General features: G+C 44.3%; 1 protein-coding gene and 1 long non-coding RNA gene across 3 annotated transcripts; one reads left to right on the top strand and one right to left on the bottom strand.

Moving 5' to 3' along the window:
* Nucleotides 1-19873: 19873 nt before the first annotated feature.
* On the bottom strand, nucleotides 19874-42702 carry BMF (Bcl2 modifying factor). 2 transcript variants are annotated; one of them, XM_062619296.1, is made up of 4 exons: nucleotides 41759-42702; nucleotides 40752-40847; nucleotides 39439-39602; nucleotides 19874-26286 (listed from the first exon to the last, which is right to left on the bottom strand). In XM_062619296.1, the coding sequence occupies exons 2-4, from the start codon at nucleotides 40840-40842 to the stop codon at nucleotides 26185-26187; spliced, it is 357 nt and encodes a 118-aa protein (XP_062475280.1). In that variant the 5' UTR covers nucleotides 40843-40847; nucleotides 41759-42702; the 3' UTR covers nucleotides 19874-26184. The 2 variants fall into 2 exon arrangements, with proteins under 2 accessions (XP_062475280.1, XP_062475279.1); XM_062619295.1 differs by having other exon boundaries at nucleotides 40527-40847; nucleotides 41759-42640.
* Nucleotides 42703-46091: 3389 nt separating this feature from the next.
* On the top strand, nucleotides 46092-49200 carry LOC134163972 (uncharacterized). Its single transcript, XR_009964937.1, has 2 exons — nucleotides 46092-46461; nucleotides 48914-49200. It is a non-coding gene; the product is annotated as an uncharacterized LOC134163972 (long non-coding RNA).
* Nucleotides 49201-71915: the final 22715 nt, after the last annotated feature.

The raw sequence follows: 71915 nt of genomic DNA, 5'->3' as shown, positions 1-71915 counted from the left end.
GGCATTTCAGCCTCTGTGGAGCAAGGTGGCTGGAAAGGGCCCCACCATGATCTGGGAAGGGCCATGGCAGCACACTGGCAGAGCCAGGCTCGGACTATGCCTGTGTGACCCCCGTTCTCCCTGTGGAAAAGCAGAAAATGAGATTCCTCTCCTTTGTGAACGGCTTTCAAACCTAATGACAAAAGGCAGTATTCAGAGCTGGAAACTATTATTGCTTTTCTCTGGGGGCATTCAGTCCAGGACAGGTTTGGGATTCAGCAGTAAATGAAGATAAGAAATGCCATTTACTATAGCATATATATGAAAGAAAAGGCTTCACTCCCTTCACTTTGGTAACTTTCCTGATCGCCCTATATTTGGTAAAGTGTGTTTTTGAAGCCATCCGGGTAGTTCCAGTCATGGTAATGGCACTAAGACTGATTTTCTCCCTTTTTTTCATTTCCAGGGTTGCAGTCATTGTGATGTAGAAGACATGGGCCTCAGAGATGTTGCTGCAGCTAGGGCCACCAAAATGGTGCAGGGGCCCTCAGGGGATGGAGTTCAGACCACAGTCTTCTCACCTTTTATGAATGAGAAGAGAGTGGTTTAGCATATGGCCTCCCTTCTACAGCACACTGAAAATGTCTGAGTTTTTCATTCATACTTCTCAAAACACTTTGCAGCAAGAGTAGATATCACTTCCCCCTCCACCTATGCTCCATCACACAAGTGCCAAGCCCACCTGATGTTGCTGACATGTTTATAGCTTATTGTGGGGATGTAAGTCACAAACCCAGGCATGTCTGTGCATGGCAATAAGCAGACCCATGTTAGAGATCCAAGAAGCAGGTCTAAATAAAACAATACAACTCTGGATGAAGAAAGTAGCTCAACTCTTGGAAGAAGGACAGCTGTGTCAGCAGAGAATCTGTGCTGGAGGTAGCCCAGCTGATTAACCTACTACCTGATGTTGCTGCAGCACTCATGCAGTGTGGCTGCTGCGCTTCCAAGCTCTAATATGATGGTTCTTCCGTGGATTGGGAGAGAGCTCAGTGGCTGCTGCACCATAGCCCATGAAAGCAACCCAGACAGTAGGAACTGGGGGAAAACTTTTATGATCTGTCCACACTCCCTTCCTATTTACACCTCCTTTGTTAATACATCTGAGTGACAACTTCTGTCCAGCTCAGGAAGAGGCTGGTTTAGCAGTGGCTCCCCACAGGTGTCAGGCAACACCCAGTGCAAGCCATTAGCAGGGCTCTCCTTCTTCCTGCCTCTGAATTCAACCTCCAGCTCAGGAGACAAACCCAGATAAACCTTTTCTTTACAGAACCAAGTCTTCCTCCCCCACCCAAAGCAGCACTGCCCCACTGCATGCCCTCCTGTCCCCTTTCTTCAATACCACCAAGCCCGGTTTCACCCAAGGACACCAGCGGCTCTGGGTGGTGGAGAGGACAGGGATGGTGCAGGCTCATCCTCTGCAGGTTCACCACACAGGCATTTTGGTCGACTACCTCGGTGGGGGTGGCAGTTTGATGCTGCAGAATAAACCTCTGGGTTTCAAACTGGGGCAGCATGAGTTTCAGAGATAGGCACCCTACGTGAATGTGAGCTGCAAAAACAGAGTCCTGACCCTCTCCTCAGGCAGGGTAACCAACGCCCTGGCAGCTCTGCGAGCGCTCTGACTCTGTTACCTAATCTCCAGCTGTGGGCTCAGCGCTGTGCCAAGTCTCCTTTGGCTCTGTCTAGCAATAATCATTTCTGGAGTCCCGCCAGGGCCTCCTGCCAGTTCCAGTCACACTCTACTAATGCGAGAGGCAGAGTTTATTAATTCATCGCCAAGGCCCATTGTCTGGGACACTGCCTGGCTGTTTATTTACTCCAATATGGTCTGTATTTACTCAGACGGAGCAAGCGAGGGGACTTTGTTTAACTTTGCAAGACCTTCTGCTGGAGGAGACATGTGACCTTATGCAGAACTTCAGATAAATGTTCAGAGCTCAGGAAGGACCTTTACTTTTTTTTCAACTGTGGCCTCAAATAACACCGGTAGCCAGTATTGACAAACTGTAGCAAAGTGTAATAAAGGAAAGGAAAACATAATAGAGTTCTCATTTGAAATACATTTGCGAGTGTTTTGAAGATAAAAGCAGAAAAACAAGCATACCCTAGGACTGAGGCTACGAGATAGGGATTTGCAGCAAAGGGAAAGGGCTTTGCCTAAAGAAAGGGGCAAGTCAAGACATGTTAAGCTGAGGCCACCCTCCCCTTTCCACTGATCTCCAGCAGCATGCAGCTGTGATTGGAGGCGGGAAGAGGCTTCTGCAGGGCACACGCAATGTCACCTGATGGCAGCATGCTGGCTGTGCTGAGAGGGCACACAAGGAGAGCAGTGGTAAAGGCCAGGAAAGCTTTGTCTAGCAAGAGACTAATGTTTCCAGGCAGTGCTGTGGTACTGGAACAACCCTCAGTGTTAATTTCTGTTGGGAGTAAAGGTGTCTTCTGCTAATGCAATTGAAGCTGAAGAATAAATATTATGTTTTCTTCAACAATAAAACCTATTTAAAGAACTCCTGCCTTCTTGGCCTTGCTCTCACCTGTGCACTGCTCTCAGTTGCACCTTTGCTGTGAAATGGTGCTGGAGTCCGAATCTTTGCAAGGATCTCAGTTTAGGAAAGAAGAAAAAACAAACAAACAAACTTTTATCTGATAACATATGATATTTACGGTTTTGGCTAAAACACCTTCATGTACACGTATAGTGAGTAAGGCCAGTCCAGAGAAAGGCTACTGTATTATTTTAATTCTACTGGTTTATTTAATGTGGTGGAAATTGTGCATGTGTGAATATGTGTATACAAACATACACTACATGTGTGTATTTATAGAGAAAATACCCCTGGGAGTGGGGTTAGGGAAAAAATACAGCAATCTGAACAGTGCATGCTCTTGTCTGGCTTGTTTTAAGTCAGATCCTCAATGCTATTGTAACATGGTTTTGTGTTTAATTTCCTGTGTTTGTAACTCAAGCCAACTTCCAGTGTTGCTTGTGTGAGTGTTTGGGTTTCTCTGAGGGCCTTTCTTTTGTTGGAAAGTGTGAGGATTTTAACATAGCTGTTAACACCGCACTAAAAAGCCTGATCTTGTTTTCACTGGGGTAACTGCTAAAACACCCTTCTGTTCACAGTGGGAGTAGCGCTGGTTCCCGTGTTCAGCATCAGCACCTCCACACACCAGCCTCCTCTTTCTGGGGACACCGTGCAGCCAAACCCTGGGGGAGGTTTTGCTCCCACTTTGCATCAGTATGAAAGACCTGTATGTCATCAGGGCAAAAGCAGGCCGTGGCTGTGACTGATAGAGCAGGTGTATTTAGCTCCTGCAGCTCCAGTTCTCTTACACTTCCTGGACATGTCCCCTCCTCTGCAGGAAGGTGAGCAGGGCACACTGCACTGCCCACCCTATGCCACTGCTTCACATGTTCCCGCAAACCAACTACACGTGCCCAGTTGTCAAACCAGTGTGCCAAAGCCCACAGGTGGTACACTTCTCTCTTTGGCCTGGCCAGCAAGGCATCTCCGAGCATGAACAAGGATACCACCTCCACCCCACTGCCTCAAGCCACCCCCAGCCTGTGTGCACACTCTATTCAGGGACAATGGACCTCACAGTGTTGATGGCACCAGCCATGGGACATCGTGGTTGCCAGGGGGTAGTAAGGGTGGTTTCTGTGGCTGCCAGCTGACCACCACAATGGCTTTGCTATGGGGGATGTGCTGGCTTAGTCCCATTGCCTTGCCATACCACAAGTGACCGCCTCTTCAGCCTGCTGCCACACCACGCTCCCTCCTGAGGTCTGCTGCTCCTGCCCATTCCCCCTCCACAAGCCAAAGCTGCCTCTCCAAATATGCACAGTGGCTGATACCACTTGTTAGTTTACTGGAGAAGTTTTGCAATGGAGTGTGAAGAGAGGGATATAGCTGTTAGGGTACCACACATGGGGTAGTGCCAAAACAGCACAGGGGAGGTGATGGATGCATTTGTGTCTCTATGCAGAACTGCACATGCTGCCTCCCACTGGTTTTCCTTTCGAAAGGGAACCAGCAGCCTCTAAGGTGGAAGGGGAAGGTGCAACAGAAGTTTGGGACTCTGCTGTCCTGACCTGTGTTGTGTGGTGTACATTATATTTATTTTTCTTTGAGATGTGTTCTCTCAGAACACTTAGAAGTGAGAGGAGGGAGGTGGGAAGTGGACCCGTGGGCTGTGGTATGACAGCATTTTCTTGCATACCCCATCATTGCCATCGCTCCTCCCAAGGGTTCGTACTAACACCTGCTGGCTCAATCAGAAGAGTGGCCCAGTGCTACCAGTGAAAGGTCCCCATACTTATTTTCTATACCAGTCCATTTCAGTCCAGATTAGTGAATTTTCCATGTTTTCAAGGCCTGGGACTGGTATTCCCCAGTGGTTTATTTGGAGTAGCATGCGAATCCTAGAGGATGTGTAATCTTATGTTGACCATTGGGCCTCGTTTGTGTATTTTATTAGTTAATTTTTAAACACTGACCTAGAGCTCTGGATCCATTTTAAAATAATCCAAATTATAAATAAACAGACTGCCTAGCATGGTCTTGGAACAATAAATCAGGAGAAAAACAATTAAACTCAACAGAAAAAAGTTGGTCTTGAGAGAAAACAGACACTGAAAGAAGGCACACCAACATATATTCTAGAGGGAGAAACAGAAATAGTACAAGACTGAAAGAAAAGAAACTTCACATTTAAAAAAACTTCACTTAAAAAAAAAACTAGAAAAAGGATTGCATTCAGGCAATAAATAACACAGCATTAGCGCGAACATCTCTGTTAGGCTTAATTACAACAGATTCATCTTAATGGAAAATTCAGTCCTCTAAGCAGCTCTTAATATTCACCTTCACTGCTTGTACTTTCTAACTGAGCCCGAGTGTAACAAGAAGAGTCTGTACTCATATCACATTAAAGATTACACGCAGCTGAGCTTAACCCCCTGTGCTGGGGTGGTGGAGACAGCCCTATGGTGGGGCTGAAGGTGGCCTGGGGAGCAAGGGGAGCCATGGAGGAGAGCCAGGGGCCCTGTGTGAGTAGCCCAGGCTGTTTGCTGCAGATATGGGTGGGAAAAAGCAAAGGTGGCTTTTCACTTGGCCACTGATCTTTGTTACCTCTGAGTCTGGGGACACAGGCAACAGTATCTTGTTCTTGCTTGAGGAAACACATTGAGCAGTGCAGTGAGCAATAGCCCTGTATTGCTACTGTGGCCCATTCACTTACAAAAATGGAATATCATACCTACACGCACTCTGTTTATTCTGGTATCATCTCTCTAGCAGCAGCCAACATTTCAGAAGTTTTCCCGAAGATGCAAGAAATCTTCTGCAGTAATCTGTCCTGGGGAAAACTGCTTCTCTGTTGCCAACAGCAAGAGTTTGATTTATGTTCTTCATATCACAGCTCTTCTTTAATTTAATGTTGAGAGGCAATGTTCTTGCACAGAACCATCTAGCCTCATTTACTCACTCTGACGCAGTGACACTGAGTCTCACTGATTAATTACATAGTGCATCTGCAAAATAAAGGCAGTGTTTAGATGGCCCAGCATACCACTGGACCAGCAGCAGAGCAGGAGAAACAGACTCCCACCACAGCACCAAAGGGAGCGAAGTCACCGCCATCCCTCTGGAGACACATACCTCAGATCTGCAGGCATAATGTCAAACTCTAGGCATTTTTCTAGACCTGTTGGGTCAGAAAGCACAGGGCATCCCTCGTGTCCCGACCAGGACTGGCATTTTCACAGCATCCATCAAGCTACTTGTAAAAGAGCACAGAGGACTCGCTTCTTTTCCTCTTGAGCAAGGTGTGCTGGGTGTACACTGCAGCTGCAGTAAGACCAGAAGGGGGCCTGTTGGCTGTATTTGTCCATAATCCACTAAATTTATTAATCCTGTGATTTAAATGGATTACAGCACTGTATCTTCCTTCAGCTTTCCATTTCTTCCCCTCTCACAGGCAGAAAGGTTGACACATCCAGCTGTGCTAAACTCCAAGGAGGAGTCTGACTCTTGAGAGGCCCGTGGCAGCTCCAGCACACCTTGCCCCAAAGTTCCAGGCTTGCATCAGGGAATGGTTTGAATCCTCTGGGTAATACACACTGGCTACAGGACATAACATGGAGACTTTCCTCAGGACCCTAAACCAAGTAATCCTTCCCCTTGGTAGCACAATATGTAGACCTTGGTGAGAGTAGTGAGCGTCACCAGCAGTTTTCCACCTCGGCTCCTCTGCACTGCAGAACAAGCTCTGAGCTGGGCTTAGAAAGGAGGAGGGTCCAGACTCCTTTTCCAGCAGTGCATAGCTTGGCCTATGAATCACAGAGCCTTTCTGTACACTGAACCCACAGCTACTCCTGCTCTGAACCATGTTCCTCTCTTCCCGATTCATTCTCCTAACCTTCGTGTGTGTGGGCTGGTGGGTTTATCTGGCCCAGGCTCATCTCTGTGACTTACACCAGCAGCACCTCTGAGCCTTCCCTCTGCAGTCAGGGATTTTCCCAGCTTCTTGTGAGGGAGCAACTTGCTTCTCCCATCTTTGGTTAGGCAAACCAACATTGTTTCCTGGTGTAACAGGTCATTTCAGGGGAACACACTATATAAACTGACAGGTACACAGAACAGTCAAGGCCAGCAAAGGGAGGAGCTTGCCCATATCCCAGGTACTCATCAGGCAACACTTCCCCCCTCACCCACACTGCTGCAAGCAGGGGAATTCCCAGTGGGACAAAGTCAGGAACGTCCTGGTCCCCAGCCTCTTCACACAGTACAGAGGTGGTATTTTAAGCTGGGGAAGCAGCACCCAAGTAGTAGGCAAGGAATCATTAGGAGCTAGATGACTTGCTCTGTATGATGGGGACTAAACTGATGTGCCAAAGCTTTAATTTAAGTATTCCCGCTGAGCTCCTTAAATTAGATGGGATGACTTGTCACTTGAATACCATTTGGAAAACACTCTGGAATCCCTCCTGCATTTCAGTGATCTGCATGGCATAGCCAGCTTTCCCAAATGGTTAATCAAGAGGACTTGGTTACAAACTTCCAAAGATTGGATGCAGTACTTGGTTTCTTGGATAGGAGCAAACATCCAAGATTTGCTCACCTGATGCCTGCAGTTGTGAGGCTACCAAAGCACTTGGCAGGTTGAAGGGCAAATAAAGGGACAAACTGTGTGTACAGTGCTTTTGTGGTTGCTTCCTTCTGGGAAGCAGTGACCTCGCTGTCCAGCACGGTGCAGCATCTTGGAGCATGATACCCAAAACATGAACAGGGTTTGCTTCAAGGAGTACTCTCCATCATATCCACAGGGAGATATATATCTGACTAAATATCCCTGCACCACCATACATTGCATTTAGCACATTAAGTAATTACAAAGCAAGGCTTGAAGCAAATGTGCTCAGACACCAGAGGTATGCCTACACTGCAACCTAAAGGCATGGCCAAAGACTTTGCAGCTGTGCAAGAGCTGCCTTTAATTACCTAGCTCAGGTACTGATAATGTATCACAGATTAGCTGCTCAAATATTTAGTCTTCTGGGGCCAGTTTTCCATCCTAGGCTGAGTCTCACATCACTACTTGTAGACTACAGAGTTCTGGCAGACCCTGCCTAAACAAGCTGTAGCCCACCATTTTCCTGAAACAGAAAGGCTGCTCAGCCTTTCACTTGTAGATCAGTGATTGAAGCTGGTATACCATGGGAACAAGTACAAAGCGATCCAAAAGTCCCACCATACCACCAAGCTTTTCCCATTATCCCCCCCCTTTTTTTTTCCTCTGAGGATGTTCTGTAAGAATCTTGGGTGAAGTTTTGGGAAAGGAAACCTCAGGCAGGCTACTTTAGCCTTTCATCCTTAGCCTTGTGGGTAATTTCATGTCTCTGCCTACTCCATGGTGCATCTGATGCCTTCCATGGGTGCTACATGTATGGCCACTGTGTTGCTTGCAGAGGTATATGGAGGGTAAGGGGTTGTGGGCCCAGCACCGTCCGGCTGAATGAATTGCTGAAGCAGCTGTTGCTCAAGGACCAGGGTGTTGTGGGTGGCAAAGGCAGAGGGTGGAGCTCTGCAGTGGGACAGTTGGTGAGGAAAGAACTGCTGCTTCAGCATTCACGGAGTAATAAATAACTACTATAAAGGGTTGAACTGGGGACTCCAAGTACCTGAAACATGATAATGTTTGGAAATGAACGGCCTCTTGAAGCACCGAGTAAACAGGTCAGAAGTTTCGGTGACTTCACGTACTGGAGAGACTAAAAATTACACATTACAGAATGAGGAGGAGCCAGATGCCGCTCCTTGCTGATGACCAACCAAAGGCCAACATGGAAGCTCAAGGTTCATGCTAGTAGGGATTTAAGAGCAGGCCTTTCACATCAGCCTCTGAGCACCTGCTATTGCTTTGTTATCTTCTTAGAGGAAAGGATCAGGGCTTATTTTTCTGTATTTCCAGCTACCTTTGCTGAGGATCCAACTGCTTCAGTTTTCTTTCACAGGCAGCGAGAAGCAGTTATTTGCTGGGTCAGCTTTAGATCCCTGGCTTCTCTGTGAATCTCTCACTGGGCTACTTCTATTCTCAAAGAGCCTTCTAAATAACATATACAGTTTCAAGCCAAAAGGGAATTATGCTGTCCAGGCAGCTGTGGTTTATTTGTGTCAAGGTGGGGGCACTAATGTGCATTTGGCCATTCGGAATCACAATTCTTTCAACATTTTCTAAATCTCAGGTTCATCATTCCTACAGAAACAGTGTCTGGTAACTATTCCAACACCTTAACTATTAAATTGCTGGAACTGGTTTCCTTTTTCCCTGCTTTTGTGTATGCAGTTTTTTCTCCCAACAGGTTAAAAGAAAAAAGCACATACATAATATCCTGCCCCATAATCAGTACAACAAAAACTTACCACTTTCATGTACTGAAGAACTTTGATGTTAAAAAGGTTGGGAGCAAAATTATATCTTTGAAAAGTTGATGTTTCTATGCTGCTATCATTTCTCCAACTAATATTTCCTTCTGCTCTCTGAGTTTTCTTTCCTTAAAGCTTTCATTTTGTGGCTCTGCCAAGCTGTCTATATTTTCTTAAATTCTCATTTCCTCTGGCACACATTTCTTGCTTATAGTTACAGTAACTAAAAAAAAAAAAAAGAAAAAAAGATTTTGCACTGAGCCCAATTTCCAGTCTGTAATCTTCTTTTTTAGTATTGCTTTACCACCCTCTTTATTCTCATGCTTCTGCTTGCTGCAAACTTACCTGTTAGGTTTGGAAACTCTTAATTCACTCCATTTTTGGAGCTGTTCAAAAAGAGCTAAAGCAGCAGCATCCTGATCTGATGCCTTTTATAAATTTCTGTTTGCTGTGCAGAGACTTAATTTGGGCTTTGTTCTCGCTGGTTACTCGGGGTGTCACATCTCTCCCCTCTTACGCCTCACTCTGTTTTTCACAGCACCAGCATTTCTGTGTAACTGTTTCATACTTCCTTCTCCCCAGTATAAGTTGGGGTGTAGGTGTGTGTCTCATCAACACTTAATGTTAGATAGAAAAGTCTTTTGTGACTCAAGGTTTTTTTTGGGGGGGCCTACATAAGCACTCCCTGCTCATGCAGGAAGTGGTAGCAAAACAGTATTAGGAAAAAAAGCAATGAAAGTAGCACTCTTTTCTTATGGAACATTAACACCGTGGATGAGATGAATGACCAAAGGTTTCATTTATAGTACTACTAAGAGCAGCAGTTTCCCTCAAAACACTTTCTGAAGTACTCTGAATCTGCACAATACTATGAAGAAATAAGTATTTTTCAGTCATTATTTACAGAGATAAAGTGAGTCATCAAGATATTGCCCAGACTTTCAAAACAGCTAGTTTGCACTTCATGCATTGAGTTCTCCATGTGCTTACCATAATTGCAGACTTAATCACAGTAAGGAGACACACACATGGGAGGCATAGTCAGGGACACTCCCATTTCCCTGAAAATGCTGCACCCACACCAGTGGTGGAGCTGGAAAAACCTTGGCATCCAGGTCCCTTGGGCCTCACAGAAGACCTGTGTTACCTTCAGTAATATAATCTATAGCCAGGACTTGTAGAAGATGACTTTATTTGGTATTGGTGTCTTTCAGTGTGCAGGGAAAAATAGTGGCAATATGATGTTATTTTCCTAGGAAGAGGAGGAACATAACAAAATCAGCTGCACCAAAACAAGATTACCTGTGACAAAGCTGAGAACAGAGAAGGACAGCCTTTGAGGAGAACAGGAAGATGAGCAATGGGAGGGGAAACAGGAGATCATAGTTTCTACACTTCATCTAAAATTGTAATGCTGCCCTTTCTTTAAACATTAAAAAAGACTGGCATCCACCACACACTTCCTTCAGATAAGGCAGCTTTCCCTCCATGATGCTGAAAGAGGAAGTGGCAAGAGACTGCAATGAGACCTTGCTGCCCCAAACCAAAGCGGGTAGGGAACACAGCTTTGCTCTTGCTGTCTTCTAGATGTACATCACAGCTTATTCTAGCAACTGGAACTTCAGAGCTGCTGGCTTTTAGCTGCTGCTTTTTCACTCCTGCTGGAAAGAGTGAGGTTCATAAAGCCTGCTCCGGGCTTGTTTATTTCTGTCAGAAAGAGCTGCTTCTGTTAGGAAAGTCCCTCCCCATCAGCCATCTCAAGTAAGCATTTCTGATCAGGAAATATTAGGAAATAAGTCCAAAAGCCAGAGGTAAGTCGAACTGCTTTACCTAAAAGCAAAGAACATTAATTTTTGTCTTCATTTAAATATCTTTTGCTCTGGTGATGAAGGAGCTGATTCTGTTTCCAATTTTATGTGTACTTATCACCTTGCTGACTTGAGCTGTTGCAGAAAGGAGACGCTAAGCTCCCAGCCAGGAATTACTTAGCAATGGCATCTCCTTTTGGAGACAAAGCAGGAAATCCTCTTAGGGTTGGGTTAGAAAAAGGTGGTAAAGCGTGAAGAGAAGGCAAACATACTCAGCAAAGACCCCCCAAGGTAAGTCCTCCTTGACTACAAGCCTACAAGACAAAGCTGTGCTCTGATGAAAGCTATTACATATTAAGCATGGTATTTTTCAGTGTTTCTGAGTCAACGTTCTTAAGCCATTTTCTTCCAACTTTGTGATTTTTCTCTACATATTCAATGTACTGCAAACAAAGACCAAAATCGCAGCATGGCACTTGTGAGGGCACTTGCAAGTGGACCTCGGGAGACATGACTGGGATATGAGGTGCACTCTTCTGAGCAGAAATGCCTTGGTGGTTCTTGCAGGAAGAGCTAGAGTGACTATGCAGAACTCTTCCTGAGAAGACCAGGTTTCTGGTATATTCAGAGATTTTGATGGGGAGTGAAAGCTTTTGATAACTCTATAGGAACTTGGCGTCAGTGCATTTTTCTCTCTCTCTCTGGATAAAGTCTTGGCAGCTGCTCCCAGTCTATTTTAAACAAAGCCAGTGATTTCTGGAGAGATGGAAAACACATGAAGGGCACAATGAAAAACAAGCAGAAAACCTGACTGCAGGACAGGGGGAAACAAGAGTGATAAAGAACACTGCTTCCTTGGCAGGCAGGCAGGCAGGCAAGTGAAGCCCCCTTCACCACACACCACTGTGCCAGGGCTTCTCACAATGCTGACATTGCAGGTCCTGCTCAAAACTCAAGAGCATTTCTCTGCTGAGCTCCCCTGCTCTTGCTGGTGACCCATGCTGCACGTCCTGAGCACCCAGATGCTGCTGGTGGCAGGAGGTAGCAGTCGTGGAAGAAAAAGGGAGCAGGAGGTGCAAACAGCATTGCAAAGCATTACAAAGGCTCTGGAACCCAAAACAAAAATAAGTTATCTACAAAGAATGTAATTATGGGCAAAGCCATACGTCTGAGCTAGAGCCAAGAAAGAGCTGTTTATAACTGCCAGTATGTAGAGAGATGAACCTGTAATTTATGTATGCTGAAACATAGTAATTTTTGATCCAGAAGCCTCTTTCCTGTTGAAAAACTTGGCCACATAGATCATGTGGGATGGGATATCCATGCATATCCTTTTAGTAAGCTCAGTTTAAACCATTACGTGGTGTATAGTGCAAGCAGTAGGACACATCTTGGCTCACTGACCTGTCCTGGGCTGAGTCCCTCCTAACCCTGACATCAAGTGCTTCCCAGGGCCGTGCACCTGGGAACTCCAACAGTCTAATAACAAAGACCAGCAACTGTAGGTCCTGCCTACACAGTCCATATGATCGATTGCCTTCGCTGCTTCCCATACGCATGGAAGATTGCTGTTAGATGCTGGGTAGTCTCTGTTTGCACTGTAACCTTCCTGGGACAGGGAGGCTATCATTGCTTTGTTTTGGAAGGCACCCAACTTGCTCTCAAGCATTCAACAAGCAGTCAAGAAGTGATTGAGATGGAGAAGCAGAAACATGACTTGCCTGGGCTTGACAGCATTTCTTTATCAGTTCCCCATTCAAATCAAATTAGACTGGCAAAAAAATGAAAGTAGCAACTCTGGGGAGATTTTGGTAGCCCCCAAAACCTGCTGCTCTCTTGTTATTTCAGTGCAAGTCTTTCAAGAGATGTCCACAATTTAAAATAAATAAATAAATAAATCAATCCGATCACATCTGCTACTGGTTGGTATCCTTAGAAGCCATCCCAAAAGACAGATCAAGGACTGAATAAGCACGAAAACTTTAGAGACAGGATTAGATGAAGGATAAGATATATTAGCTTTGGCAACGCTATAACCTACCACAAATTTAAAAATTGTGAGTCATTCAAAAAAACCCCAAACAAAACCTACACAAAAAAAACACAAAAAACAAGACTAGAAAATGCTTTTAAAAATCCTTTTTCTTTTTTGTCCTGCTTTTTCAATTCCAATTCTCCTGCTCACTCCCAGGGTCCCTGTCAGTTTACTAACATTGCCAGCACTCTAAAATGTCTCACAAGTGAGACAGCTTTGTTGAAAATCAAACATCAGAAATCTTCCTGCTATTCTTGGCTCTGGGAGCAGATTGTGGTCTAGTGGTTACAAGCATCATGGCCAGCTGAAACACACCCACGTTTGGGTCATCTGCAAGAGATGAACCATGGATGTCTGGTTGCAAGAGCACGAATTTCCAACCTTAGGGCTAACGAATCAGATGCTAACACAGAAGTAGGAACGAGGTCAAATTGCTTCATGAAGTTCTCTTGCGAGGGTGACAACATGGATTGTAGAAGGTCCTAATTTGGGATTTCCTTTTAAAAGGCTATGTAGCGAGCAGCTGAGATGTAGTTCTGTGAATTAAAGAGCCGGGTCCCCTTCCAAGCTTTGCTCAAAATGTTCTTGAGTCTCCTAGCTTTGAAGTGGATCATTTACCCTCCAAAACCCTAATAGAGGGCTCTGCATGCTGAAAGACGTCTCGGTCAGCCTAGGTACTGCAACTGAAACTATGGCTGACAAGGCTCTGCCTAAGCCTATGTCTTTTAATAATTTTTTTCCCCTTGAACTGTCAGGAGGTAAAAGTTGTATCACAGAAATTCCTATGGCAAGGGACAAACCCACATTCTTCATGATAGCTGACAACACCGGGGTAGCACAAGGAGGTTTGTGCTTGAGCTGTCTGTACTGTGTTTACCTGAAGATAAACAGAAGGCTCTGAACTTCCACTGAGATTCACACTCATCATTAAGTTAAAAAAAAAAATGGTATCAAAAAGGTGGGGCACCTTTCCTTATGTGTTTTAAGGGCACAGATTCTAAAATGAGCGAGTGATGACCCATTTTTAAACCCACTTGGGGCATGCTTTCACTCTATATAAGAGCACACATTCCTATACCTCCTCTGGTAAACACACAGAAGTGTGGAACCTTTCAGTACAGCCAATTAATCACTAGTTGGCAGGATGAAGAAGGGCTTTGGACAAGTACCAACTCAAAAAAAAAAAGAAAAAGAAGAAAGAGACATTAGAAACCGTATCTTATCACAGATAAAGAAGTGCAATGCACAGAAGTAATGTCCCATTATAGAACTGTGTCTATTCTGAGATCAACAAAATGCACTACCCTCTTTTGCATGGTAATAACTAAGTAGAAGCACAAAGACAAAGGAAAGTTAACATCCTGACTTTGAACTCTGTAACACCCAGTTTCAGGTGCCTGGCTGCTCCATTGGCTTCACCACCCTGCACCAGGCACCTGAGCTGCCCCTCAGGCAATGTAAGACGTAGCACCCAGGCTTGGTGCCCTCAGCTGGGAGCCAGCTGGGAGAGCCACTGAGGCACAAAGGAAAGGAGTGTCCAATTAAACACTTCTCTCCAGACTCTCCAGAGTTCCTCACATGTAAGCCTCAATCTGCTTCAAAGACTGAACCCTCACATTCAACTGATTGTAAAAAGGAACAGGAACACAGATTTTGTATGCACACCATGCTTTTGCTAGCCCTAATATGGTTGTATTCACCCTCTATCCCTGAGGTTTTGCCCCAAAAATATCTAAATGTTGTAGCTTCAACAGGAGGAGTTCAGAGCAACCCATCCTGACCAATCAAGTGTAGAGAGCACCAGGTTCAGATCCCATTTGGCATCACACGATAACTAGGTGAGTGCTCAAATGTGTTACTGACAACAGAGAAAGAATCACCCTTCCTTGCATCTTTTGTGATCTTTGCTTTGGTGGCGTGCTCTAAAACATGCTGTCCCAACAGATGACTCAAACGTGAGGGGCAGAAAAGCATCAGCTGAGTAGATCACACAGGACTTTAGCATGAGATTGGTCCTGAGACTTTCTGCACCTCCAGGAGAATTTAGGCATCTGGGGAGCTTGATTATGAAAAGCCCTTCCAGAGTTAAGCAGCAGCTGAACAGACTTCAATACCAAAAGGGACATGTAAGCACCTATGCCCTTTGCTGAATCTAATTTTGCTTGTTATGTTACAAGAGAGTTTAACAACTGCCCATCTTCCTCCTTTTTCTGTCATATTCACTCTGATAAAGTGCCAAATTGGTTGACTGACTCCAAGTACCTCTAACTAAAGTTCACAACACAGTGGGATATTGGCAATTGCAAGCCACATGTTCCATGTCAACGGGAGCTCTGTTGGATGTGGGCTGTGGTAACCCCATGTCCAGCAAGGGAAACTCACCCTGGACAACTTGATGGGTGGTTGGTGCAAAGCCATGTGCTGTGCTGTGGTTCTTTTCCAAAGGGCAAGTGAACTACTGCAGTGGGAGTGAGGATGGTATTGCTTCTGTGGGTGAGGCTACCTGAGGGAAAAGCGCCTAGTTCAGCTGGAGGCATAAGGATCCATGTCAACTCCAAATAACAGCTTACATCATTAACCATTTATTTTTCTGATAAATCCATGATTGATGAAATATTTGTTCATGTTTGGGCACTACTTGAAGCACTCTTTGGTTTCCCCGGTTACCTGCTCCCATGAACCATGACTCATGATCATACAGCGAGGGAAATGAAGGGAAATGCTTTACTACATCCGGCTTTGCAGCAACAAATGTCATCTTGTTATTACTAGTGTGACCCAAGGCAGGAATATTGCCACGCAGGGACACAGTGTGGCTGCCAGACCAGTGATACTGGGTGGTGGAGCCAGGTTGCTGCTCCCAGCGCATACATACCAACCCATCCTGCTGGAGCCTTGGTTCTGAATCCCACAGGCTGCTGACCCCACTGGGGGCGCCAGTGCCAGCAGGCAGGGGTGCTGGGTGCCTCCAAAAGCCTGAAAAATATACATCTTGCTTTCCATTTTTGACCCTCACTGAAGACTTTGGTGGTCCCAGGCAGAACGCAGATAAAGACAGCAGTGAAAGGGCTGAGTGGCAACGCTACCCAAGGCTTGCTGGGCCGCACCATGCCAGCCCCAAGGATACAGGATTGCACTGACAGGGAAGGCAGAACTTTCCCTGAAAGCTAACTGAAAGTATTTTGAAGTCAGCAGGAGCTTTTGCCAAGGAGTTCAGTGAGCTCTGGGATGCATTAGTTCTAGAAATGACTTTGGTAAGGTTTCCTTGTAAAGTGACACAAGGACATACAACTAGGGTATTGGAATATAATTAAGAGAGAAAGAAGTTGGGATGGATATTGGGGAAAACCTTTTGTCAGTGAGATTTATTAGGAGGTACAGCAGTCTCCTGAGGGAAATAGTAGAAAGGCATTCACTTGGGATATTTAAAATTAGACTAATGAAAGTGCCAGCAAATATTCTCTGGGGAGCATGCTCACACTGACAGGCAAAATGAGCTCTGTGACCCTGTCCGTCGTCAGAGGGCTGCGTGTGATCACCAAGGCGACCTTGGCAAGGAGGCAAACTGGCTGCCGACTGCAGAGCCCCGGGCTTCCCTGCGGGAAGGGGAGCAGTGCAGGGAGCACTGCCAGCGCTGGAAATGATGGGCAGGGTCACACAGGAGACACTCAAATCTGTTTTATTAGAACAGCATCTCGGCACCTTCTTGCCAAATGATGGCAGGGAAGGCGGAGCACAGCTGGGGAGCAGGACTAGGGCAGGGGTGAGAGCAGCCACCTGTGCCCAGGACTGCACCTTGCTCCCAGCATGCTCTTCAGCTGGCTGTGCTTGCAGAGAAGTAAACCTGGCTGCAGCCTCACAGCCTGTTCAGCCACCTGCAAGAAGAGTTGTTCCACACTGAGAATTAACAATATCCTGCCTTTCCCTCATGTTCTCAAACCTGCCACTGCTCACCCTGTTTCCTATGGGCTGATGGTCTCCTTAGGAAGAGTCATCCTGTCATCCACCCCTCCACTTAGCAGTCGTGGCAGTAAGACTGGTAGGAAAGGCCTCCAAACCCAGGAATTTCTCAGCACTGTGGGTGACCCCACTGTTGTGAATTCAGTGCTGACACAAAAGAGTTGTAGTCCATGCTGATCACTGTGATTGGCCCTGAAACATTAACGTAAGCCCCACTTACTGTCTCAGATTGAGTTGGCATGTCCCACCCAATACCACAGTGGACTGCTACAACAATCTACAGTAATTTAACAAGGTAGTAAAGTAAAATGATTTAAACAAGCCATTTCTTTACAGAATCCATTAACTTTTCCCAGCTATTTATTTCTGATTTTTTTTTGCAAAAAAAAAAATAAATCGTAGTGTTATAAGCAGTCAAGCCTCATTGTCCTCTTATTAAGAGCTGACTGTCTCCATGAAAACACAGTTTCATGACTGTTGCTGTCCTGATTTGAGCAGCAGACGTAAACAGGGTCATCTCCAGCCATAGTGGGTGGATGTTTAGGTTATAGCGCTGAGGTTAAGAGTGAAAGCGTGTGACTAAGAGCAGAAAACAGAGGAGCCTTTGTATACATCAAGAGCCCTGAGGCAAAACACAGAGAAGGAGAATGCTGACACAGACTTTAATGGCGAAAGAAAAGAGTCCATTATGAACGTTACAGAGAACATAATTCATTTAAGAGAAATCAAGATTTAAAGGACTTACAGAGGGGGATGTGAATACTGACGTCAGCACGTCACGCCTGGTGGTTTGTTGTGGGACTCTGTACGTGCGGTACGGTACCACGCATCATGTCAGGTGGAAGGCGACTCACTGACAGAAATTATTGCCTGCCGTCGTGGTTTAAGCCCAACCGGTAACTCAGAACCCAATTGGAAACAGGTTTCTTTCTATTCAAGCCTTTCAACAGGAACCAGTGATGGGCACAATGAAGCAACTGCAGCTCTCACATTTTAACACCAATCTCCCAAAGCTGACAAAAATTGCTTTTGGGACACTTTTTCCTTCCCAAACCCCATCTCTATACAAACAGGAGGGGGAAAGGCGGAAATGGGGCTGGATTATTTCTGAATTACTCAGGTATGAGAGTACAAGGAGAAAGCTGGTTGGTAGAGCTGCTTCAAGCTTCCATAAACATTGCAGAGACTAAGGACTCGCACATTTACTGCACCATAAAACAATGTTATGAATGCTTGAAAAATATTCCCCAATCCATGTACTACAGTGGCTTCTAAACTTCAGCAGCCAGAGCCATGAAAACTGAGTGCTTTGTGCAGTAGCTTGCGCAATCAAAGAACTTTCTCGTCCTCAGAGTGCTTTATTATTTTTAACGAGACAGGCTGAGCACTTCTTGACAAACATATTTTCCTTGAAGCAGTAATCCTACTTAAACTTTTTACCTTGTCCCTACATCATACAGATAGGAAGTTAATAACAAAACTCATTTTCTTTCCCTTAAAGTGCTAGTCACGTTAGTACAGAAAGTGAGGGACAAGTTGTGATTGCCATGAAAGGGGCCATGGCTGGAAGTAAACTGAAAGTGCCCTGTTAGCATGCAGACTTAATATTTGAAGAAGAAAGCTTTTCCGAAGTACATTTTCTAGGATATCCAGTTTCTTTCAAAGTACAAAAAAAAAGAGAAGGTATTAATGTTTGTTGTAACAGGAATGTTCCAACTTGTAGTGTTTGGTACAGTCTACATTGCCATGGCCAGGTGACAAGACAGCAGGTCATGACAGAGCCCAGATAAATCCAGGAGATGTCTCAGAGGAAGGGAGGCCATCCATACATCTGTGCACTTGCCTTTGCTTTCAGCAAGGTGCAAGGCATCCTGCTGCTTTGGCAAATGGTTCTGGGGTAGCATTACAAATTGCTCACTTTTAAAAGCCGCCTTCTCTTTGATACAAGAATTATTAAAGCTTGTAAGAGTGAGAGTTTAATTAATGGTGAGAATTCAACCACACAAGAGTGAGGAAATTCAGAGCCAACCCTTCCATCTAGGTCAATCTCACTGCTGTGCCCTGGTATCAGTGTGTTACAACGGCCTCTTTCACGGTCACATGAGGCTGGCCAGGGGACACACTTCTCACTAGATCTAATACAATGAAAAGAAAAACTGTCTTTTTCCCCCTGTGGTCTTAGATGCACATGTGGCTTTTCATACCACACACATCATGTGTCCTTGGAATGAAAGGCCCTTTTGTAACATGCACACACCAGCCAAGGCAACTTAACATCGGGCAGGATTGTTAACTGGGTTCCCTGAAGCCTGCCATGAGCACTGCACTGGCAGCAACACACTGGAGGAGGGATGTGATTGAAGGAATTTGACCAGCTGTATTAAAATAATTCAGGATACACACATCACCATTTCTGTTCCACCTGGGTTCACTACCCTTACTTAATGGAGGTAGTTTTTCAGAGTAAAACTTAGGGAGAGGCCTGATGATTACCAAAACACATCTTGCTGTCACTTGGGATGGCTGAGACATTCTCATGTCTTGTGTTTGAGGGAGTCATTACCGCTTGACAAGCTCTCTCAAAGCCATAGCCACCTTCCTCCCCTGCCTTTACGTCAGAAGGCCAGCAAGAACCATATTTCCCTGGTAGGATTTCCAAGCAATGAGTCTTTATTCTCAAGGCCTGAATGCCTTTGATGCACTTGTGTAGACAGCAGGTAAACAGCCATCAATCAAAGGTTACACTCTGCAAATTTGGAGGATGCATCCCACATATGTCTTAAGAGATCTTCCTGATTTGAAGCAGAAAAGTTAACCGTGCAGCTCCAAGTAGCAGCAGTTCTCTCTCCAAGCATGGGAATATACCTCCTTGAAAGACTACTTTATAAATTAAATTATTCACAAGGAGAGCAGTCCAATCCAGAAATAAAACCTTGTCTTTGTTGCAGAGCCTGGTACAAGGGTGCACATGAAAGGATCTACCAGGTATTTTCAAAGCTGAACAGCCCTAATTTTATCACTGATTTGGGTAGCTTCAGAACAGGCTAGTTGTGTAAATGCCCTCCATCCCTTAAAAAACAAAGCCAAGAACACAGACAAAGAATTTAACAATTTTATTAAAAATTGTACCAGTTATTAGAAAAAAATTAGTATTACAGTATTAAAAAGCACCAAAGAAAGAAAGCACAAAGCAAATATACTGCACAGATACAAAAACAAAAGGAGCTCTGCCCAGTCACCATTGGTACAGGCAGGAGTCCTGGAGGCACACAACCAGGATAAACAAAATGCTACATTCTCACTGGGTCTCAGTCCATGGCAAAGAAGGTGTGTGCACTTCAGGACTAATCCAGACAGAAACCTCACAGGAGAGCATCGGGTTTACTTCTGCAGCAGGACAGTATCATATTCTGGTGAATATCAGAATTCATGGGGAAACCCTCCACTGAGGGAGTTTATTAAGTACATTGCAAATTCTAGCTCACCCTTTTTGAATTCCAGAGGAAGGACTCTGAAGTTTAAGGAAAGAAAAAAAAAGGTATCCCACAAAAGTAGAAAAGTTATGCAGGAAGGGGAGGGAGAAAACGTGAATGCAATTTCACAGTACTCTCAGCAGTGTATTTCACCTAGAAACATGGCAGACTGTACTACCAACCACTGAAGAGAACAGAAGAGATATATGACTAGTTTTACCAAAAACCCCCAACAGTCCAGATGCCCAAGACCAAATTTAGTGGCAGGAATTTCAAATGTACCCATAGGAAACAGACATACAAATCCCTTGGGCTGTTTTGAAATTCCCCTTTTACAAGCCTAACTTCTGACATTTATTTAAGGAGATACTGACAATGTTGTCTTTCCATCACATCAGTCTCTCCCCCTTTTTTCATCCATTTTTTCACTTTTAATATAGTCTGATCAAAGACAGAGCTGAGGAATCTGTGGCGATGCTCTCCTGAAGCTGTGTCCACAAATTGGGGAGACTCCTTTAGATTTAAGAATAACTTTAAACATGCAAAATTTCCATAATAGATTTTAAAAACAGCTTAAGAATCTACCCTTCCCACCCCTCCATTCCCCAAAGGCAGCAAAGAGTCTGAAGACAGAACTGAAACATGGCTTTAAAAACCAGCCCACAGACATTAGGTTTTGCTTCCCAGAAACCAACTTCCAGCATGGGATTCACAGGAAGAGACCCTCCTTTCTGTGGCTAAGGGGGAAGGTGAGGCACATGGAAGAAAGAAGGGGTAGGGGATGTCAGACTGCATTCAGTTTAAGAATACACATACACACACGTGCACACACACACACACACACGCACACACAGTTACATTCCAGTGCATTTGATGTGTTTGGTCTTTTCTGCTTTTCCTGGTGGAGAAGAACTGAGCTGTGTAACACCCGTGTGAACACATGCAAACCAAAGAAACAGAGACCACTGAAGTCTTTAGGAACTGTAAAAGATTGTCCTCGGACCTTTTACCAGTTCCTTGAGGTATTTCTTCTTGCTAAAACAATCAAAGGCAACAGGTAGGCAATTTTGCACATGATCACAAATGCCAGTTTGAAAGACAGACTCTTTTGAAGGACATTATTAAAAACCTTTGTTGTCAAATTGTGCTAATACTCAATAGTGCTTGGTCCATGTGCAGAGCTCCCGTAAGTATGAACAGGCATTCCATGGTCCTTTTATTCCTTATAATCCCGCAGTAAATACCACTGGTAAAACCTCCACGTATCTGCATTCTCATTTGCTCCTAGCACATATGCTGAGTGTTCTCCCTATTTTCCCTTTTAAAATATCATCAATAGCACACCATTCAGCATGTCACAGTCTTACCATTCCCTCCGCTTCAGCAGAGATATGGGTCAGGAACAGCAGCAGAAGGGTGGAATCCATGATAGGGTCACACTGCAATAGCTGCCCCAAGTAATCCTGTTTTTCTTAAAAAAGCCCCAACCCTTCTCCCTTCTCTACTAATGGGCAGAATCTGCAGTTTCCCAGAAGAGCCAAGCACCAAACTAAATGAAGTTCAACCTTGGGTACACCTGCAGTGACTGCTATAGAGCAGCTCCAGGACTATAGCAACCTCACATGCACACGTTGCCTATACGTTTACCCAGGCTTGAGAGGACAAAGTAAATGGCCAGTAGAAAGAAAGTCTTTGCAATCACCCTTTCTACATCAAGAAGGACTGTGTTCCTTGCCTCTATTCTCTTGTTGATACGCAGCTCCGAAGCAAAGGCCGCTAAGTTTCTTTCAGGACTTCTCTAACAAGAGTTGCCAACAAACATTTAAAAACAACCAGCTATTTAAACTGAGATATGTGATCAGTTATGCAGGAATTCAGTGCTACCAGGGATTATCAGCACCTTGGGAGTAGGCTGCAGTCCCACATACAGATCCAAAGGCAACCCTTTCCATCTGAATTCATCCTCTCCCCTGCCTTTGTTGTATCTTACTTAAGGCAGTTTGCAGCTATCCCTGGGCAGTCACTTTGTGATTACTGGCTCAGCTTTCAAGAATTGCAGGAAACAAAAATAAAACTAACTATTCCCTACTAGCACCAGGCTTGCTGGATCCAGGGATAGGCAGGTTACAAGATATTCAAACGGGTGGAAAGTTAGGATGAGATAGGAAGAACTCCGTCCCCTAGGGAAGAGAGCTGAGGTCTGAAGGTATTTTGGAGATCTGGGAACAGCAAGCAAGATACTTCAAGGCTGCTGGTACCATCAGCAGCAGCTCAAGCTCTTCTTCAGAACTGCTCCTTAAAAATAGGAATCGATTTTAGGAGAAAGATCGGACTTTCAAATTGTTAGGCTGTAGTTTTACAACACAGAGAGAAACAGTATCCCCTTCCTTTCACCAAGACAAACTAATATGTAAAAACCCCACCATACCCCTTCACTAACATGACTTAAAGCATGTTCCTTGAACTGTTTCCCCAAAGAATTGATGTATGTCTGTGGCCACACTGCAACAGCTGCTCTGCAGTAAAGATCTCCTGAGTGCATGATCAAGGAGCCTTACTAACATGGAATGGGTGACAAATACATGGGTGCTGTGCATCTGTGTATTCATTCATAAACATGTGAAATCTTACCACTATTTCCTCAAGTAGGTAAGTATGAAATAGCTGCTTGTCCCTAAGTGAATAACCACCCTGCCTCTCCAAATCTACATGAAACAAAATAAGACTTTTGGGTTGACAGAGCATATTTCCTTTCTCCAAGATATGCAGATATCGAATATAATTAAAATATATTATCAGTGGTTGTAAATCTCTGGCACCGGTAACCAGCACACATATTGCAGGAAGTCAGCCTTTGTCTAGCATTAGCTCTATGTCTCCAGTGAAGTACTGTTCAAGGAGATTTTAACTTGAGACCCTGGCATGACCAATTTTGGTAAGTCTGTTGTTACAGTGGGAAATACAGACTGGCAAAGATGTGTCTTTCCCAAAGCCCATTTACTCTATTGAGGCAGGCAGCTTGAGTGAGGAATGGTCTCAGATACTTGTTTCTCCATGATAACAAGAGTCTTACCCTAGATAAACTGGTTGGGTCGCAACACCAGAAAGTCCCAGTACCAGATCTATCTTTAGAGCTTACACATCCAGAGAACAGGCCTCACTGGCCTGTTTTGCAGTCACGCCAAGGGAGAGGGGAAAGGGAAAGTTCACTATGTTTTTTAAGTATCAGATGCACTTCCTGAACTTTTTGTAGTTTGCAGGGCTATTACCACAGAATCATAGATTCATACAACGGTTTGGGATGGAAGGAACATTAAAGATCATCTATTTTCAACCCCCTGCGGTGGGCACGGACATCTTCCACTAGACCAGGTTGCTCAAAGCCCCATCCAGCCTGGCCTTGAACACTGCCAGGAATGGGGTAGACACAGCTTACCGGGGCAACCTGTTCCAGTGCCTCACCATCCTCATACTGAAGAATTGCTTCCTAATGTCTAATAGAAATCCCCTCTGCCTGCTTAAAGCTGTTCCCCCTTATCTTGTCACTACATGCCCTTGTATAAAGTCCCTCTCCAGCTTTCTTGTAAGTACCCTTTAGGTATTGAAGACTGGTATAGGGTCTAGCTTTGCTCCTGATGAAGGGCTTCTGGCAACCAGTGGGAAAACACAAGCATCACATCCGAGGGCATGCCCTGTGGGCAGGCAGCACTGCTGCATTGCTTCCTGAGCCTTAGCACTTCCACTCCTGCCTCTTTAAGAGCTTTTAAGAGTATTCTTAACATCCAGCTTCCCAGAGATCACCAATTCAGTCTCTGCTTGCACTACCACTCACCCTTTCCCCCGCATTTAAGTCTGTGTTCTCCAATGACCAGCAGTTACTCCAAGCAGACTGTGCAAAGCAAGATATTGAAAGCCTCATCTCTGCCATCATGGATAGAGAGTGGCTTTCCATACTCCTGCAGCACAGTCAACAACAGCTATCACGTGTATCCCTCTGGGTAATTCTGTAGTGCACATGCTTAAACAACACAAACCCGAAACCAATCCCCCCTCCTAAATAAATCTCCCACCCTCCCTCTTCATAAAACCCACCCCCCAAAATATTACTTGAGATTCACTGATACGAATTATTAACCATCATGGACAAACATATTACTCTAGCTCTAGCTAGAAAAATAACATAAGAGGAGAAAAAAAAAAGCTTTGCTCACATAAACTCTCCTTATGCTGAAAAAGAGAGTGTGAATACATGCAAGTGAAAAAAGAGTGGGGACCTCTTTCAGGGAGCTAAAGCACATTTTGCCACAGTAGAGCAGGATGCAAACCAAGAGAATGGGGCTGGGAGAGAGGGAGAAAGTCCAAATTTAACTGTGTTCAGCAAACTGTTACCAGACACTACAGTGCAATGATGAGATTATACAAATACCAGAGAAAGCATGAATTAGAGAAGGATAAGCAGAGAAGGGCGGAAGAGAAAGCATATGTGCAAGTAGACTACTTTCCCCGCACAGTAATGCTTAATTTTCAGAGTGGACCAAGAGCTGAATTCCTCAACACCTGAAGTCAACATCTGTAACAAGACTGAAGAGCAATTCTTTGGACAGCTTTTCCTCATACTGGTATCATTTGAGGCCTACAACAAGGTGTAGTGGCAATGCGGAAATGGTCTGAAGAAAATACAGTCTGTATTGCCTTTCTGTTTGTGTTTTACCCTAGCTGTCACTGGGTTTATGAACTAATGATAGTTAAGGCTACAGAGAGTAGCAATCGATATTTAAGGCTACTTCCTTTTGGTAGGGTAATTTTCCTGTGCTCGTCCAATAGTACCAGTCGTGTGGACAAACTTCTGAGTGATACAAACTGGGAACTGTTAAAAGATCTCCCTTGAAGTCATACTACTGCTGCTAGTCAAATATGCTTACAGTAGCCTCCAAACATTACACATTAGAGTAATGGACAGACTGCTTATACAGTGTACAGGTCAGACTAGTTGCTAATTAATTTCCCTGTCAAATCCTGAAGCAAAACTATCGGATGCCTGGGATAGCCTTCCTGACCAACCATATTATAGTACAAGAAAAGAAAACCAAAACAAACACCCATGATAAAACTAATAAAAACATATACATTAGCATTGTAGAAGAATGATGCTTGTGCCATATTCTACGGTTTTTGGCTTTATGCTGGCTCATGGGCACTGTGAACACTGAACTGGAAACAAACAGTGGCAGAAACTAATAGCCACCAGCAACCCCTGCAAGGTTTAATTTTAAGACTGTTCTACTGAAATGATTTTTTGTATTGATGGTAATGACAAAGAACAACTTCATATGAGAAAACTGCAACTGGTGCCCAGTGGAAAGACTGAAGAGATCAGATTTCTTTGTGATGTTCTCTCACACATCATGCAGGTAAATAAACAGTAACCCATGCAGAAAACAAGTAACTTGATGGGTATAAGATACTTGAATGTTTTCATTACTAAAAAGAACTTTCTTTGAGGAGGAATCGAGCATCTCTGCTCTGGAAGATACCCAAAGCATGTTTAGAGTCATCAATCCCAGGCATCATTTTTTACTAGCAGCCAAAATGACACTCCTGCACTCTACCACTGACTAGCACACAGGGCAGAGGAAGCTCTTAGTCTAATACCTGCCTCCCTTGCACAGAGGTCACTGGCGCGAGGAACCAGCAGCAAGCTTTACCAAACACACCCACATTCTGGCTTTCCTTCGACAGTGTTGGACAAGAGCTCCCTGCCTCGCGAGGCAGGCAGCGGCAAAGAAGAGTCCGTAAAAACCCTCAAACTTGAAGACGAGTGTCAGAAATTCAGAGTCCTCACATCCGGCCGGCGGTGTGCAATGTCTCGCCCCCGAACCAGTGTTTGTTCAGTGCTCCCTGCAGACTGGATGCGGCCTGAAACAGGCAGGCGAAGCTCACCTCTGCCCAGTGTGGTTCCTGTTCACCTCTGCGTTTAAGGCCAAGTTGTGTAGGAAGAGAAAAAGCTGCCACCACACTTGATTTCTGTTCTGCTGATGCTGTAGAGGAGAACAGTTGGAGCAAGGTTATTTATATTTCTAAAATTGCAACATACCACTTCTCTTTTCCAATAACAACTCAGTTACACTTTTCAAGAGCAGACACTTTAATCCCATCAGCATAACAAGGGGGTGCAGCAAGGCATGAGGGGGGAGAGGGAAATGATAAGTTCTCCAGAAATAATTGTAGCTCTAACATTACAAAAAGAAAAGAGCAGACCCTTTATGCATTGTGCACAAGAGGATTAAACTTTTTTTTTGTGCTTGTAGGATTTTGCAGAGTTTAGCCAAGTGCTGTTTTTAATCAGATTGGCTTCTGAGCCTTTCAAAAGCCCCAGCTGCATGAACAAACAACCTTTTTTTTTAAAAAAAAAAAAGGCCCAAAAAAAAAAAAAGCCCCCCTTCACCCTGAAAGTAAAAAAAAAAAAGAAAGAAAAAAATATAACTGGTGATCCATCTGTAAGTGATTTGACACCGTGAAGGTCAAAGGGTTAATCTTCAATTTAAACCACACTGCTGAGACAGCAAAACTCTGATTTCATCTAGTACAAGAAAACACATTCGTGCACACACACACTCCCCCACCCTCCCCCCACCACATTTTCCTTCCCAGCATCTCCAAGATAATACTGCCCTTTTTATAGCCACTTTTGACAGTAAGCCATAAATAATCAGCCTTGGAGCCCTTTCCTACTGACTGGAGCCAATTAAACCTTAAGCAAGACCATACTTGAAAACACACAAAAAACCAAAACCAAGAGGTTATTTCAGGTCCCATTGTCAAGGAAGAAACATGGGAGTTGAGTTTCAGGGGGACACCAGACTCTATAACGGAGCTTTGGGGCAGGGACACTGTTCCTTCTTTTGTTATATGTAATCACCCCTGCAAAAGTGGCTCCGATTATACCCCCACGCTCCCGCAGTTTAATGGTATCTCATACAAACAGGTGGGTTTCTCTTTACATTGCCCAGCCTGGGATACTATTTCACCTCAATAACCAACCCTCTATTAGAAGTCAGTCTTTGTTTTCCCATCCAGAATTCCATATTTGCTAAGCAGGACTGATCATTTCTGGAAAACAAAACAAACCAGCCCCAATCTACCCCCTCCCCCTGCCCCAATCCCCAGCAGACAAGGAAATAGAAGACTGGCTTCCAACAACTTTGCCTCAGTACACAGGAGTTCATAAAAAAGCACTGAAGCACATTATATGAACAAGATGTTTCAACTCAGATTAGCCCAACAGGGCAGAACAACCCGGTTGCAAGGCATTCTTTATGTAATCACAAATAAGAGTGAGTTGCACCCAGAGCTGGTGTATTGGAGATGTGTCAATAGATAGCTCTTCAAAGCCCTTCCGGACAGTCATTAAATTATGTTTGTATTTCAGCGCCAGTTAAACCACAAGTACACACAAAACTGGCATCAGAAAATGTGTGTTCAGCTTGCACCTTAGCAGTGCATCATTCTTCTTACACTCAAGACTTAACATTTGTCTTCTGAATTTAGAAGAGTTCACACAGATACCATTATGCATTTCAACACCATTGTGCTTGGAGCATAACCCATGGACAGTGACTCTAAGAGCCTAGTATCATTTATTTTCAAGTAACCAGCCCTGGGTTCAGTCTGTAGTTACTGTCTAGGCAGACATTGCTAGGTTTACAGGTGAAAACAAGCTTTTATAAACTATCCCTTAGGGCTGGGTTACAAAAACCCATTTTGGACTCAAAAAGCAAGATGCTTTCTGTTTTGTTACTCGCCCCTCGGTCTGACCAGGCTTGTCTTTCCTCATCAAACTCCAAAGATTCTTCTTACCCTCCTCCATAGAGCCACATTCTCAAATCTGCTTGAACATGCACATGGGACCACAATGTCTTGATGACATCTAGATATCAAGTTTTTATCAAGCTATTACAGATTAAGTGGACTGTTCTGTTTAACTCTGTGTTAAACACAGATTTCTGGGTAGCATTCAATGAAGTGGCATGTGAGCACAATGCCTTCTTCTGCAGTCTTCTCCTGTAAGGAACTATGATAGGAAAGCATGGAGAAGCATACCATAGATGCTCTTTAGACAATCTGCTTTAGCAGATTATTTTATTCTACTGGCAGCCAAGAGGGTAAAGTGTCTTACAGGGACTTAGTATGGGAAATGACTGTGCCACACTGTCAGGAGGACAAACACATGTAAGACTCCCTGTATTAATGTCCTGCTTCATGTAGAAGGCAGCTTTGTGCTTCTCACACACCATGATAAGTTTCTAAATATTCTGTCTCCTCTTTAAGCTTTACATGTTACCTCACAAGAGAACGATTACTTGTTCTTTGCAGTGATAGGTAAAGGAAGCCACATTCAGTGAATTTTTTTTTGAAGGAGGGGGTCATTTTCAGGAAGGTACTAGGTTTTTTAACTAAGAGTTTTAAAGCTCTACTTTAGGAAAAGTTACGACCTGCAAAAGAACCAGTGGGAAGTGGTATCACAAATCCTGAGAAAAAATCCTTTTTTCTTTTTTTTTTTTAACTTTATATTCTATTGTGTTTGTTTCACTGCCTCTTGAAGCCATTATTTTTGGTACAGCATTTTTGTCCTTTTCCAGTTAAAAATGTTTCCCATTACTTGCCTAAGACACTAGGTGATCACTAAGGTGATTTCCATGCAAGAGCAGAATAGGAATTATTTTACCCTTGTTTCCCGGATCTCAAATCCCTTTATGAAGGATGCTGACACCATTAATTTTGTGAAAAAAATAGAGCACTAGGCTGAGGGCAGCTTTCCAGGTTTTATTCCTAGACCTAGGGTTTGTATTTCCATGGGTCAGTACTCAGACAGCATTTCCTTCCATGGTGGTGTAATCCCACACACACTTTCACTGGCCTGTGTACTGAAGCAGCCTGCTCACACTGTCATCTCCTATACTAGTGCAGAAAAGTGAGCTAGCACAGGACAGTGATCAAGGCCATAAGTAATCCGATAAAGAAGTTGCCTTTACTATGGATCCTAACCCATATGATCCATGGCATCATGTAGTCAAGCTGAAGCTTGTGCCAGCACAACAGAAAGGTTGTAAAGAGGTTGTAAAGAAAGAGGAGTGAGCTGGACTGCTTGTTTCAGTAGCAAGGCTAGCAAACAAGGTTTATAGAGTTATGGCTTCACTTCTGGGCTGATCTGCTTTCCATGGCTCTAATTCAGCATGGGACAAGAGCCACAGAATGGAAATGGCAGACACTCTTTGCAGTAGAGAGTAAACAATTTATGGAAAAAACTGTCCTAGCCTAAAAAATGTCCTTTTCACAACTTTCAGTAGCTTTTCCCTACACAAGCCTCTGCCAAGACCAAAATACTCAAACTTTTCAAGACTGAGGGTTTTTTGGTGTGGTATAATTTAGCTGCCAGGAAGGACAGAAAACCCAGGAGAGTGGCTCCATGAATCTGGCATCTAATTTTTTCAGATGTGATGTTTCAAGTAAATTCCTACAGATTTCTAAGACTCATAACTACTGTAACACAGGTTTATAATTTTCCTATGCTTCACTGTGATGATTTGTCTCTCATCAAAACAATCAATCCCAAGAGTCACTACTGCACAGAAGTATCGGGGATGATGAACACTTCGCCACATCCATGCAGCGGCAACACACTGATCATTTTGACACTTCTATCCCAGGATGGAAAAAAAGCCCCTTCTGCCCTCTGTACTAACTGTAACTAAAGAAGACTAGACTTGTGAGTGCAGTAAGTCAACACAAAGCTGGAAACACATAAAACCATTTCCTATTGCAGCTGCTGCTTTTTAAAGGGGATATCCTTAAGAGTCTGTCTGTCTGAGGCGTTAGCATGAATGCTTCAATGAGTCACAAGGAAAGGCCATTTTACAGGAAAAGTGTCCTCTGCAGCAATAGTACATTAGTGAAGCCTATTCCGTGAACTGCGCTGAACCAAAAGCCAGAATACTGGTAAACAAACACAAAAAGCAAAGACTTTTACTGGAAGCAAATGAAAGAGGGACATGATTGACCCAACGTTTATTCCCTCCCCATAATTAACTCCCAATACATGTTTTACATTGTAAGCATACAGATATGTATCAGTCAAATAGCACCCCAGATGTGAAAAGCCTTCTACTCCTACAAGCCCTTGCATGGGGTGATCAAGGGAAGACCAGGACAGGCAACAGACCTCAAAGAAAATGTTGTTACTCTGACACAGCTCCTTGAATCTTTGAACATAATGTTTAACAGATGAATAGGATTCACTTTTCCACCCAATACATATGTGCCATTAATATCCCTCATCATGCACAGGACGTATGTGGGTCTGGTACATTCCTATCACATATAACGAACAATGCACCTGTCTACCCTCTTGATCTTATGGGCAACTTCTGACTTTGCTTCATGGCTTCCAGATGGTTAACGGTCAAATTCCGATCCCATCTTAACTAGAAGGATTAAAATATGGCCATAAATGGCACTATTAGAGCAAAAGAAGAATAATAATGGCATACGTGTACACAAAAACATCATTCTTCCTTTAATGACTAATACAAGTATTTGCAATAAGTTGTGGGATTTTATTTATTCACTGAAAACAAAAATACTTGCACACCGGGAGCAGTTGCTGACTCATCCCTGAAGGCTGTTTTGGCTGCCAGGTGGCTGGAGGCATATTGTGCTACCACAAAATATGCTTTAGCTCAGAAAGACTAGAAAGCCACAGTCCCCAAGGCAACAGAGGTTACAGAAGGTGTCCCCCGCTGGAGAGAGAAATGCAGGCCAATGGAAGTCAAATACAAATCTTTCCAGCTGTGATTCCTAATGACCAAAGAATAATGCATGTGTAAAAGCAGCAGGGAAAAAAAAAGGAGATGGTAACAGAGAAAAACCAAAAGAGGAGCTTAGTGGCTTCCTCGTGGTGACAGAGACAAGAGGATGAGGATCTTCCTCACGGACCTGCATCCATCTGGCTTGCAAACCCCATGGCTCTCATATGTGGGACTAAACTTGTGGTGGAAAGAGGCATCATCTCAAGTATTGCTTCCTTTCTCAAAGACTCCATCAGGCTTTGCAAAGTAAGGTAAGTGACGTACATTTATGGAAAGAGTATACACAGGAGCAGGCACAGCAGGAGAGATGCAGGCACAGCAGATCCCCATAACTACTTTACAGGCTGCCCAGCCCGAGCAAGGGGGGACGACACTGACCGGGGCCAAGGCACTGGTCCGAGCGGCAAACAGCAATGTTCACTGCCCCAAACCTGCTGCAGGCACAGCTGTGCAGGTGAGCTCGTTCTCAACTTTCTCGTAGCTCAAAAACAAATACGCAGCCACTCGCTCCTTCCTCTCCAAAGCGGGCAGGAAGGGGAAGCAGACAGACGCCATGGCAACAGCCAGCTGACGGCAACCTGGGAAGGGCAACCACGGGCCACCACGTTCCCAGGCCCCCAGCCTTCCCCTTTTGCACCCCTGGGGGGCACACCGCCTTATTTTCCATATATACAGTAAATAAGGGTCTTGTATTTCCATACAGCCACACCTGATGCCACTGTCTACCTGCGCCATGGGGTCTCGGGGGGATTCACCCCCGTAATGCGGGGTATGAGGGTGCAGAAGAGATGCTCAGACCTGGCCTCTGTGCCCAGAAGACACCCACCCTTGCCCACACCCACAGCTGCAAGCAGCAAGCCCAGGCAGGTCTGTTCAGTGAGACCCCAAGTGTGAACTAACAGAGCTGCTTTGCACCTTACTCTGTTGAGCACCGAACCTGCACCGGCTGTGGGGGGGACACTGATCTTTACGTCGCATCCATTTCCTCACCAGCAGCAGAAGGGAAGCGCTCCTCAAACTGCTCAGTGCGCGGGAGACCCCCCCTGGTGATTAAAGCTTACTTCGGAGGGTTGTTAAACTAACACTTTTAACAGTTTTTACAGGAATATATGCTTGCGGAGGGCGGGGGGTGAGCAGGGCTGTCCGGCTGCGAGCGGAGCCCGGGGGCGGGCAGGTGCAGCGCTGGAGCCTGCGGGCACAGCAGCCTCTCGTCAGCAGTTCTGGTGACTCACAGGCTAAATTTAGAGAGCGATATAAACACAGCAGCAGCCGCAGCGCAAACACTGCCCGGCACAGGCGCTCTCACGCACGGCCTCGGCTCCTCCTCGCCCGACGGGACAGACCCCGTCGGGGGCTCTGCTCGGCGGGTGGCTGCAGTGCCCCATCGCCAGCGTCCCGTCAGGCGTTACATCAGGAAAAGCCGAACTGGGGTTAACAGAAGTTGCCTCACCGCTTTTATTTTTAGACCGCTATTCTTTCTGCTGTGGTACGGTCCTCAGAAAGATTGCTTTGCCATTGGCAAGGGTAGCTACCAAGGAGAAACAACAACAACTACAACAAGAAAACCAACAAATACTATAAAAGGCTAGCGGGACATTCTTCTTCAATGGCTTGAAACAAAGGACTCTGCATTTGGGCACTTGCTTTCCTGCCTTTCCACCATAAAATTTAATTGAGTAAAATACAAACATGCACACTCCTCACCATAAATAATCAGTCCAAACATCTCATCATCCCCCTCAGAGATGGCAGTATCTTAATAAGATCAACCAACCTAAGCGGAGGACTGGAGGCAGAACAACTGGGTTCCAATCAGCGATCCCTGTGTGATCTCAGACAAGTTATAACCTGCATTTCCTTGTCTCCCACACTAAAAAAGAAGTGGGATATTACCGCAATTGTTTCTTAATTGAAAAATAATTTCTCAGCTGTCACACTGCTACAAGGAGAAAGCACATTATTACTGTCACAACCAGCATGATGCTGCAAGAGCCAAGGCCATGCAAAAGCGTGTGAGACTACTGGGGTTGTACAGAAGCAGCAGCACTGAATGCTATTTAAATTACACAGCAATACTGCAGGCAGTGTTAGAAATACTGCAAAACAATTTGCATGTGCTGCCCAAAGAATTATTTTGTGCTTTTTAATGTGTGCAATCTTGATATTTTGAGGTTGCGGCCCCACTGCCTTAAGATACTGAAGTCCTGCGTCCAGCAGGCTGAAGGATGCACAGAGTGCTATCGCACAGAGTGCTATTGCACAGAGCTTGCACTGATCTTCTGCCACCCAGCTCCCTTATCCTCTGCCCACTTCCTCTACCAGAGCTAGGCAGGAAGCTTTGCTTTTTAACATCATCTCCTATTTTCAGCAGGAACTAAACCATAATATATCTAAATTTTTTGTCGGCTGAAAGCATAGAGAAGAAGGATAGATTAGGCTGATGCAAAAGTTTTGTGTTTTTTTTTAGTAAACCGATACACAATGCTTGTATGTGACTGTTACATCAACAGTTTGTATAGCCCAGCTTCCAACAGCAGCCTTGTGTGGCTGCAGGAGGAAAGGCAGAGGGCAACAACATGCAATAGCTCCCCCTAATACTCTTCCAGCAAATACTTCGAGCTTAGGACTTCCCGAGTCAGATCGGGTTTCTGTTTATGTAATGTCTCCTTCAATGGCCATAAACTTGTCCCAATTCCCCTTGAACCTAGATAAAACATTGGGATGCACAATATGCCTTGACAAAGCATATAGATAGCTCCACAGAGCTATGTATTGCATTAAAAAATACCTCAGTTTCTTTGAGCTGGCTCCTACTAGCTTAACTTGATTTTGCCTAGTTCTTGTACTGAAATTAGTCCATCCATCTCCTTCATGTCACTTTTGATTTCTGTTTAATATTGCTACCCTCTTGCTTTGTGTCTTTTTTTAGGCTTAGCAGTCCTAGCCCATTTTTTCATTTTTTCATATGGAAGTTTCATCATCCTCTTGCCTTTCTCTGAACCTTTTCCAGTTTTACTGCATCATTTTTGGAAGAAGGAAACCAGAACTGTATGTAACATTCAAGATAAGGGAGAAATATGATTTAAACAGGAGAATAACTATGTTCTTGTTCTCAGTGTCTTAATATACCAAATAATTTCATTCAGATCAGATGTGAAAGGGTCTAACAAGTTTCTGTTAACCTAAATGTCAAGTAATCAGCTCCACAGGCAGCAAGACTTCGTAACAGGTGCTAGACAAGGGCCAGCAGGTTGCTGTGTCATTTGTATGCATAGGGGAAGGTGCACTTTCAAGCCCAAGCTTCACTGTCATTGGTCAAAATGAAAAAAACAAACAAACAAACAAAAAACCAACCAACTAACAATATTATTAAGCAAAAAACCACAAACAAGCCCAAACCAATCTGTCTCCACATCTCCACTAACTGTGAGAATTCCTCTTCCCCCTATGGCACACTCCTTTCTTCAAGCCTAGGATCCCAATTCCATGTCCCTGCAAGAACTTTGCTTTACATTTCAATCTTCTCAACCTCATACCCAACTTAACCCCTGCCCTCCAAACTGGGCTTGTTCATGTCAGCAGTTCTCTGTCCGGTACTCTCCCTCACCATGCTCCTGCATCCTCAGCCGGTAATTCAAGTCCTGCACTGATGGGCAACCCATAGACAGCAGAACTGAAGAGGTGACCCACTACTTTCCACAGCCACAGCAGCACGGGCCAGCAAGCATTAGCTAGCAGCAGAGAAGATCCTGAAACGTACTGAGCTACTTGGGAAAAAAATGAAAGCACTTACCACAAGTCTCAAAGAGACTGCAGATACAAGTAAAGTATGGAGCTGCTGGTACTACAGGCTCAACTGCAGGACAGTTTGAGAGCATTACATTATTAGGAAGCTTTTCTGAACACTCTTCCTAAAATGCAAAGTCATCATAAAGGACAGTTTCCAGAAAACAATTACAGTTTAAAAAAGTTTAAAATTCCCTGAGTGTCCTCAATAAATGATGGAGAAAAGCCTGATGGAGTTTGGAATAAATGATAGACACATAGCACTGTGCACCCAGTCTCTCACACCACTAGGTTTCTGACAAGTGACATGGGCTCCCCGTTGCATAAGCAGAAGTGTCTCAGAGGAGGCCCCAATAACTCTCATGAGAGACAAAGGGGAAAAAGTATGCAAAACGTTATCAAGTTTCACTTTCAAAGGAAAACAACATTTCCTCCTGGACATTTTCAGTGTCATTAACTTGGGGCAAACAGGTACATGCCTCACTGTTCACAGCCTGTGTGGATGCGGGCATTCATCTCCACAGACTGCTTGAGCTCATAGCAGTGACAGCAAGAGAGTTACTTGCTGAATCAATTGGGGAATTTGGAGAAGCAAAGTTTTCTAGCGCTAGATCCACACAGGATTTTTGAGCATGGTCAGCATAACTAAATCAACTGCAGGATTCTTGATGTGTTGGAAAGGGGCTTTGTTGTTGTTTGTAATGCACTTATTTACTCAAGAAAGCTCAGCTCTGATTCAGCATCTGGTTCTCATTGAGGCTCAGCTTTTTTTAAACCAAGCTTTCCAGATGGGTTGACTGAAGCACAAGGAGGTCAAGAGACTTGTCTGAGGTCATACAGCAAGTCAGTGGCTCTGCTTGGACCAGAGCCCAGAACTGTTCAAGGCTACCACTCCTTGGCTCTTAAAGAGACAATTTTATCCCCTGTGAAGTGATCTTATCACCACGAAGAAGAGATGTGATAAAAGCAGTCCCCTCAAAACTGCAGCCTGCTTAGAAAGAGTTATTTTATTTGGAAAAAGCTGTAGCATTCCAGTGTCTCAATGGAGCAAGTCAGATTGAAGGGGTGTGATTCTGATATAGTGTCATCCACCCCACTCTTGTATAACCTCGTGCTCCTATGGGGCGGCTTTACGCTGCTGCTGCCGTCCCTGGTTGTCTGCTTACATCCCATCTAGCAGCATATCATGCTGCAAAAAACACTATCAGCCCAGCACAGGTTGAAGCCCCTTGTCAAGGCAAGAAAACTCAAGTGTACTTGGACCTGAAGCACAGCCCAGGCACTTGTTGCCACAGCTAGTGTGGCACAGGCAGTGCATCGCAGCCAACTGACCAGCAGATCCCTAAACTCAGCTCTGTTCTCCATAATCTCAGAATGCACTCTTTAAGCTCAGCCACAGGCAAGCAGTTCACAGATCCCACAACAAAGGCACACTTGCTCCAAACCAAGAAGGAGCAGACAGGTACTAGGTTCTCCTGCAGAAAGCATGTCTTGGCTCTACCTTTGTTTTCCAGGGCAGCGTGCGAAAAGCACAACAGAGGGAACACTGCCAGAAGCTGCACAGCCTCAGACACGTAAGAGGTACTAAAGAGCTCAAGAAGACATAAATGGTTCTTGCATGTCATTCTGCAGAGCCCTTTGCAAACTGGATCAACCTGTAGCGGGCTCTGCTACTTAGGAACACAAAGTGTTGCTCAAGTCCTTTCTATCACAAATTCAGCATCTTAAGATGAAAAAGCCAGGTTTTAAACTACTGTGTTCTGTTTAATATATTAATGGGAAATGAAACCCTGAAAATTATGTACATGCCAAAAGCAAGCATAGGTGCTGCCAACTCTCTTATTCTTATGAGATGCATACCCAGAAATCTTTTGTATAGCCAAGAACTGCAGAATAATACCATATAGCTTCAGGATCCCAGGGAAGAGATAACAGTGACTCTCCAGGGTTCCCAGTGTGGGCTGGGGTTACACTGTGCATGCGGCTGAGTCCAGTGACAACTTAGTGATGTCAACCCCAGCAGCTATTGCCTGCTCAGTTCCTCTCTGCCAGGGATGTACATTAACCAGCAGCCTTTGTGTCAACACAGCCTTGCTGCTATGGCAGCAGAACAGGAGCCGTACCTGAACTGCCTCAGTCTCACAGACCTCAAGAGCCATAAGAGGGCAACTCTTGGGCTAGCTGGATGCATTACTCCAATGCTGAAAGCTTTTCCTAACTAGCACTGAAAGGGCACACTTGTTTTCTTTCCACACGTTCACAGATAAGATGTTTTTTAGGCTCCAAAAAGAGGCACAGCTTGTTGAAAACCAGGCTTGCTCTCTCTCAGGACCTCACAAGACCACATTGGTGTGACTAACTTTGCGGTATTCTAAATCTGATTGAAGACACCACTCTGGAAAGTTGGTTTTGACCAAATGTTTGAGATGAGCTGGAATGGGACATCCAAATCAGGGATTAGTTTCACAGCAAGATAAATGACAGCCCAGTTTTCCTTGTCCCAGAGACTGCCCCTTTCAAACCACAACACATTGTGAACCAGTTCTCATGTCTCCAGAGGCAGGCTGCTTGCTCTGCAGCAACAGGCTGGGAAGAGTCACTGCACATAGGACAGAGGGGCTCCTGCACAGATCTGTGCCAAAAGCCAAAGAAAATCCTTCATGCAGGGCTGGGAGGGAAGGGATTGGGCATACAATAAAACACTCCACGGGTAACAGTGCTTTGGACACTAGTATGTGGCTCAGTACTCAGTTTTCCTGACAAACAAGAAAGAATCCCTTAACAAATCCAAATGCCAAGGCCTATCCCAGGGTCAGGCTGTGGAGAACCACTGGCTGAACTGCTCTGTCCTGGGGTTAAGTTTTCGGGTTGGGGTTGGGTTTTTTTTTTTCTGTTTTGTTTTCAAATTTAAATGGCTCAGCGGGGTCCCCCCCCCCCCCCCCCCCCTTTACAACTTGTTGCTCTTCCAGTTCAAACAAAGGCAGCAGAACTCCTCCCATGCTGGCCGGCAGCGGACGCTTTTGTTTACTACGCGGCCGCACGCCTGGCTGGCCTGCACCCGCCGCGGGCAGCCCGCCCGGTCCAGCTTCAGCGGGGCCGGGTTGGGTGGGTATTGCTGGATGGGTCTCCACGGCACAGAGATCAGATAGGTACACTCCCCCGAGGTGACAGCTCACGTTACAACCAGTTCCACCACTTCACGCCAAGGGCTCCTCACCGAGATGGTTTCACCTGCCCTGTCCAGCGAGAACCTGGCGAGGGAGAGGGGGGTCTGCAGCTATCTCTGGTGAGAAGGTAGCACTGGGGAAAACCCCACGCAGCCAGCCACACAGCGTATGTTAAAGATCTCGCGGTAGCTTGTTACTCCTGCAATTTGGTAAATGACATTCATGGCTCCATCTGCATTTCCACAGGCTAACCTTCCTGTTACAGCTGCTTTAATCCTCCTGCTATTCGGAGATGAAGAGTTCCAGAACTCCCTCCTCTCTCTGATGGCACAGCGAGGACCAAACCTTTGCACAGCCACAAGCCACATTTTCTGACCAGGACAGAGATCCTCACTTACCTTGAGGAGAATTGCAACAGATCCCACAGTTAACGGAGCACCAGCTCACTTGGGGTGAGATAAGCCTTCTGCCCCTCTCTAAAGTCATGAAGTGTCCGCTTCTTCATATGCAAACAGATACACGTTCTCCTTGCTGGCCTTGCATTGAAGTGGCAAAGTTCTGCCTACTGCCAAACCTCCCACTCTGACAAACTGCATGACCTGGGATTTCCACCTCAACTCAGCAGGGGAAGGAGGGCAAGGCAGAAAGCATCAAGGGATTTAGGGATGCTGGTTTTGCTTTGTTTCTTTGAAGAGCCGGGTTTGCTTTTTTTTTTTTCCCTAAGAAAACAAATCAAGATTCTAGAGTGCGGTTTTCAGACCTGATGGCATATGACAGCTGTCTTTTATTGTGAAGAAGTTAGTCACAAGTCTGAGGCACTAGCTAGGACAGTCTGACAGAGGAGCTGCTAGCAAGTCTACCACGATCTAAATATACACTACAAGAGAACTACCCCTAGATGACAAGGAGTGTCAAAAAAGACTCCAGGCTTGTTGTCATCTTCAAGATGAGGAGCTGATATTAGTCACAGATGGCCAATTGGGCCACAGAAGAGGGGATGCTGGTGGTGAGGACAGTGGAGAAGAAGAGTAAAAGCTGTAATAAGAAGCAAGGGGGAGATCCATGGGGAAAGCCTCAGTGACCCTGTTGCAGATGAGCTGAAAGAGCTGGAATAGCAGCAGCTAATGCAGAACAGCTATCTTCCCAGGCAGTAAATACAATCCCACACATTCTCTTCCCTCCACCTGCTATCTTTAAGATGAGCCAGCAATCTAGCATAAGCAAAATCCATCAGGATACTGCTGCCATTCCATCACTGCTGTCAGTCTGCTGCCTTAGACAACAGCCTTGCTTAGCTGATGCCTGGAGCAAGTCTTCTAGAGCAGAGCTCCTGGGTAGCTACCCCCCACCTACCCCTGCAGAGACACCCTACCCTCTGTATGTGGAGCCGGTGGAACTGGTCAGCAATGCACTGCAACTTCCGTGCAATCTGCACCTCGGCACGCGCTTCCCGCTGACCTTCCTGAGGCTCCTCTTGGAGGTGCGGATCCAACACAAAGTCAGCTGGAGGGATGTGTAAACGGTAACCAGCATTCCCTACAAAACAGATGTCAGAAGAGTCATTCTTCCAGCTCAAAGAATAGTCTTTCTACTCCGTACACTTTACAGAGGGAAGAGCTGCACATAATCCTAAATTTTCGAGTCACGCTGAAGTCCAATTCCTGAAGCCCAATAACTGTGTACCATAAGCATGCAGTAAAGATTTGTATTGATTAAGCAGAGCATTGTGTTGCTTCCCATAATCAAATGACTGGCAGGCTCTTACACTTGGTTCCATTTGCTTGTTTATAGTTCAGTCAAGTGACAATTATGACAATTGACAATTTTTTTATGACAATTCTGCAGTTTTACGAGATCTGTGCCACAAGTTGTCTCCCATTAAAGGTTGCTGTATCTTTTCTGCCAGACTTTTCTCAGTTCTCTGGCATTTAGTGAGACTGATTTGAATTAAAGCTGAATCAGATACACAGAGTGGTGTGGTATCCCATCAGTTACTAGTGAAATACTGGATGGATGTGCTACTTGTCCAACAACTTAACTCCAATAAAGAGCCTAAAAGCTGTCCTGCTAAGTGTAAATTTTTGTATTTCATTCTCTCTAGTGAAAACTTCTTAGTCTCCCTATGTGGATGAGACCACTAGAAGTTAAAAAATGTAGGCAAATTGTAGGATACAAGCACTTAAACATCTAGCAATAACATAAAACATGACAGAGTAAAGCCATAAAGAACAAGAGTGGGAATATTGAAGACAGCAGAAGCAAAGAGCAAGTGCCTGATTCCTGCAGTGGACAAGCAAGGGTAAGAAAATACAAGTTATCTTTCCTGAGGGAGTAGGACCAAAGCAAAATCATTTCAGTCCTTTAATAAAATGCCCTAATGAAAGAAACCTTGCTTGATTGGGGAAGTTCTAGAGGGACAGTTTCCTTGCTGCAAAGGTGGTGACACTGGAGTGCTCTTACCATAGAAGAGTCTCCGGGGCTCTTCAGTGACTCCACAAGGCAACATAACATCCTGACTGGAAGAGGACGGGCTGAGTGTTTGAGTTGCCTTGTCCTGCTGCTCAGGATGCCTGATACCGGGACCACAGCAGTGTGTGAGGGGGAATAGTTGAAACCTCCCCAGAAGACAGCTGTAGGACTGGTTCTGTGTGAAAATGCCAGTTGCAGTCATCTCACCAGGCTGACCTGCAAGTCCAAAGTCATCAGAGTGAAACACGTCATCGTCCAGCCCATCCAGGCTAGAATAATCCTCTTCCAGGTAGCTGGGGCGATCCATTGCTCCTGCAATAAAGGGACATTTGAAGAAACAGCTGAGACACAAGAATGTTGTCAGTGATAGAATGCCTTCTGCTCCAGCAACAAAACACAGCTTTTTTTTTCCTTGCCTGCCTGGCTCTCTCCCTCCCAGTGCTGCCCATTTGCATGGGCAGGAGAGGCAAGTGGTGAAGGTCAGGACTTTGTTTCAAGTGCCAGCCCAGAGAGAAAGTTCACGTGTCTGAGAGTCCACCCACAGCTCCAACCCAACAACTGGTCACAGGGAGGGAGCCAACCTCCAACTTCAGCACATAGAAACTCAAAAAACATTGTCTTAAAAAGTAAACCCAACCCTTCAAATTGCCCCATAGCCATATAGTTTCTTTGGGTCTGCTTTGCTTCCATATTTGAACTTTATAGTATGCCCCATTCACTTTTTTCCCCATATATCACTTACTGATGAAGAAAGGCTCTTGTAATCTCAAGACTGCAAGGCCAGATTTTTAAGAAACCCCAGTGGTTACAAAACTCGAGAGCTGGCAAAGCCATTTCTGTGAAGCTTTCCATAACTTCTCACTAAAAGGGCCAACTTTCAACTTCTCATTTCTTCCCTTAGCTCAACTTAAGACATGTCCCAAACCTGGAAAGGCAGTCACTTCATTACCCCTCTTACCCTCAAGCTTACATGCACTGTCAGTGCATTAGTTCCCCTTACTACTAATGAAAAAGCACTGCTGGTGTCAGTGTTTAAAGGAGGACTTCTTAGTCCTGTAGTTGCCACAGCAAACACTCCTGAGCTCTGCTGCAGCACAAAGCTGAACAAAGATGGCTGAGGAGAAAAAAAGGTAAGTCCTAAATCACTATTTCAGAGCTCTTTGCAAACATATGCCGATTAGAAGCAGATTTACCAAAAATGCTTCAAGTCCCTTTACTGTTACCTGTGCATCTAACCCAATTGGAAGACAGACTCCTAAGAGATCCATCTCCAGGATTTCCACCCAGTTCCAAACAAGGCAGTGAAATTCAACTCTTCTTGTCTCTTCCTTTGCTCTGGTTTGCGAAGCATTTAACAGAACGGAAGACTAGCAAGAGGAATTTCAGGCCTAAAGGAGACATTAATAATAATTTCATAAGGCTGTGTTCAGTGCTCCCCTTGGTACTCCCATTTCCCCCCAGGTGAGCAGCACTTACAACACCAGCTCGCTAGAGGAGACAAAGGGACTGAGCAGTGCAAGAACGATGTGTGCAGGGTGTAACTCGGGGGCACTGTGGTTATGTGCATGTTGTGACATCTCAGCGGTTCACTCAGCTCAGCTACAACCCCCAAAGAGGGGTTTGTAGAGCAGAACAGGTACCAGCCCACAGCTGGCCTGGCTCTCCCGGGTGACAGCAGAACTGTCTTGGCGCAGCACTCGTAAGATACTCATCCATAGCTTAAAGTAGCACACCGAAAGGAATTACGGGCCTTTGGGCACAGCAGCGATGAGCTCCTGCCAGCTCTGCTGCTGGACCGCGGTCACCTGAGAGAGAGGCAGGGCGAGAACGTGTTTTGTCTTTTCAGTAAGCCTTGCCAGGGCTCATCCGGCAGAGCCCCGCTGGGACACTGGCAAGGAAGTGCGACAAGGACACCGAGCTACCCGGGGCAGCCCGAACCCCAGCAGAAGAGGGGTTAGAGAGCAACAGGTTTTGCTCGACCCCCCTCAACACGGTCCGATTCTTTGCGCCGCTCGTCGGGATCCGCCGCGCCCGCGGGCAGCGGCACCGGGGAGCTCGGGCCCTGCCGCACCGACACGGGAGCTCGCAGCCGAACCCCCAGCCCGGGGCTGCGCGCGGAGCCGAGCCGCTGACAGGCTGGTGCGGGGAGCCGGGGGGAGGGCTCAGCGCGCACGTGCGTGCCAGCTTCCCAAAACAAAGCTGGCCGGCCGCGCTCCGGCACCGCCAACTGCTCTTAACTCTTCCCCTCCCGGGACCCAGCCACACGGATTCACTCCCAACCGACGGGGTTAAACGCGGCTCCTTCGGGACACCCGCGCCCGGCGGGACGGCTGGTACTGGCACCGGTGATTACCCACTGCCTACACCAGCGAATCGCTGCCTTCTCTGTGTCCACCGGGCTCATTACCAGCCCGCCCGCACCCCACTTCTGCTCGCTCCCCGGGACGCTGCGGGACCCCCTACAGAACTTGCTTTACACCTCCCGCCCGGGCCGGGACTACGCCGGGGGCAATCGCCTTCCCTGTCACGATCGTGCTCAGCCTTGGTGCCTCCACTGACCGGAGATCTGCCTCCTGAGGGGCCGGCCCCGAGTGGCGAAAGAGCGTCCCGGACACTCACCGAGAAGCGGAACAGGCGTCCCAGGAGGAGCCGCCGCCACCACCGCCGCCGCCGCCGCGTCTCCAACCGCCGAACTGCCGCCACCGCCGCCGGGCGGACCGCGAACAGCTGACGGCGGCCACGCCCCCGCCGAGCCGCGCCCCGCCTCCGCCCGCCGGCCAATGGGCGCTGAGGGGCGGGCACGCCGCGGGGGGCAACCGACGCCGCGCGGGAGGCTCGCCCTGCCCTGCCCGGCTGAGGCGAGCGGTGAGCAAGGGGCAGACCCCGTCGTGCGTCACCCCAGCGGCGAGCACCCCGCTGTGGGAACCCCGGGTACGCCGTTCTCCTCGTCGGTGCCAGGAGCGGAAGGAGGCGTAGGAGAAGGCCCAGCCTGCGGCCCAGAGACAGGGCTGCGTCAGGGGGAGAGCAGCCTTGCTCCGTCCTGTTCCAGGTGGGAGCAGAGGGGCAGCAAACGTCTTTGTCAATTTTCACGAGTCCCAGTGCCAGGATAGGGTAGATCCTGATTCTCCATCGATCATCACAAGCCAAGCGCTGAGCTACCGGCGCAGCTGGGCTGGGGTTAGAACTGATGGGAGTTTGAGTTCAGCAAGTTATTTTTCAGCAGAACTCTTATTTATTGGCTTTTAAAATTACTTTAAAAGTCAAAGAGAACTTTCTAAGTTTGCAAATCGAGGTATGAGGGATTAAGGAATGCTTTGCAGCATACTGTGTTCCTTCCTGTGCGTGAGTAATGCACAGGACTAAAGAACTAGGGTAATAAGTGAAAATTCTCAACAGCACTTTCTGTGATGCCCCAACGCTAAGAAGATTAAGAACCTCTCCCCCCCAAAAAAAAATCTAAACCAAAATAAACAATAACAAAAAACCCAACCCCAAAACAAAACCCCAAGCCTCACACTCTGAACAACAGCTCAATGCCTTTTACCCTTACTCTGTCACTGATTTATCAGCTTCCCCCTGAAGCCAGCAGCATAATACCACTGAGTTCTGAGAGGCCAGACCAGCTCCTCAGCACAGCACCCTGGCAGGCTGCTCTTAAAACCAATGTAACAAGATCACTTGGAAGGGAGATTTTAAAATCCAGCTGGCAGCTAAGTAATGTTAATTGCTGTCAAGTCTGCCACACAGTTATTGAGGTTTGTAACTTTAACTCAGGAGGGGTTAGATTGGAAACCGATTTACTAGGAAGGTGAGGCAAATTACTGCAGGTTCCTGAGGTGGCATTCTGCTGACCAGGCTTTGTGAGTCTCTCCAGTGAATGCTTCAGAGTCGCTGTGATTTTGGGTGAGGTATTTACAGTTGTCATTAATAGATTAACAAGATAATAACATGCATCCTCTCCGAGAACCCATTTCTTTTTGTTTCTTGTCCAAGGGTTCATTTTTACTCCTTTATTTGCCAGAAGGCTTGAGCCTTTGCTTTATTATGAGATCAGCTCATGTTTGAGTTGTACTTCACCAAGTGAAAAGAAAAAGGACTAATTTCTTTCATTTTCAGTAAGGGCTGGGATCCTAAATTAATTAAGCCTCATTGTCCACTTCTAATATTCGAGGGAGTTGCAATAAGAGGGGAGAAGAATGCTATCAAAAAAAAAAAGAAAAGGGCAACAAAAAGGCATTCCGTATCTCCAAGATGTTCACATTTTATCATACTGCTGGTCAGGCCCTGGCAAAATGCCAGCTGCTGGAGGGATACTTCTAATTTCAGCGTGCATCACTATAAATAAAAAATGAATGTGCTATGGGTCCAACCACTTATGTCTTCCAGACTGAGTAATAACTGCCTGCTGGTTAGGCTCATTAACAGTAAAAACAGTACCTGATCGGCTTTGTTTTCATCTCACTGAGCTGCAGTTGGGGCCACACTTTATATCCCCAGAGGCTGCATTTTGGGAACTCCTACTGTGTAGAAAATGTATGGAAACTGAAATCTATGTATATAATCAGGCTGGATGGTAAGAGAGCTCAGGAAGGATATTTGTGCCTTTCAGTGATTAAAAAAAAAGATATGGCAGCATTTCTAAGAGAGGGGACTCAGAGGGATTCCTTGAGGAAATTAGACATTGTTAAGAAATGGCTCCGAGTAAATAGACCGAAACCAAGACAGAGACAGCAAGTCTGAAATGGAAATTTGTGAACTGGGGGCAAGTTATACCACCAACCTCACTGCACTCTGCCAAGAGAGTTTCTACAATAGCATGGAGACAAGCTTCTTACCTGGGAGCAGAAGCCCCAGGGACGGACACTGCCTGAGTTTTTGCTCATTAGTGTACATGGTGGCATTTTGATTCAAGAGATTGATCTTAAATCGCGTGCAGGAGTGTCCCTGTGACATCTGTGGAGGGAAATACTGTGCCATCCTCTAACCCTTCTGTCAGCCTGCTCTATTACTCAAAAGACTAGTGAACAAAATTGCTTCTTTTATTTAGCTAGCTCCCTCCCATATCCCTTATGTGTCTTCAGCACTATTTCATCTTATTTTACTGACAAAATGCTATTGTCAGCATTGCACTGTAATTGTAGAGTACATTGTGATCTTGGGCATGGGTCTTGCAAGCGGCTCTGCCTGGGTGGGCTCTGAAACTCACCCAGGGCCAACTTGACTTTGGCAGGGGTAGTCTTGTTTCATGAACTCAGTTTTTGTTTTTATTTTTCTATTTTTCTAGCTCTCATGGTTAGAATAGGAAAATTAAGGGTAGCCTCATGGATCATAAAGCAAAGGATGAACAAGGAAAATCTTTTGGGGTTGATTCTGTTTATTTTGTTATCTTAAGAACATTTGGTCAATGGGATGATTTTTCAGGGGTTCAATCTGAGTGCTGAGAAGTGGAAAATTATGTCTTCTGCCCTGACACATAACAAATTTATTGTGTTCTGCCACATTTTGTGTTGTGTGAGGCAGGAAAAGCCCAGCTTGAATTTCAGGCTTTGACCATCCTTGTGCATTCCTCATGTGAGCCAACCTCTTTGAGAAGGCTGGCCTCTGTCCTGATGGAAGGGCTCATTAGGTTCGGCACCCAGTGCTGGTAAGAGAGAGTGTTGCACATTTTGAAAGGTGTGTTTGAGAGCAGGATCACTTGCTGATTATAAGTAATAGTGAGAAGATGCTGCTGTCAGGGTTTTCTTCTGAAAGGAGCAGATTTTAAGGCATCTTTCCAGGGTTTTTCCTTTTCACATTTCTGAAACCAAAATTGAAACACTCTTTTTCTCCCCAGATAGTGCATTGCCTGGAAAATGCTTCATACGCTCTCATGGTGCTGCACTTGACTCTTACCACAAATGCTGAAGGCAGGACTTTGCATTTTCAGGTGTGCACATCTCTGTATATCACTAAATATGCTCTTGTATGCTGAAATCACCCTGATTTTTGCTCCCTGCCTTTTCTTCCTTTCTTCCTTCTTTTCCTCCTTTCTTTTCTTCATTTCCCTCTTCCTTTCTGTCTCTCTCCTCCTTCCACTCTTCCTTTCTCTCTCTCTCCCTTACTCTACACCCTTTTCCCTCTTTCTCTTTTCCTCTCTTTCCTCTTCTTTCAAAAAGCATGCTAATGATTTAGGGGGAAGTTCCCATGAAGATTTCTCTTCCTTTTGTTAAAAAAAGAGACCAATCCCCCCATTTGTTTGCATCTCTGTGTTTCTTCCATTGCCCATCTTTTCCTCCTGATTCTCTTCTTTCCCGTATTCTACTTTGTCCCATCTCTCTCGTATGAGTTTCCTTCTTCCTCTCTCATCTTCCCCTCTTGTATTCCTGCAGCATAAACTTCCTAACGTGTTTGTTACTTGGATTTCATAAGGGGGCTGTGCTACATGCTAAAGTGAAATCTGTCTATAATTTTTACAAAGCTGCAGCCTCATTCTGAAAAGGCCTGATCCATTTCTTGCCAAAGGCAAAGGAAATCTGACTTCAGACAGATAAGATTCGACTCTAGAATACCAAGAACTTTTTTGAAGGTGATTGGTAATGGGTAATGAAGATACCCAAGACTCACCAGATATACTCAGCACCGGGCAGAGTTGAGTCTTTCTGTCTGTATTGCAGGAAAAGTTATAGTGCTGTTAAATGTCACAGCTGGTTGATGTATAACCTTGGGGCTTGACACCACACTCTTCCCTGACTGCAAGGGCTCCCTGCCTTAATGAGTCTGTTTGATTCTGGAGCTCTGTTATCACAGAACCACAGAGCAGCTGAGGCTGGAAGGGACCTCCAGAGGTCATCCTGTCCAACCCCTCTGCTCAAGCAGACACCTACTTCAGCTGGTTGCTCAGGACCATGTCCAGACAGCTTTTTCATTATTGTCAGTGCTACTCACAGGACATAAAATAGAGAAGCCCTTGCTGAACTGGGTCCTAACAAAGCACACTGCAAGTGGTCCTAGTAGAACGCAGATGTATTACTGTTCCCACCTTAGCGAAGATGAACGTCATATTTGTGCATCATGCATTTTGGCAGATAACTGCCAAAGACTGCACACTGGACTACCTGGACCTTTGGCTAGAACCAGCAGAGAGTATTGCATTTATTTTGGTAAATGGTCAGCATTACTTCTAGAGGTTTGACCTCAAAAATGTTCAGGTTTGGATAGAAAATGGTGAAAGAAATAGAGCTCAGCTATCCTGAATGTGTAGATAAAGCAGAGAAACTTGACCCCTAATGCTGAGTGTTTTATGTTTTCTGTTGCAGTGCAGGACTGTTCAGGGTGTGTTCACAGTGGAGCAGGAAGTCCTAGGTGCAATGAAATTTAAACTGAAGCTAGAAAGTAAAAGTGGGCATAACACCAAAATTGCTTAATTCTGCCAGTAGTTAAAAGAACAGCTAGTGCTAGAAGCTGCTGAGTGTTTCACATTGTTATCTGTTTATTAAAAATATATTTAAAAAAAAGGTGAATATTAAAACCCAGAATAATATAAAAAAATCCTTATTCTTTTTCTTCCAATTCCAGGTTTTCATATCAGTTTCATAAAGGGCTTGCAGGATGTTGAATATTCAGTCAGCTCAGAATACTTTTGAGCAGAATGTCTGGCTGGGGACACCTTTCTTTGTAAATTCAGGCTCTCTATTTTCATATGTAGATCTCTGTCTTCTGTTTTACCACCCACAGAATATTCTTAAAGTACTTTTTGATCTTTGTCTTTATTGTCTTTGGATAATGATAATATTGAACTCTCCTTGTATTAGAAGATTTTTTATAAAACACAAAAGTTAAAGGTTGCTACAAACGCATTAAAAAAAAATCCACTTTCTGTACAAAAATGTCCTTTTCTTCCTTGACCTTTTATTTTCACTGTATTCATCGTAAATTAATATTTTTTAACGTTTATGTATGAGGACTAATATAAAACTGAGGACCTTATTCTTCTCCCAGTGAATCCAGTGGCAAATCATCTCCAAATTCCAGTAAAACTAGAATGGACAGGCTTTTACAGTTTAGGTATGAAAAAAACAAACAACTTTCTGACAAATCTCAAAACCTGAAAACAAGTCTGAAAGCAATTTGGCAAAACAGGATGCCTTATGATTTTCCTGAAGGAATGTTTGTAACTAACGATTCACCAGCTCATCACAGCATCTCTAATGCTCATGAAAACCTGTTCCCCACACCAGCCTGGGAGCTGCACCAGGCGGTTTTGGGAAGAGGGTTTTCTTTGGGTTTGAGTTGTGAATGTACAGCTCAGCGCTCCAGGTAGGCAGCACCTAAGAGGAAATGCAGCATTTTCTGTGTGATATGTAACAAGCATCATAGCTCACCTCTTCTCCTCTTTGCAGGCAGATGCAGCCGTCCTGGTACCAAGATCACAGGGAATCTTTATCTGGAAAGGGTCCCTCGGTTTGCCTCTTTTTTAATTCTCCCCTTTTAAAAGCTGGTGTTTCCAATAACTGAGTTGAAAGGCTGAGACAGATTTTCATTTTTAATAACTGAGCTTCAGGTTCCCTGGGGAAAAAATGTCCTCCACTGGAGACAAGAAGGTCTTGTGTCACCCAAATTCTTTACTTATTAAAGAGATAGATGAGATCCTGTTACAAAACTACAGTAAAGTCTTTCCTTAAATCTGGAGAGGTGTTTGATGTTTCTTTCTCACAATATCTGGTTCATTTTTATGGCCCCCTCATGAAAATCCACTGCCAGGACTGACAGAGCTGCAGAGGGCAGGGAAATCAGGAGGTGATACTGACATTTCAGCTCTGCCAGAGGCACAGTGCTGCAGTGGAAGCCACTCACTTGGCTTATGCTTCAGGTTTTACAGGTGTATGGTATGGACAATACTGTGGTGGAAAGCATACTGAGTTCCTTCAAAAGGTGCCAGCAGGTGGCAAGTAGTATTTTTGTCCATTCAGTTAAAGAGATGCTGTCTTCCTCCAAACTGCCGTCCTTCCTCCCTGCCCCATGCTGAGGGCATACAGAGGCAGAGCAGATTGACATGTGGGAAACTCAGAACATGAAACTCTCTGGACCGGTTTTCATTATTTGCTTCCAATTATTTAAATGATCCATTTTTGTGAAAAGAAAAATTGGAGGGTTGTTCACTGAAAATGAAGCAGTCTGGAACAAAAAACCCAGTAAAGTGCAAGAGTTGTATCCCCTTGTCTTATGAGAGACAAACACAATGGCTTTAAAAAAAAAAAAATCCATGGAAAGAGCAATCTGCAATTGAATAAATATAACACTTTGTGTCAAAGAACCACTTTATTGGAAAGTATCAAACCCTGAATGGCCATCTTTTCAAATGTCCATGTCTGCCTTGGGTACAAGAGTCCTGCCTGAGCATTGCCACACAACTTAAAATCTTGCTTAGAATTTCAGGTTAGAGGAAATTTAGGAGGAAAACACTGGAGAAACCAAAATAGGGAGGTTGAAAGCTGATCAGGTACCCACAGACTTGGGCAATTGAAGCTTTCATGAGGGTTTCACATAGACAGCAGGCTAACTGCTGGATTCAGAGGAATAGCAGAAGGGGAAGGAGGGCAAAGAAGCCAGGTCAAGCAGAGCCAGTCAGCTGGCTGAGAGCTGTTGGTCTCCCCTGTTAGTGGCTCTAACGCTTGGGGCACTGGGGAGCTGTAAGTCAATGGTCAGACAGTGCCCTGCCTCTCTGTGTTTATGACTTGGGGTTGGCTTGTTCCCCCTTGGGGAAGTACCCTGATTTCCCCACTGTCACTGCACAGCCTCCCACCTGACCTGACTCATTGCTGCCCTTCCCAGAGGACTAGCCAGAAGGATTATTTCTGATTAAATCTGCTATCATAATTTTTTCTCCCTTTCCTTCTCTTTCATTATAGTTTCCTGCTATTTTGTCTTTCCCATGTCTCTACTTCATGTTTGCTGATCCTGTCTCCCCTCTTGTCTTTTCTTCATCTCATTTCTTTTGCTGTTCCACCAGTCCTTTTGCTTTCTACCACCTAGTCTCATTTTTCATTTCTCTTTCTTTTACTCTCTCCTGCCAAGGAAAGGGACCACTGACTGACAACAGAAAGCACCAACTACAGCTAGCAGCTACAGCCAGTAACACTAGTAACTCTCCACTGTGGTGCTGGGGGCCAAAGGACTTAACAAATAGTATTGTTATTGTAACAGAGAGAAGCAGAAAAGCCTGTGTCTGACCTACTTTGCTGACAGAGAAGCTGAGATAGCTACACCTCCTCTGCCTGCCTAATGACTTTAAGTATCCAGTCCAAGATGCTCACTGGCCTCCCAGAATCACAGGGTGGGTTTGACAATGGTTTTATTTCTATGTGTGTATTCCTTCAACACCTATTACTTCAGGGTCTCACTCTGGCTGATATGTTTGCCCAAGGACATCCGGCAGCACTGGCATGAGAGTCCTTTGCTGAAGGCTGAGAAGAGATGTTCAAAACCAGGCAGCACTGGAATCACCCCTTTCTCAGACACAAGCAGCGGCACCTTTACAGAGCTGGATTGGTGGCCTGCAGATCCAAACTGCTGAGTCACACTATTGTGTTTTGGGCTTTTTGTAAAGCACAAGACTATTTTCGAAGGGTAATCACAATGGAGGGATATGGCAGCTCCCGTGCAGGGTCCCCCCGGGACCACCCGGTCCCTGCAGAGCAGCGCTCACCTTTGTGTGGCGTGGGGCTCAAGGAAGCCCACACAGCCCCGTGCCAGAATAAGCAGCTTGCTTCAATATTTCCTTTCAATTCACTTCAGCCACTTAGGGAAGGGGTGGATTACAATATAGGAGAAAGGTTACATCTCCTGCCTTTTTGTGTATCGCTGTGCTGCGATAGCAATTTTTGAAAGGGTATTTGCCTCCACATGCACACATAGGCTGTGTGTTAGGTGATTCTCTCAGAGCCCCCAATCCCCCTTCCTAAGCTTCTACTGACATCAGCAGATTTCCACATGCAAGCTCCAATCCTTATTAATTTATCATGTTTTTACAGCAGATAGCACTTGGAAAGTGGGGAAAACTTTGGAAGTCTTTCTGAAGAATTACAAGTAAATCCAATAGTGAAGTGAAAGTAAAACTAGATCGGGCATGAGCAGAAAGCAGAACAAAGGAGTGAGAGATAGCTTGAAATGAATCTGTAGGGGATCTTAGGCAAATCACCTTGCCTGGCTCAGGACTCACAGTTTCTATTACTAAAATAAAGAAACAGTTTTAAGCATCACCTTTATAACTCTTTGAGATCTGAAGAGAAAGCACATTAAAGAAGAGTAAAGGATTATTACACACTATAGGGAAGGTAACTTCTCTTAATATGAAATCCAGCTCTGGATGCATGTTTACCTCAGTTTTATGCCCACATAACACTACTAACTTAAGGGAATTTAATATTAAGCTATGCTTACTGAAGAATGGAGGTCATGGGCTTAGGTTTTATCAATAAATTCCATGCCATTATAATGTCTCAGTTTATCCATATCACAAAAAACTGTCTCTCCTCAATCTGTAAAATCTTTATGCAAACAGAAACATTGCCTAAATTCCAACAGGATGTGAGTTTCTAAGCATAAACAGTCTAACAGCAGTTGTTGCAGTCCACATCTATCTTCTGGTAATTTTCTCTCAAAGTCTACTGTTTTCTTCAGTGTGTCCCAGATTTAGGAGTATCCTGAAAGTGATTCTGTATGTATTTAATGTATTAAAACGACAAAACAAACATAACGCAGCTATGCTGATCCACTTGCATAGTGTATTTCTACTAGTATGAAAGCTTAAAAAAGATAAATTTGAAGCTCTTGTATTTGACTATGCATGAAAAGTAGATAACTAGAAGATAACTGGGAGTTAGGTAACTACTAGACATTAACTACTAGATAAGACAGATAACTGTGTTTTCTGAGTACTTACAGAAGAAATCTGACTAGGCAACCTACTGGAATAAGAATAATATGATGTGACATCGAGCACACCTACCTGCATGTTAAACAGAATACTCCTCAACATGCTAAAGAGGGAATTTGAGGAAGAAAGTGCCACTGGAAAATTTCAACTAAAAGTCATCTCAACTAAAAATTGAAAAATTGGAATTGGAAAATTTCAGTTAAATATCACTTGTAGCTATTGTCAGATGACACTGTATACAAAGAACAATGGCTAATTGTCCTCGCATTATTTTGTTATGAATGCCTCTCTGCCATTCAGCACTCACAGGGCTGAGGGAGGACTGTCACCAGTCCTGCACAGATAGAAGGGGGTTTGATGTCTGAGGAGCAAGCGCCCTCCAGTATGAGTCAGGGGGCTTGAAAGGCCCTCAAGGGAAACTAAAGAAACAAGACATCCCAGTTCATGGGTTGAAGGTGGATTGGTATGTGCCTGGTAGAAGCCTTCTAACCGTAAGAAATACGCTTACATGAGGGATAAACAGAAAAAAAAACCCAACAAACAGAACTACAGGCAGGCACATTAAGCCAAATTCATCCCTAGTAAACTCTGCCTGGTTTACACTGCAGGAGTGAGTTTGGCTCAGTGTGTGACCTTATCTAAGGCTGGAGCTGTGATATCTAATATGTAGGGATATTAACACTGTATGTACTTGGAGCCTTTCTCTTATAAACGGATCAGCAGATAAATTCAGTCTAGCATAGAGAAGTCAGGATTCCCTGGATTCATGTACGTGCTGTGTGGCACAACCTATATATAGAAAGTAAATCTAGGCGGCAGGGCGGTGGGGGCAGGGGAGGCTTTGGCCCCGATCCATTACACCTGGCCTTTCTTGCTCACTATCAATGTTTCATGTTGTTTTCCTCCAGTGTCTCCCGCGGTCTTTGTTCCTCTCAGGCCAGCACTGACCAGCAGCCTCCTGGCCAGGGGAGCAGCAAGCCCCGGCTGCCAGCAGCCTCCCTTTTGCTGCTCTTGCAACTTCTAATGAGCTGTCAATCAACGGCCTTGTTTCTTCGAAGCTTATCTCAGGACTGCTGAGAGGGGCCAGGACTAGGGATAATGTGCAAGCTGGAGGAAAAGACACCAGCAACATATTTAACGTGCTTTTTCAGTTTTACAACCAGGATTTCTCTCCAAATTATTGTCACGTTTGGGCTCTCACCATAAAAAGACTCAGTCGGGATTAAAGCATATAAACAAACTGGTACTTTAGTATGAAGGAAGAGCAGTAATCTCTATGCCTTATCAAAGCTATCAGATAAACAGGACAAATTACTTTGCGTCAGACTGGCTGGCATGTCACCCTTTTTGGCAGAAAGACAGGAAGTTCATTTCTAGAGATGAGTCAAAAATGGAACCATATTGCTAACCTACAAAAGCTTGCGAGGGTTGATTACAAAGCATGGTCTAGTTCTCCTTTGTGTACATCTTTACTGTGTTCATAACTCAGCTTTGTTACAGACCCGTGAGGAAAAGTGAAAGAGACTGAAGAGAGCCACGGTGAGCTGTGAGGCAGATGAACCCAGAGCTGCTGTTTGAGGCACAGGGTCCCTCGTTTGGTTCAGAGACTCTTCAGCTGAGGTTTGCAAGGCAGAGTCTCACTGGCAGAGCCTGGCCACTCTTTTCTGCAAGGAGACAAGACAGACTGTTTGAAGGCATCACTAAAACAGCTCACCTGAACTAAGGCGGCAGTGCACACATGAGGAGTTATTTCACTTGAAATGCAAAAACCTGAAGGGACCTTCCCACTAATTCATTCAAATTCTGAAGCAAGCCCCTCTTCGTATCCTACTTGGTGGTACCTTTTTAACCTTTTAAATGCTGTCCCTGAGAGAGATGACTGAGAATTAAACTGAAGGCCCACCAATTAATGCTGGTTAACCAAGAGGCTTTGTTTTATATCTAGATGAAGATGCATGTGCCACTTTAATTTCAGAATAAAATGAGAAAAAAACACTCATATTTCAGAACAGCTGAAGAAGACAAGTGAGAATTTTTTTACAAGTTGCTGTAGCAGAATCAAGTTGTGGCTTTTGTCAGGGTTTCTTCTGGGGGGAGAGGGAGGTATTTTACTTAATATCTTATTTTCCTGAAAGAGTTTTAACATAATAAACATTTTCCACCTCTGAATTCAGACTAACCCTAATTCTCTAGTACTTTGACCTTGTAGAACAAATCTTAGAAACCCTCCTGCCCCATCCCATCTGCCTGTAGCATGTCTGTCTCCCCAGCACTTCTGTGCAGTGAGGAAATGCTCCACATTTTACAGTGGCAAGAAACTGATGCTCAGGGAAGTCTGTGTCAGGCGAGGGACCATGCAGGCAGCTGGCACCGCTCATCCTTCACCGCCCTTTACACCTTTACAAAGTCAGCTGCCATTCCAGTCTGACAACATTTTCCACCCACTTCAGATGTTTTTGTGCACCAGGGTTAAATGCCAGATAGTCTTATAAACAGCTGAACCACATTGTCAATTTAAACAATTCATTGTGAGCCTCAAGATATCTAGTGGTTTCTGGCACGCCTTGCTCATGGACCAAAATATTATTTCTAACCATGGTGATGGAGGAGAAAAGCTTGAAAGCAGGAGTCTCAGTACTGAAATGCAAGAAGTCAGGTAGATTACTCCTACATACTTATTACTTTTTGAAAGCATGTGTTTTTAATGCAGACTCTTGCCTTTTGTGGCTTGGTTCATGATTGCCAGGTATTCAGTGTTGGTAGTACTGATACTCCCTCATACAACCACAGCAAAAATATACTGGTAGCAAAGCTGGTGGTGTGATTCAACTAGAACACCAGGAGATGGCCAGAAAGGAGGTAGAAGGAGACAGAGAGGTTATGTGATCAGGTGGGTGTGCAGTTGTATGTGAATACAAAGCATTACAACTGAGTCTGTATTATGTATAATCTAAACAAGGCTGAGTGGGGACACAGGCTTAGAAGGGCTGGAAATTTAGGAAAACTTGTTCCATTTTTCTCATATGTGCCTTTGTTCAACATGCACCCTACTTGCAGGTGTCCTGGAAGGAACTTGAGCAAGGGCTTTACACAGCCTGGCTGACTGCAGGGCATGATGGCTTTCACACGCTCTGCATTGGGGGCAGGCTCTTGTTACACCGTGGCTAACATACAGACTCTGCAGGAGCTGTGAAGCAGATGTGGAGGACCAGGATTCAAGGATGCCACTTTGTTTCTTGACGTTTCCTTGGTGAGAGGGCTAAACACCAGCCATGACACACGAGGCCTGCAGCTGCCTCTTCTTCCAGCCTTGCTTTTGAGTGAAACTGGTTACAGCTTCCCTGGTTTGTGCCTTGCCCTAATAAATTGGTTACTATGTCAAACATGTGCCTGATGATCCTGTTACTTGTGTCCAAGTGAATGACTACTCTTAGGGAATAACTCAGGGGTCGTGCATGAATCCTTGTTGTCCGTAGGTAAATAGCTAAGTCATAAGGACTTAGGCTCCAAACATGCCCCAGCCTTCCCAATTGCCTTCAGTATTCCCCTGCTCGGCACCCCAGCTGCTGTAAATCTCATTCCAGAAATCAGCTGTTCCGGGGTGTTGGCCATCTAATTGGGGCTCACAAACCCAAAAGCAAATGCCTATAAAGCAGCTGTGGAGATGTTTGGCAGAACCAAGCCTTACTCTATCCAGCCTTTGGTGTATTAAAATGCATATTTTTTTTTTTTGCAGCTTATATATAGTAGCTGCTTTTAGATAGTATAGCAATACCTTCCTATGCAGATAAAAGCCAGGCTATGCTTTTAACACTGTTATAGCTGATGCCAGTCTGCCCTTTTTTATCCTACAAAGCTCTGTAGGATTTGAACACAGTTGAAAGCTGTATGATCTACTGTGCGGCTGACCCTGTCTGACCTAGCAGTCTGGTGTAAAACTAACTGCATGCTCCCCCACACATGCTAGCCATGAGCAGGACAATGCAGTCTTTCCAGGTGATTCTGGCTAAATCCCTCTGAAACCCCCTCCCTACAACCTGTCTTGCGGGTCATGTGGATGCAACAGTGGCAGGTCCTGACTCTTAATAATTGATTGTGTACAGGCACCACAGGGGTCATTCAGCTGCTGGGCCTTGTGTGCATTCCCAGCAGCTGTTCCCTATTTCCAGCAAAGCAAAGGAATTTTCTGTGGGCAAAGCAGGGCCCTTGGGCTGCCAGTCAGAGCACCCTTTTTTAGGTGAAATCTGAGACTTTCTGAGACTACAATGGAAAATCCCTTTATCTAACATCATATTTAATTAGTCTATCACATAATTCCTACTAGTCCAGACAGACTCTCTGACCATCTGTATATTTGGAAACCCCAGATGTGGCCTGCCAGCTGTGCTGCACAGATCTAGCTGCTGCTCGCTGGGTCCCAGTACAGTGATGCCAGTCATTGCTGTTCTCTGAGGTGCTCTGAGGTGAGCATAAGAGTGAAGTGCATCTGACAGGTCATAAGCAGCCAACAGCAGCCCTGAGAGCAGGCTTTGAACAGTTTGGTTTGTATTCTCAGGGTCAAGGAGAGTAAATCCTTCAGCACAGCTTTGCAGATAGAGGGTCCTCATGTTTTTAAAACAGAAAACACTGTATTCTAAACCTACAGAACATCACTGCCCCAAAGCTCAGGTGTGGGCCCCAAGGTCCCAAAACCTGAGGGACAGAGACCTGGAGTTTAATCACTAAATCATGTTTAATTAATCGCCAAAACTTGTTTAATTGCCAAATCAATTTAAATGGTGCCAAATCAATTTAAAGCCTCTCCCAGTGTGCTTCTCTAAAACTGTGCTTATGGTTGCTACTGATACAGATTTCCTTTTCAAAAGGGTAGGATCAAGAACCCCACTTAGGGTAAATACATGTCAACTCCCGAGACCTTTCTCTGTGGTTAGAGGAGAGCCTGTCTCATTTAAGAGAAAAGAGAGAGAGAGGCTGTCTGATTGGCAGGTAGCATGCTGCAGCCCCATGTGAATTATTGAAGTGGAATCTGGAATGCACACCACTGTGACAGGGACTTCTTGAGACCATGTCTCGCCGGAAGAACTGACTCTTACCAAAGAGGTAATGGAGAAGTTGCTGGCTGAAACCTCTGTAGTCTCATCCTGAGGTGGAGCAGAGACACCAGGGTCAGAAGGGGCACCTCTCATAGCACAAAGTATATGGGATTTGAAAACTAGGCACCGGTCCAGGGACTAAGCACAAGCTCGCAAAGAGATCATTCAGTGATGCCAAGGGCAGCCAGAAGCTTCCTCCTGAAGAAAGGATGCTAGGATTTCTGAAACAGTGTTGCCACAGTATATGAGAGGCTCTAGAAATCTCCTTTTACTCACTCCATCACTGAATATCCCTGAGCAGAGCTGGCTGACATCATATTAGAAATACTTCTATTCTTTGGCACTGCAGCTTTAAATGGTACAGACAGCAGCACAGCATCACCAGTGTCACAGTCCAGAGACATACAGCTACACTAGCTGGCAGCTTCTTCAAGTAATTAGTGACGTTGCTACTGTGCTGGTTCAGTGTAGGGGGATGTTTCTTCACTCGGCTGTGAGCATTGCCTCTGTGGTGTGCTGATCTCCAAGGTGGAGATACTTATCTCAAGGAGGAACTTCAAGAGAAATTATTTGTGGTGTGCAAGTTTTCCTTTTTGTTCAAGAAAACAGTGGATGTCTTTGTAAGCACCCTCTTCTGCACATGCTGTCCTTCAGCAGCCATGCTCAGCAGCCTTGATTCTGAGCTGAACACAGGGCAGTTTGCCTCTCACACCCAGAGCACAACCCTGCTGCCAACTTTCAGGAGATGTGGGTGAAATGTACTGATTTCAGAACCAAAGAACAAAACTCTTTTCACATATCTCATCCTGAGAAGGATCTTTGATCCAGCAGGGGTAGAAAACCAGGAGGAAAGTAGTCCCAGAAAGGCCATAGAAACTGTACCATATCATCTAATTCTTGTGTTAGAGCTAGTGCAAATGGTTTGTCAGAATACAAAGGGAACAGGACAGAGGAGAAGGATGACCTGGGATGTCTCTGTATGAAAGTGCTTGAAATTTTTGTCTAATATTGTGTCTTCATGTGGGAAGATCTGATTCTCCATCTTTTCCCCACATCTTTCCCCAGAATACTTCCAAGCATTTCAGCAAAATAATTCCCATGACAGCTTCTGTGAAAGTTTTGCTGAAAGCTAGTTACGCTTTTCTAACTATTGATCCAAATTAGATGGCAAGTATTATCGCTGAGATAAAGATTTAAATCCCAATAGAGCAACATTCTTTCAAATTTATTTAATGCTGACAGTCTACTCACTGCTTGTGTTCTGTAGAATCTATTCGTTGAGACAGAATATGTTTCAAAGCCTTTCCAAGGCATAGGATTAGATCACAAGACATTGTCAAGATCAATCTGTTAGCAGGAGTATACGTTGCAAACCTCCCAGCTCTCTAATCAGACGTCATGGGAATTAGAATAATCTTTCTTGATAATTCTATAGAGAGTATATTTGCTAACGCACTTTTGAAGTTTCATATGTACAAATTTGAACTGTGCTACATACTCCTTTTTAAACCCAGTTTTCCAACAGTGACTGCAGGCAGACAAAAAGAGACAGAAATATTATACTTATAGAGACCCAGACTGCCACCCCTTGGGAATAGAGAAGAGTTTAATGGGATGGAGGAAAGCATCAATATAGCTACAATTGTAGGGGGAGAGAATGGTTTCTTTAGTTGCTTCTCAATGACCTTTCTTAGGTGTTTCTAGGATGCTCATCACATTAGTATCTGAGCTCCATCTCAACTGTCTGGAAGTTAGTAACAGAAAACTGCTATTTGATCTCACTCCTTTATCTAATCTCATCTATCAAGAGCGTTCCTCAGCAGCTGGGTATCTGAGCACCTCAGAGAAATTACATGAAGTCAACAACCTTCTCTGGCATCTCCTTTTTGTATTGGAAAAAAAAGCAGTGCTTACAAACAAGGAAATCCAGATCGGTACTGTGTGATTCAGCTACGTGCACCCGCAGGGAACGTGCAGAGGACAAATAAGGGGAGCAGGCCTGTTGTGGATAAAAGAAGCTCCACTTCCTGTGGAAGTCTTCCAACAGCCACATCATAACCACTCATTAATTATAACCCAGCTGATACAGAATGCGGCATGTTCGATGTTCAGCACAAATGTTTTAAGATGTTTAACAGATGGTCAAAAGTGAACTACAGGTAAAATGTTGGTCCCAGACTACTCAGATAGCAGCAGAGCTAGAGCTGCAGTCCTTGGGCATGGATCCAGGACAATAAATTCTCTGCACTGGACCTGAAGTAGCCCAGCAAGGAAGGTTTTATGCCTCAGTGGACTCCCTCAACCCACAGATCTAGTATGCTGGACAGCTGCTTGTCAGGAGGAGATCACCTCCTCACATCCCCTGCCTTCCACACATACGTTAACAAAACTTGTATTGTGTATGTTTTACCAGCACACCCCCTTTCCACAAAACCCCACTGTACCTGCTCTCTGCTCGCGCACCAGGGACTGTGAAGGTGGATGTAATGCACCCGGAAATCCCCAGCTTGGCAGCTGAGCAAGCTTCAAAGCTGTCTGTGGGCAGAAAAACAGTAGAGATCCCAGGGCTTCAGACTGCCAGCACCAAGTCTGACAAGGATGGCTTTTAGCAGTGGTGCTGGCTCAAACAGCCCTCACACCCTGTGCCCTTCCCACCCTGTGCCATCCTCTCCTTCGTTTGCGACCATGGCTATTTGTGGTGTTGGCTGGTGACTCAGCTTGGGGATAAGAACAGGCAGCTTGGGCTGCTTAAGCCAGCAATCCTACCAGAGAATAATTGCCAATTTTTGCTGTAGTTTAATGCTTAAATATAAGCCCATACACTGATGAGGCTGCTTGTCTCAGCTGCTGTTGCTGAAGCTTCTGCTACATGGCCTGTTGACAATAAGTCATTTGCGACATAAATTCTCATAATTTCTGTGCTTCAAATTCATTTTAAGTTCTGCTGTGATAAATGTTGGCCTCCCGAGGAATAACAGAACCCTTGATTTATGCTCTTACAATTACCTCTGTTAAGTAGTCACAGCACTTAAAAAAAGAGATCTTAGAGTGGCCAAAGGCTATTTTGTGCACCTCCAGGTCCACAGTTCAAATGCCACATAAAGTTTAATTGCTTTCCTGATCCAGGCTGATCAGTCCTGCTCTGTGCTGCCTCCCTTGTCATCAGTGCCAGCTGAGAGGGGCTGGAGCCTGTGCCACATTATCTCCAGTCAGGCTGAGCGAATGGTGCCTGCAATTAATAAGGGATCATATGCTTAACTTCTATAAATAAATGAAAGGGACAGAGTCATCCCTGGGAGCCTCATCACCTTTTAGGCACTCATGCATACCATAAGTGCACTGGGCCGGCACAACAGCTCAAGAACAAAATGAGCAATTAATTAAACAAATGTACAGTTACAGAGGTAATGGAGTAGTTATCTTTACAGTGGGAAAGCTTCCCAGAGCCATCTCACTTGACCAAAGCCTGGACTAAGCCAACAAGGCATAAAGGAAACGAGTAAAGAAGAGCTAAGCAAGTTTTGGAAAGATCAGAGGTTGTGTCTGAAAACCAGGAATACCTAGGCCTGTCCTCAGGGTACAGACACATTAAATCATCAAAGGCTGTGAAACTTCCAGCACAGAGGCACTGCTGTCCACTGCCAGCATGGAGTAACCTGAGATTGTTTGGCCCTGGGAGAAGGAAAAGCAGCCACCTTACATTAGTATTGGGCTATGCTGGGTGACAGCTTGTCGGGTGAACACCGTGCAGCTGGTATTGGTGCTCTTCAGTTCATAGCCAAGTTCATCATGTTGTAAACTGATGTTTCCCTGTCTTCATTTACACCAACAAGCTGGTGGAAGTATTGGGGGTTTACACTGCAGTCATGGTTAGTTTTCTGCTAAAAAGAGGGATAGTTACACTGATGGGCCTTACTCTGTACCTCAGGTGCAGTATATTGTGTCACACAAGCCCTACAGCAAAGCGGTGTGACTGAGCAAAGTTTGGACCAGGTCATAGAAATGTCCTAGGGAAGTATTAGGAGGTCCCACTATACGACTGTAAGAGCTTCTTCTGCCTTTAAAACAAAGACAACCAGGTATCATTTACTGAGAATCAGTGCTAGTAACTTCAGAAAATCATTGAATATCTCAGAGCTCAAAATGAAGTGGGAGATAACATCCCCTGTGTCTTGTAGCCTGAGACAAATAACAGCATTGATTTGGGAAAAAATGTTCTGGTCCCAGTGCCAACAATGTCCAGGTTCCTCCAACATTCTATGTTGGGTAGAAGAAAAGAGTCATCTTTGAAGCCATGTGGCTACAAGTGGTATGATTCAGTAGTCCAGGACTGCTGAGACATCTCGAGTAAGTATCCATTAAAAGTTACTGATAACTGTTTTTTGAAACACCATGGAAAACACTGATTTTAAGTGAATGTGTTGCAAACAAGCACTGGCCAGCAGCTCTAGTGCAAGAGCATTACCTGAAGCGCTAAAATGGTCTGTGGATTTAACTTATGTCCAGCTTACATGTGAGCGCAGGACACATGTATGTTTTTGTGCATATGTAACCTCAAATGGAGATGCAAAACTAAGGAAATGTGGGATGAAACAAATAATTCCTAAAAGCATCTGGTAGGAAAAATTAAATACCTGATCAAACAGTGAGCTTTGCACCCTTCAGCTGGCAATAGGTGGATTAATAGTCAGTCTTACAGGGAAACACTGGTTAGCATAACTGGGAACAGATACAAAAGCCAGAATAAGACCAAGAGTTTTTTAGTCTGCACTCACGTAAGTGTAATTCCACAGTGAAGTACTTGACTTCATTAGAACAGATCACGGTTTACAAAGCTGTACTGTCAGTCCCTAAGCATGATATTAATGAAAGAAATTTTTCTTTGATTCCATAATAATGCAAATCTTTGTTGTAGAGCTGCAGAAAGTGATTGGACCGTATCTCCCATGGTGGGATGTAACCAGTGATGCAAGTGGAACACATCTCCCTCTCCAATACAGGACATAAACCAGACAGACGAGAAACATGCATGCACACTACAATGGTCACATATCAAAATAAAAATGTTTTGGTTTCAGATTTACAAGAATATTACAGTTTCCTTGGAAAAAAATCTCTGTGTTATCTCCCTCTCCAATTTTTCCATTGATGAACTAAACCCCGATTTTGATTAGCTCTTTCTCTTATGGCAGTGACTAAGAATTTTAAAATGGTTGTATGTTCTTCATACCTTCAGCTAATGCTTACACTCCATCAGGTACAGCATGTTTGGTTGGCTGCGTATGCCATATCTAACTGTGCCACCTTGTCAGGAGGGAGGCCTCTGCCTAGGAACAAGGGGATCTTACTGTGATAGAAGAAACAAAGCTCCCCCCAACAAAGTAACATACAAAACAGAGGAAGCATGCCATTACTGTGATCTTCTCTGTAGTTAACAGCATTTTGACTAATCCTGGTAAATTCGCAGCAAATGATATTGCTGCTGCCCTTTATCTCAGGCTTATGAAGGGAACATGTGGCTCTGATTTACCTTTTCCCCACACAAATTACTGCATGGGGGAGTAGCAAGGGAAATAGGAGGCTAGACATAAAAATTACCAAGCAGTCTTTGCTATGTCTAAAGAAGCCCTCTAAGGGAAAAATTATAAGAATGGCAGAAAAATTGAGCAAGAAGGTTGCGATGTTATGTTAGGTACACGCAAAAGCAAGAAAATGTTAGGGCAGGTCTTTGGCTGCTGTAAGCAGCTGTAGATTCATTAAATAAATGGGGCCAGGTTGATTTACACTGTAGGGGATCTGTTGCGGTGTTCAGTACCATTATATTTTCTAATGAGCAGTTTTCACTGCTATTAATTCAGCTGGTATTAATAATTTAGCTTTTGGACTGGCCAAAGTAAGCTATTTTAATCACCAAGGATAAGATTCCAAATTGCCATCTGAAGTTGTCTTTTGAGCCTCTGAAAGGTACTTTTGAGGACTGCCCTGACAAAATGCCTGAAGGCAGATCTGCATGTCTGCTTGAAAGGCCTGTCTAGACTAAGAAAATGAGCAGCTCTTACAATGTGCTAATGGGTACATATTAGTTAGCACATTTTAAACAGCAGAAGGGGAAGAAGATACTAGCTTAGGGTATAGTACTTTGTACACTGAGCTAGGTTAAAGCCTTGCCTTGGACAAGGAGAAATCATGCTCCATCTTGCCTTCATTGCCACTATTACATGCCCAGCTCTACAGTCCTGCTTAAATTGATGTCCTGCTTTAAATTGATACTCTCTGCACCCTCTCTATTCACTAAGCCAGCAGAAAATCGATCACAAAAAAGAAATTGATAGGTTTGTGGTAGTTTAGTGAGTTGGATCAGGTGATGGAAGGGTGCAAACAAGTGCCAGAGCCGCCTGGGAGACAGGATAGGAAAGAACAGGAAATGTCCACCTTCCTTCAGCAGTTAAATGGCTCACTCTAACTGCTAAAACTAGTCTCTATGCTATCATCTGTGCTGAGCCTAGCAAGGAGGCATCTAGATAATTGTGTGGGTAGATGACCAGTTCAGTTTCACACCAGCCATCAAGACATGTATAGAGATTCTGGCTGCCTCAGAAACTGTGCTGGAAATGAAGCTTTACTATCAGTCTTAATCCCCTCTTCTGCTGAACAATTTTCTGATACTTTGCCAAAAGACACCTTGCCCTTAAAACTCGAGTGTTTTCATAGCTGCCTTCAGTCACTTCCACTCTGTTTGTGGTGCACTTGCCTTCGGCCCCACTCAACCCACGTCACCCCACTGCAGGGCACTTCAGCCCATGTCCAGCTGCTTGAACCCCCTTCCACTCCTTTCCATATGGTCTGTTGTATTTCTTCCCTTTCTTTTGCACTCCCTAAAGTCAGTCTCTCCTGCTTTTGCACTCTTTGTTAGCTTAATGATTTTCTCCTCTGCCTCCTGGGTACAAACCTCTCATCCTGCATCCAAACTTACTCAGTTTGGGCCATATTCACCTATTTCAGATCACTGTCCCTCCTTCAGGAGCTCAGATTCATTCAGCCCCTGGCTCATATGCTGTTGACACAGCTGTCTGTAGAAGTATCTTTCCTTCACATGGATAAAAACTGATCACGATTTGGCCCTTGGTGAATTTTTGTAAGGCATGTGGCTTTTTTTCATTACGGTGTGTTTGTTCTCCTTCTGGGTATGACAGGAGCCTGCTTACTTGGAGAGTGCTGTGTTATATGAGGGTGTCCCTGTTCATTTTAGCCTCGCTATCCGTACCCAACCTTTCTTTGCAATAGGCAGAGAAAGAGGGGTGAAACACCTAGCCTGGGGCGCAGGCTGTTAGTTCAATATAAAGAGATTTAAGTAGGAGCAATGGGAGAAGGAAACAGGCTGAATATCAGGAAAAGCTCCTGCCAGTGAGACGTGTTTGGCTGTGAAATCTTCTCCCAGGGGAAAGAGGTCAAAGCCTCATTGTTTGGAAGTAGAGCTGGTCAAAACTGTTTTTGGAGCAGCAGCAGTGGGAGTGGTGGAGGTAGGGAGAAGAGCAGCAGCTGTGCCTGGCGGAGCGGCAGATATCGGAGGGGAAGTGGCTGGATGCACAGCCAGAAGAAGCAGGAGGAGCAGGGCAGGCTGAAGGAATGGTGCACACACCAGCTCGAGGGACACACAAAAGGGGCAACAGAGGCACAGTGGGGAGCAGCAGACAAAAGCAGGACAGAAAGCAGAGGGGAAAAGAGGCAGGAGCAGTAGCAGCGCAGGACAAGAAAGAATGGTGGGAAATGCTTAGAGAAGCCCTGCAAGGAGCAAGCGTGCGGGGATGAACGACAATTGGAAGGTCTCGTTTCAGTTTTGTGAACTCAGTGGCCTTGGCTAAGCAAAGTGAGAAGACACTGAAGGACAAAGACGTCAGGTTTGTTGATGACATTTGAACAGATCTCCATCCTAACACACATTCTACAGTTCTCTTATCCTGCCTCAGGATGAAATCCAGGCGTTTTGATGCATCCCACGTGTTCAGTGACATTTCATTCCTCTCACCGGAGTGAGTTCCCCACCAAGCAAATCCTATTATTACATAAATTAGCTGAGGTTTTCAGCCATCCCTACCACATACTCTATTAAAACTCACCATTAGATACATGGTAAAGCTCTTCACGATTACAGAGAAGAAAATCCCCCACTCAGTTTCTTTCACCGTAATATTATTCATATCTCCTCTCTACATTGGGCTACTAATTCAATTGTCTGCTAGGTAGCTGCTGTGTAGATCTACAAAGTTAAAAGCAACATGCTCCAGTTTTGGCTGGTCTGCTAAAAACTTCATGTGCTTAACTCTACCTTAAGAGAGATCAGGAGAACAGTGAAAAAACACAGGATCTCCCTAATACCAGGTGACTGACATACTGCACAGCTAGACCTGCACTGGAGTCCTGATGGAATTTACCAAAAGGTCCCAATCCAGGCTGTATTTCTGCCACCCTGCTCCAAAGTTTTATTTTTAATTCTTACAAATCTTTTCAAATGCCAATCCACAGTGAATATTGCATGCTCAATACAAGACTTGCCAACTTAATTTGAAGAAATTGCTGATAATGACCACGTCAATTGCCTTCTCATTCTGCTCTTTGTCTTCATTGTTAATCCTTTCTCAGAAACGAAACCCTACTTGGATTACTAACGACAGTCTCTTTGTTCTCCTTATTTTTTTGTTTTTCTTAATTGCCTTTGGAAAGCTATTTTAAAAGAATATTCATGACAGAAGTACAAGTTGGCAGAAATGCCATTAAAAGGAAAAGCCTTCTGTAATCTTATCTCTGGTGCAGTGACCAGGAGTTACATTCACGGTAGTGTAACTAAGCTGCCAGTTCCAAGGCTAAAACAGTTTTGTGGTCGTTCCACACAAATGGAACCAATCTAATATAAATCTGTTGAAGCTACTGGTCCACATTCACAGCAACCGAGATCAGGATCTGATGCCTTAGGATGCATTCAGCATTCACAGAAGGAGTTTGAAATTAAACAGGTAACCTGGTTTTGTTAAATTTAAAGTTTGATTTCTCTCTGAGAAGTGAATGAATCAGAGCCTTGAAATGAGATGCTTCTTGTTGCCTCTACCTTAATTCAGATCAGCTGAATCACACTGAGTAGGCACTGTCTGAATGCAAAATGACTCGGTCTCTCTTAGTTCCCAGTGGATAAATCTCCAAGACAATTTCACAGCTAGTAGTAAGAGGTAATCTCAACAAAAAGCCCAAGTACGAGACATTAGGGTCACGTTCCCCTCTCTACTTTCTGCATGTCAGGGTAGGGCAATCTTGGTGTAGCAGGGCAGCCTTTAGGGTAACGCTGGGTACAAAGATCCTTTACCCACCAAACCATCGTTTGACAGGGCTGGTACTTTAACCAAAGACAACAGTGCCCCTCGGTGATGTGATCGTGGTGTAGCATAGGGCAGAATCCCTGCTCGGTTTCCTACATTTACGATGCTGCCGGTTCAGGGCAAGAACTCATAATTCGGTAAGGAGTGAAGCCTTTGTGCCAGGAATGTGTAATATACTTTGTTTGTTCCAGAAGTGTCCAGACAGGATAGGCCAGGGGTATCAAGAAAGGCAAGAAGGGACTGTTCAAAGCAGCTAAGAGATGCCATGAAGAAACAGATTCCACCCTATCTGACCCTGCAGAGACTAAACTGGATCCCAAATCTGGGATGCATCCTGCAAAGGAACTGAGCACTTACAGTAGCCAAAGCCAGTCTGGGCTTTGAACATAAAATGCATTACAAGATGCCCAAGAACCGCCAAAATTTGGTTTCTTGTTCAGGGTACGAGATCAGTCAGTCTCACCTGTGTTTACCCCCTGCGGTTCAGCTTCTTATCCACAATATAAGAAAATGATCATCTGGCCTCCTAGGTGCCACACAGAAAAGTTCAAAGTTCATTAGCTACAGGTAGAAAATGAGGATATTATGAACCCAGAGAATTCTGTGAAGACATAAACAATAATTCTGTATTGAAAGCAGAGCTTATATGGTTTGCACAGTAAAAAATGCAGAGGGGTTTATATGTGAAGAAGTGGAGAAAGGTAACTAATAAATAACTACCATCTCATGTGAACTAAATGAGGTGTCTGGGCTTTAGAAAAAGCACAGTATGGTTATGAATGTAATGACGGTCATCATATATGCACACATGGACCGAATCAAGACAACATCCACACCTTGACTGTGGCAGTTCCTGACCTTCAGGCTTTGGAATTCATAAGTTTTCTGGTACTCTTCTACCTTAAGTTTTTGAGCTTTAATGTAAAAAAAAAAAAAAAAAAAAAAGGCCCTATACTTATAAAGAATCCATTTTATTTGTTGCTTACTTATTATTTATTCTCAAAACCATCTGAAATCAACTGTTAGAGAAATATTAATAATGTTAAAGAATGCCAATGCCAGTATCAAATACTTTCTGAAAAGCAGAATTTCTAAATGAATCAAACTTGAATAAGACATGAATCTCACACATACGTATATATATAATGCTTCACATTTCTCTTCACTACAGAAAAATCTTTTAAAGCATCTTTTTCCTAGTGCTTCATTTTGGTTGCATTTTGAACCATTTTGAACCTGGTCTTCTGAACTCCTCAAAGTGTTGTTTTGCAGTTAGCACTGTGGAGGGTTTATTCATTTCGGAAGGCATGTTACTTCGTAACACAATAAACCCTTGTACCTGCACCGAAATAGTTGTAGATGTAACTGAGCCCATCAGCTACGACTCGGTATCGCTGCTCAAACCCTACGCCTTTTTCTTCTAGGCTGGCCGAAGCTGAGCGGGGGCATCTAGTGGCCAGAGGGCAAACTTCACACCAACCCTGCCTTTAGCCTCTGCAAGCTGTCTCCCCTCTCGCAGAGGGAAAAACCCATAGCTACAGAAGCACATGAGCTACGTTTAGTCAGGTATTCGGCTTTATTTAAATAAAATATTTTAAATAAAATAGTGAAATTATTTTAAATGTTTACTAAATTAAATATTAATATAAATATTATTTATTATTCTTTTATTTTTGTAGTTTAAAATATTTAAAAATAAAAAAAATATATATTTTACCTCTCACAAGATAAAACTCAGTTTTCTTCTTTTCCGAGAAATTCACCAGCGGTTGCTTGCAGAGTTGCAGTGAACACCACAAACCAGAAAGAACAGCTACAATGTTTTTACCATACTGAGGCCATGCCATGTTTTTTAAAGGAGACTTAATTATGAACTGTGACATATGAATTTTCTTTATAATCATCACTTCCAGACCAGATTCATAGGAACTTGGCACATAACTGGAGCTGTATTTCCAGAGAAGAGAGGAGTGCAGAAGCAGAGATACAGTATAAATACAAATCATTCCTCCTTCTGAACAGGCACATCTTTGGTGGGTTTTTCAAATGCACTCAGCACAACTTTACATTGTTTCTCTGAAAGTCAAAAGCTGCTGTTCAGATGATCAGAACCAATGCTATCTGCCACTGGTAACATGTCAGATAATTGTCTAATATTCTGATCTTACATGTACTTCATGTGTTTAGGTGAACTGACTAAACTTCCTGTTTAGTTCCACAGCCCTTGTAACACAAATAAGGAGAACTTCAGCTGAAATCTGTGTCGTCGCCTGAATGCAGAAACTAGCATTAGAAGTGAACAGCTATTTTTGTTGTGGCCAAGAGACATCCAGAGAGGTTATTTAATATTCGTCACTTTTGACGCATTAGTTACTTCACCTTAACTTTACTAACTATAACTAAGCAGACAAGCCTTGTGTAAGGAACCATCAAGGTGACAGGCAGCGGGTTTTTACAAGGTGCCATGAGCCCCTAGGGGCAGGAAACTTCTGCTGATACTACTAATGGTGGCATGTCTATATCCTGTATTTTGTGTGCTCCTAAAATAATTATCAAATGGGGACTTATGCTGTATCATGAGTCAGGCAGCCCGCTGGACTCAAATGTATGTACTGAAAAAAAAAACAAGAGCAAGAATCGCACTATCAGGCACCATTCATCTAGCATGTACAAATTAGTATTCTGACCTCTCAATAATGCTTTTTCAGACAGTGCAGGATACTGTATCACAGGATCAACTCAGTAATAAATGTCACTAAACGCTCACTAACTAAACTGTAAACTAGGATTCCTAAAATCCTCATCCTGATTTCCCTTTCCTACATTTTGTTTTGCTTGCCAATAGCAATATTCCACTGTACAACTGATGACTGTCATTGCCAAAAGATAGGCAGAAATATTTGTGTGTAGATCTTGAATAAATGCTCTTACGGGATATATCTGTCGGTGTCTGTAGGTGTATGTATATATGTGTTAACGCATTTAACATGACCTGAGATTCTAAGCTGTTTAGGGTGCGTTTTTGTAATTTTAAATGTACAATAACAAGTAGATTCATTTACATATATTGTTATGAATTATGATGTTGTAGAAGGAACTAAACCAAAGAGCACAATTACTATGGCAAGGCTTCCCATATACTGTCAATCTCCATAGATGATCCCTGTCAGTTATATGGATAGTTTGCAAATGTTGTGAAATTAAATAATCATAGAGGTTTTGCCTCAGGCACAATCTGATATGGTATAATAAGCATACAAACTCAGGATGTACAACAAAACCACCATATAAAATGTAGTTCAGCTTAAATCTCTTTTCATAATAAACTTCTTCGTTTAGATGATCACTATTTCTATCTCAGCATTGTCATTTTTAAAGTCAAGAGGAATGATTTACAGTCTTTGGGCCAACGTAGAGGAAACTCTCATCCATAAGGGAGCTCTGAGCTTCAGCCTCAGGGTTGTGAAAGCAGAAACAATGAAGAGTTACTCTACTAACTTGTATTAAATTCCACTGATTAAACTAAAAAGCAGTCTGGCTCCTGACAATCAGGATGGCATTACAATGGAAACATGCTCAGTGTGCAGAGCTCATCAAGGGACAAAGGATGATCTGATTTGATTAAACTCTAGAGAAATTAGTATCCAGAATATAGAGATGGTCACCCCCAATTACTCTTGAGGGATTAGAACATAATCTGAACTTTATTTCACTCCACTGTTTCTCATTAAGATGGCTAGACAACTTCCTATTGTTGGTTTGTTCCTTTGGTGAATCCTACTTTAATTGCATCACAGCCTGGGTGACCAACGCAAGGTTAAGAGTCACTAAGCAACAACAAAATTCTGACAAAACAGTCATTGCATCTTTCAAGTGCCTGTGGCTGCAGGGTATGGAAATGCTTGGTGTGTCCCATTGTCATGGTCTCTAACTGTGCTTTTGCCTTGCAGTAATTCTGTGTTGAACACACAGAGAGAGAGACCAAACACTACATCATTGCCCCAGATGCCTGGTATTCTTTGAAAGAAAAATGGAATTGTAGACAAGAAGGAAACTGGTATTTACCCAGTGGTGAAAACTGAGAAACCAGGGCTGCACCCACCTGAACCCCAATCCAAGATCTTTTTCATATCCCTTCTTATATCACCTAACCTTGAGATGAACCAAAGTCTGGATTTTGGGGAGAAATTCCATAAACAGGACTAATAATTCATTTTCTTTTGAAAGAGCATTAAACTATTTATGGACAAGACAGCAAATTCACTACAGCATGTAGTACATCATGGCAATATCTCAGGCAGGGCCGCTGTTGCCATAGAAGTTACACATGAAAAGCCTAGATAGACATCAAGTTAATCTGCAGTAACAGAGCTTTAAAATCAAACAAAACAGATGTCCTATGATATGAAAGCATATAAACATTTAAGTTATTTCTTTGCCAACAGATTAATAACTATTTCCCACAAATTTCATGATTTATAGGCATGACAATATTTCATGAAACATGTAATCTGCAAATTATTTCAATTATGTTTTTTTTGGGGGGGGCGGGGAGGGAGGTTAAAAGCTCTAGGGATGTTGAGTGTACATTTCTATTGTAAAGTTCTTATGTCATCTGCTTCTGCCAAACTCAAGATATCTTGATAAACATCCTCACAAGACCTCTTCATTAAATAACATCCTATAACTTGCGGAGCAGTAGAAGATGTGGTTGAACATACACCAGCTGTGTTTATATCACAGCTCTGATCCACAAGTTGATAACCAAAATATTCATTAACTTCAATGAGCATTTCCCTTCTTTAGAAGTGCACAATCAAAGCCATCTGAACTATTTTTCCAGATTTTTTGGAGCAGTTTTATGCACCTATCTTCCAGTTTTAAGTCCATCTGTTTAAATCATAAAAAAAATAAATTATACAAATACAACTGTGGTAATAATAGGTGGAAAATGGCATTGTGCTGTTGTGGATTTTACACTGAATGGAAGTCTTGCTGCTATATT

The sequence above is a fragment of the Pezoporus occidentalis genome, unplaced genomic scaffold (genome assembly GCF_034315485.1).
Source record: "Pezoporus occidentalis ecotype Australia unplaced genomic scaffold, CSIRO_AGI_Poc_V1 ctg21, whole genome shotgun sequence".
In the NCBI taxonomy this organism is placed as follows: Eukaryota; Metazoa; Chordata; class Aves; order Psittaciformes; family Psittacidae; genus Pezoporus; species Pezoporus occidentalis.
This window is presented reverse-complemented; position numbering and strand designations above follow the sequence as displayed.

Coding starts and splice junctions, on each gene's coding strand:
- BMF (XM_062619295.1), bottom strand. CDS start 40,842: ATGGATCGCCCCAGCTACCTGGAAGAGGATTATTCTAGCCTGGATGGG. Junction 39,603..40,526: donor GCCCCGGAGACTCTTCTATG/GTAAGAGCACTC, acceptor TCTGTTTTGTAG/GGAATGCTGGTTACCGTTTA. Junction 26,287..39,438: donor ACCGGCTCCACATACAGAGG/GTAGGGTGTCTC, acceptor TCTCCTCTACAG/CATCAGCAGAACAGAAATCA.